We start from the raw sequence: 72089 nt of genomic DNA on the forward strand, positions 1-72089 counted from the left end.
TATTTTGAAATCTTTTTTTAATTGCGGTATTTTGTTTATTTTCACGTTTTTTTAAGCTATAGTAAAGTTTCTATTTGAAACTCTAAAAACAAAACGCTCCGTATTCCTCGGGCGATTTTTTTGAATTTTCCGTCGATTGCAATTGTTTTATCCGGCGCCGTTTGATCGGGAGGGATGGGTGGGAAGTATCACTAATATCAAAAAGACGATGATGGATGGGTTCATAAGGTACGTAACAACAAATCAAACGTTGATCGTCCTATCCAAAACCCTTATAAGATTGACGCTAGGGTTGAAGTTACGTTTTTTTTATCTCTAATCTTCCAAACCGTATTGATCGTCATGGGTTATGGATGCTATGCCCCAACCATACGGTATGATTGTTAATTCATACGTTGCTTTTAAGAAGTCGAAATACGGCAAGCGTTTCGGCTTTGTGCCTTTCAAGTAGATAAAAGACGGAACAGTTTCGCACGATTATTGTCAACGATTGATTTTTTTTTTTTTAAAATAGTAATTTTTTTAAGTCACTTTCAAAAATGGAAATTTATCAAAAATCGTTGCAAAAATGATAAAACCGAAGTTTGAGACTTCGGTTTTGCCAAATCCGAAGTTTCAAACTTCGGATTTTTTATTTTTTTCATTTTTTTTACAAAAAAAAAAAATAATAATAATAAAAGCAAAACTGAAGTTTAAAATTTCAATTTTGCCTTTTTTTTTTTTTTTTTTTTTTTTTTTTTTTTTTTTTTGCATTGCAGTTGATACAGGTGCATATAACCCAAGCCCCACAGCAGCTTTTATTGCTAAATAAAAAAAAAGAAATGCGGTCTTCTAGTTTCGAATCCGTGAACTCTCGGATAAACACCCACCTCCTTAACCACTCCTCCATTTCTTCTTTTCTGTTTAAGTTAGTAACTTGTATCCTCTTATTTATTGAAGTGACATTTTTAGTCCTTAACAATTTTATATGCACTTGTATCAACTGCAATGCAAAAAAAAATAAAATAATAATAATAATAAAAAAAGTAAAACCGAAGTTTCAAACTTCAGTTTTGGTTTTTTTATTATTATTTTATTTTTGTAAAAAAAATGAAAAAAATAAAAAATCCGAAGTTTGAAACTTCGGATTTGGCAAAACCGAAGTTTCAAACTTCAGTTTTACCATTTTTGCAACGATTTTTGATAAATTTCCATTTTTGAAAGTGACTTAAAAAAAATTACTATTTTAAAAAAAAAAATCGTCAACGATTAGGGTTGATGGCATGAAATTGTTCGCTTCTGTTGCTAGATTTCAGAAGGGCTCTGGTGGTAGGAGTGATGGTGCACATGTTGGGAGGAAGGATTGGACATACGATGGGGTCAATAATGCCCAGAAAAGGAATACTGTGAATTCAAGATCACAAGAGGTACAGTTGCCATTTCCAACGTTCAAAGATGGTAAGTACAATTCTCAATCTTCATATGCTAACTCTGTTAAAGGGGCAGGAGGCTCTACTAATGGCTCTGTTCCATCCCCGAAACATTATATGTCATTGTTGGAACAAGATCTGATTAATCTCTCAAATCCGATGGAGTCCATTTTGTTGAAACTTAAAGATTCAAGCACGATGGGTAGCATTATGACTTTACTTAAATAAGAAGGTTTCGATGACGTGATTGTACAACACGCTGGTGGGTTGTGGCTTTGGTGCGTTTTCAATTCGGTTGATTCTTGCGCTGCTTTCAAGGTAAATGAGATGTTGAAAACAGTCTATTCGGTCATTAGACCCGTGGCTAAGAATTTTGTGGTGGAAGAACGTTTGGCATGGATTGAGGTCATTGGGATGCCATTATGTGGCTGGCACCCTAATGCGTACAAAAAGGTTGCTAATGCGGTGGGCAGATTTGTGTTTTTTGAGAGCAATAAGTCGGGTGCCATGAGTATTGGTAGAATATGTTTGGCAACTAAACAAAACGATCGCATTGATGAAGAGGTGGATGTTTCTATTAATGGGGTACAATTTAAAGTTAATGTACGTGAAGTAGGTTCTTGGATGGCTAAGATTGAAGGTGACGAAGACATAGAATCAGATTCGGATGATGATGGGTCAACAGTGCCATCATGTTTTGAAAATGAATCATACAAGAATGCTACTAAATAATTTGAAAGTGGTTTTAGTTTTGGGGAACATGGGGACCAGAAAGTTGATATTAATTCTACTAAAAGATGTGATAATACTGTTAAAGGGGGTGATGAGCTGAATAATGGGGGTAGTTCAACGAAATATAAAAATGAAACAGGAAAGGGGGATCATGCTGACGATCCAGAAAAAGCTAATGAAGATTTCATGAGTCCCCTTCAATCCAAAGATAATAACTACTCGTCTATTCTTCTTAGCGAAATAGATGCGGCTGCTAAAGCAGGTACAAAAGTGGGCTTTGATGAAGCTAAATTCAGAGAGCTTTGCACCATGCTGATCAATCAAATTGGAGTGATAACTGTTGATCAATGAGGCTCATTTCGTTAAATTTGAGGGGTTGTAAGAAGAGGAGTAAAAGGGTGTGGGTTAAGAATATATGTTTCGCAAATAATATTTACTTTTTGGGGATTCAAGAATCGAAGATGCCGAGACTTGAGTTATTTAGGATTAAAACGATGTGGGGTAATTTTTCTTTTGACTACGCATGTAGCCTTTCTAGAGGCTTCTCAGGTGGTATCATCTCTATTTGGGACCCGAACTATTTTGTGAAGGACCGTATTTGGTACGAGGGGAGAATTTCGTTATTGTTAAAGGTAAATGGATTTCATCAGACATGGATTACTATGTGATTAACGTTTATAGCCCTCAAGCATCACATTTGAAGATGGTTTTATGGAATAAGCTTAGGTCGTTTATCTCAAATCATGATGGGGCTTTTGTGTTGTTTGGCGACTTTAACGTCGTCAAAGAGGCTAGTGAACGTTTTGGTTCCATCTTTAATGAATCTGAGGCTAATGACTTTAACACGTTCATTGGCGATGTTGGCTTGGTGGATTTACAACTAGGTGACGGTCGGTTTACTTGGGTGAACAAGTTCGCAACGAAGATGAGTCGGCTTGACAGGGTGCTAGTTTCGTCTGATGTTTTGAACTCGTTTTCAGAATTACATCTGACGAATCTTCCAAGAGGTTTATCGGATCATCTCCCTCTTTTTTGTCATAATTCTAAGAATGATTTTAGTCCCATTTCGTTCAAGTTTTTCATTCATGGTTCGATGCTCCTGGATTCGATACTATGGTTCGCAATACTGTCTTGAATGAATTTGATAATAACAACTCTTATCACTTGTCGATGAAAACGGTTAAACTAAAGAAAAAAGATTGGGTGAACATCAAGAGGTGTCAAGAGGTATCCAGGAAGCAGGAGGTGCTAAATAGAATAAATGAGGTTGAAACTAACATCGAAAATGGAGTGTCCAACGATGAAGAAAAAACCGAAAGGTGTAATTTGGTTAATGAGCTGTCTAGTTTACAAAGGATAGAAGTTTCCGACATCATGCAAAAATCTCAGGTTAAATGGGATGTTGAAGGTGACGAAAATTCTAGCTTTTTTCATAATTTACTGAAACGGAGGAGAAGTGTGCAAATGGTGAAGGGGATTTCGTTAAATGATGAATGGATTATGGACCCGTCGGCTATTAAACATGCTTTTTTGAATTCTATTCAACTAAGTTTGATAAGGTTAATGCATCAGTTATTGGCCAGTCGCCTTATTCCAGAAGGTTTCCTTCAAGCAGGTGATAATATGTTGCTGGAAAGAAATGTGACAGAAGATGAAGAAATGTGACAGAATATTTTAACGCTATTTGGGATTGTGGTAGTAACAAGTCTCCTGGTCCGGACGGCTTTTCTTTTGCATTTATTAAGAGATATTGGGATGTTTTAAGAGGTATCTTGGTGGACACGGTGATCAAAGCATTCTCGGATCGTAGGATGCCGAGAGGAGCTGGTTCGGCATTTATCTCTTTAATCCATAAGATTACTAATCCTACGAGTATTAAAGATTTTCGTCTGATTTCCCTCATTGGAGTGGTTTATAAAATCATCACTAAAATTCTTGCTAACCGACTGGCCAAAATGATTGATAAAATTATGTGTAAAGAGCAGTCGGCGTATATTAGTGGTAGACACATACTCGACGGACCTTTGATTCTTAACGAAACTTTCGAGTAGTATAAGTAGAATAAAAAGAAGTTAATGATTTTGAAGGTAGACTTTGAGAAGGCTTATGATACGGTTAATTGGGATTTTTTGGATTACATGTTGGGATTGCTAGGTTTTGGAGATATTTGGAGATCGTGGGTTAGGATGTGTCTTCATTCTGCCAGAACTTCGATTCTCGTTAACGGAAGCCCCACTAACGAGTTCATAGTGAAGAGAGGGCTTTGACAAGGCGATCATGTAAGTCCCTTTTTATTTCTCATTGTTATGGAAGGTCTTCACTTATGCATGAAACAAAGGATTGATTCGGGTGACATTCGGTGTGCTAGTGTGGGTAACGATTCGTATCATATTTCTCATCTTTTTTATGTTGATGATGCGATATTAGTTGCTAATTGGTGTAGGGAAAGTCTCGATGGATTGCTGCAGGTGCTCGACTTTTTTCATAGTTGCTCGGGTCTGAAAATTAATTATGATAAATCTCAGCTATACGGTATTGGGGTAGGTGATTCGGTCATCGTAGATTATGCAGCGCAAGTCGGTTGTATTAAAGGGAATTTCCCTTTCACTTATCTTGGTGTCCTGATGGGCTCTAATATGCGGTTAATCAATAATTGGAAGAGTCCTATTGATCGATTCAATAAAAGATTGTCGGGTTGGAAAGGTAATTTGTTATCTATCGGTAGCCGGTTAACTCTAATCAAGTCCATTCTTGGCAGTTTAGCCATCTATTATTTTTCACTTTATAAATGTCCAGAAACCGTTATTAATGAGCTTGAAGCGATTCAAGCTAAATTTTTTGGGGGTTGTTCGAACGGGATTAATAAAATGCATTGGGTTCGTTGGGATCAAGTATTCAACACGTTTGATAATGGGGGCCTTCAAATCGGTAGCCTTCGATCGTTTAATCATGCACTTTTTGTGAAATGGATTTGGAGATTTGTTCATAATCCAAATAATTTGTGGGTAAAAATAATTAAGGCAATTCATGGGCAACAAGCTGGTACAGATGGTTCCACTGTTAGGGGTGCAAGTACATGGTGCCAATTGTGAGGTTGTTTGCCAAGTTAAAAAGTGATGGTTTGTTACCCGGGAACGTGTTGCGGGTAAAGGTTGGCAATGGCTTGTCGACAAGATTTTGGCTAGACAATTGGAGAGGTGTCGGAACTTTAAAGTCTAGATATGCTAGGCTGTGTCATTTGGATATAAATGAGGGTTGTTACATTGCGGATCGATTAGGGTCAGACGGGTGGAAGTGGGAATGGTCTAGTAGAAATATTTGTCCCTGCAACCTTGCTGTGCTTCGTGATCTTGAGAATGATCTTGGAAATATTCGCTTAACAGCGATCGGGGACTCTTGGGAGTGGGGCACTAGTGAAGATGGTACATTTTCTGTCAGCTCAACTAGAGCCATGCTAGACGATGGTTATTTGCACAGTTGCGGTACTAAAACAAGATGGATTAACCTAATTCCTCGTAAAGTAAATGTTTTGCTTTGGAGAATCTCTTTAGATCGTCTTCCAACAAGACTAAATTTTTCAAGATGATGTGTGGAGATTGAGGCCATTGGGTGCGTGTTGTGCGATCACTGGATTGAATCCACGGATCATGTCTTTTTCGATTGTGTTTTTGCGCGGAGTATATGGAGAAGTATCAAAGCTTGGGTAGACGTTCAGTGGCTGGAGGTCAGCAACTGGTCCGATTGGTTAGAGTCGTTCGAGAGTTGGCATGCATCGTCCATTTCGAAGATTAAGTTATATGTGATAGTCGCGACTGCGTTATGGCATATATGAAGGTTTAGAAACGGAGTCATTTTCGACTCTCATGAGTTGAAGAAGGAACTTGTTTTTGATTCTATTCGTAATTTTGCTTTTAATTGGTATTGTAATCGTAATAGAAGTAACGTGAGTTGGAACGATTGGCGCATTAAGCCACTGTAAGTTTGTTGGTCCCTTTTTCGTGGCGTTTTAGCAGTTGTAATCTTGTTCGTTTGTGGCCTTTCCTAAACTGCTTGCTAGGGGGTTTTGTTTATAAAATTTTAGTTGTTCAAAAAAAAATTTAGGAAAGTTTTTATTTTGTAGACAATCATAATTTATTAAACATTGAAATTTGATTTTCCGAATGTAATAAATTTAGGGGCTGTTTTGTGATTGGAAGATTTTCATTAGGGGTATTTCAAAACTGTTCACGGGAAATAAATAAGAATCGGGACGGCCAAATTTATGCGATTCGACAATTACTCGATTAGGGTTTATTATCTGGAAGTTTTCGTCGGTTTCATTCCCAATTCAAAACCATGGCTGAGGTATCGCTTTCTTCTTTCTTTTTTATGCTTTCTATCGATAGATCTATGTTATTAGTTCAATTACAAGCATGCAATGCTCGTGAGAAACAGGCATGCCATGCACTTAATTGAGCTATAAACAAACTCAAGTATCTGTTTAACTCTGTTATAACAGAACGCTAGCTTCGATTTTATGTCTTTTAGTTTGTTAGTATTAGAATATAAGTAGAAATCCATTGTACGAGTATTAGCTAGCTATTGATTACGAATTATCAATATTATCTAATAGATTCCATGTTTTCTAACGACAATATATGAAGGTAGAGATTTTTTTACGAACAACGTTGAAGACACTATACACTCTTCGTTGTACAAGCAAAGAAATTTGTTCGCTAACATATAGCTCGTATTTTTGGGACCTATACAAGCAAAGAAACGCCGTTGTGTCTGGTTTTCTCATACAAAGCCGCAATACAAGCCCTGAATTTGCACCATCACGTGACTCAAAAACTCTCGATTTTAATTTTCTGCCACGTTACGCTCGCATGTTGGCATCTTCAGAGCAAGGAATTGTTGTCTTCGAGAGGTGGAGTACGGATTACTACGTTTGTAAACCTTCTACTAAACAGGTCTTGCAATTACCGAATCCGAGAACCATTTCACCATATTCTGATAAATTAGTTGCTATCATCTTGATGGGTTCTAATCCATTGCATTACAAGATCATCGGATTTTCTGAACATATAGATTATAGCAGGTATGTATATAGTATTGTTTTATATATTGATAATGATTTGATTAAAGTAACTAAAATTTGCGAAGCTTTATTAATTTATTTAATCATTTATTGTATGTTTACATCATAACTTTAATATATATTTTTATATAATGATTTGTTGATTTCTCAAATTAAGAAGGGTTAAAATTAGGATATAGTACTAATTAATCGCGTTCTTTTTGGATTTTTTATAGTTGTGAAATCTTCGATTCAATGAAGTGGAAATGGAGAGTAATGAAACCTATACGATTACCATATGGTAAAACTGATTTTACTCAACAACCTATAACCGTAGGTAACTCATTTTACGTGAAGTATAACAATGAAGTCTTGAAGATTGATGCTAATTTGGAGACATGGACATGTTTTCCGTTACCTACCGCAACCAATGATAATCAACATACCACATTAAAGAAACTGGTGAAGTACGAAGATAAATTGGGGTTTGCTTACAGGTCGCCAAATGGTTCATTGGAGATTTGGGTTCGTCGGATTATTGATGAATCATGGGAGAAAATGTATGTTTTAACGGGAATTTTTTTTTAACTAGTAATAATTGGGGACATGTTTACAGAACTAGAAATTTTGAAATGATTTTTACAAATCTAGTAAAACCGGTGTTTGAAACACCGGGTTGCAACTTTTCACCCCAAACCGGTGTTTCAAATGCCAGTTTGGGTACTTTTTGTCATTTGGTCAAACATCCAACGACACGGGTGGAAACGGGTGGCATAAAAGCATCTGATCGTGGGACAATCCGGAAAAAGTGCACCCAAACCGGCGTTTGAAACACCGGTTTGGGGTGAAAAGTTGCAACCCGGTGTTTCAAACACCGGTTTTACTAGATTTGTAAAAATTCTTTCTCAGGTTACTAGTTCTGTAAACATGTCCCCAATTATTACTAGTTAAAAAAAAATTCGTTTTAACGGATAGTGAAGATATCAAATGCTTTTATGATTCGGACACTCGTGTCATCATGGATATTAATAGAATTATATTCTCTAAGTTTAAAAGAGACAATAATAATAATATCCATGAGGTCGGATTAATGAGTGTACATCAAAATTATCCCCAATTGCTCTTCCTACGTTCGGATTTTGAGACAGTTGATTTAAAGGGCAAGAAGTTGGGGCGCATGTTCAAAACGCTTTCAATAGGTTATGAATTTATGAAGAAGAGATTTAGAGCTCGTATGAAGACTTTTTTTGGTTCATATTTGAACACAAACAAGTATGGTGAATTGTCGTGCTTCGTCGCGGGCATAAACTACTACGTATAAAAATTTTAATTTAATTTTAGCAAGTAGAGTAAAGTCTCTGAAAAATTATACTCATGAAAAATTAGTCTCTGCATTGATGTTTAAGAAGTGAATTGAGTTGTTTTGAGGAATATTATGAAATTTAAATAGTGATGTTTAATCTTAACATATAAGGTATGCAAATTTGTCATTCAAATATTTATACTTATATATTCTAATATCTGTGATTATATAGCTAGAGATGCGAAACGGGCTTGTTGGGTAATGTGTTGAATTGGGTCAAGACAGCTAAACGTTTAATTATGGATCAAAATTATTCAGATTGACCTGGTTTGACTTTGTCCACCGGTTTTTTTTTTTTTTTTTTTTTTTTTTTTTTTTTTTTTTTTTTTTTTTTTTTTGTTCTTTATAAATATATTAACTAACAATTAATGTTAGTCGAATATTCTGAGATTTTGCAAATGAGAATAATCTAGTCGATTTAACATTTTATTTTAGGCGATCTTGTTTAACTATCTTGCTCCCGCTTGGTGAAGAGGGCTAGATATGATATTATGTGTGTATGTGTATGTGCAATGGCGGATCTTTGAGAGGGCATGAGTGGGCCATGGCCCTCCTAAAACAAACAGTTAGTACTAATCTTCTGTATAAAATGGTGTATATGATTCAATAAAAAAAAATGAAGTTTAATGATGAAGAACTTGTGAAAATGGTGAATGTTTAATGGAGAAGGGAACATTTGATGTTTATTTTTTTAAATATTTTTTTTTTGTTTTTTAAGATTTGCGAACCATGTTTGCAGAGAAGATGTGGCCTGAAGGTAACATTGAAGACTTTGTTTTTTTATTATCTGCTAAATATAATTGAAAACCCTTAATTATTGTAATTTTAATTTATATATAAATAATAATGTTATTATTATTATTATTATTATTATTATTATTATTATTATTATTATTATTATTATTATTATTATTATTATTATTATTATTATTATTATTATTATTATTATTATTATTATTATTGTTACTATTACTACATTACAATACAATTACAATTACAATTACAATTATTATTATATACTAGTTTATAATTTGCGATTTCGCGAGATTTTGAAATAAGATAATACATTTAAATGAATTGTATTCGAATGAAAAATCAATGTTAAATCAAAACTCTAAACCATAAACCCGCATTGGAAAGTTTAGACAAATTCACATATGTAAATTCACATATGTGGTGTATAAGTTGGGTAATAGTGACCGATTAACTAAATTTGTCAAGTTATGTACATCAGTTTCCAACGGCAATAAGTGTACATGCAGCAATTAGGCACTTGTTAAAGAACCAACAATGGTCATGAAGCCAAGTTCTACCATATCTCTGTTTCCATACACATACAGCTGATATTCTTTCAACCCATCTAGAGGTCTTCCAATTGCTACAGTTTCGTACGGTTTACACAAGTTGGTGAAGGCTACTTGGTATATAAGATTGGCTAAACATGGTAATTGACAATTACATAACAGTGAATATACTCCGTATGAACGTAACATCAACTTAGTAGCTTCTAACATATTCAAAGAAAAGGACCTTTGTTACCTTAAGACAAATTATATCCATCAGTACCATGTCATAATATAAGAACTATTTGTCAACCATTTACCAAGTGTATCAAGTATCAACCCAGTTACTATATCAGTAGAAAATTTGCGATAAGCAACCAAATTACATATTAAAAGCAACTACAAACTTCATACTAGGTATGTCGAAACACCCTTTTAATATCAAGTAAAGTCGTCCTTTGTTGTCCGTGAAGATTGGCTCAGTTCCCAAGGCATCACGCCTTTCTTCATATGCAAGCAAGCAACTGAAAAAAAGCAACTGTTGACAACTTGGTACAAGTAAAAAGTCCATGTAGAGCAAACTTTAAATAGTACTTCGTGTGTGTGTGTGTGTGTGTATATATATATGTATATAAAACAAATTATATGGGTGAAGCCGTGAAAGTTTGATAAAAGCTTAATATTTACAACATGATGTCAAAAGTTGTAATTTGGTATTTGAAAGGGTCAACCAAGAGGAACTATGGAAAGACTGAAGTATAGACTTGACTAAATGAGTTTAAATATAAAGACAATTAGTAAATGAACAGTAAATACGGATGTGTTCTATTGACATATAGTATAATTATCAAATGTTTTATCAAAAAATCACATAAGAAAAAAACACCCACCTGCAGAGACCATTGATATACATGCAAGCATTTTAGCACATGCTTCAGCTACTTAATTGTAAAAGGAACAACATGATTTGGTATTATTGCTTTAGGAACATCTTCTTGCATTTTATGCTTCAAAGTTTTCTCCTACAAACTCACAAGAAGAAATCTTAAATGATAATTGATCTAAAGAAATTTGAGTAATTGATCTAAAAAAAAAAAAAAAAAAAAAAAAAAAAAAAAAAAAAAAAAAAAAAAAAATTGAGAATTAATATCTTCTAAACAAACAACCACACATAATACCTTATCTTCTGAAGCACAAAGTTTATCCCTTGCTTTATTTATATATTCAGCAAACCTGGCATTTTGATCATCCATCCAGTTTTTTACTTTTATGTAACATTACCCAAGTAATAAATAAATAAATCATACTGAATTAACTATCAATCTTTATATTCCTTAATTTTGTACAACAATCTTACTCGGTTCCAAGAAAGGAAAGTTAAGAATAGAAGTTTTCATTGATGAGTTTTAGCCATCATACATCCCAACTATAGTATCTATCTATAAGATCTCTTTGCGTTGGCCGGGATTTAGAGATGCATCTATTTAATGCTTTCAACCATGACTCATTTCCATGTAAGATATGTCTGGTAGTAAATAACTCTTTTCATGATCATAGCATTATATTCCTTGCTGCTTATTCTAGAATCTTTTGTCAGCAAGTTCAGATTGACAGCTTCAAAGGATGTGCAAATAATTTAAGTGAATTAGTAACTCTATGTTCAAAGTAATCACAAACTTGATGTTGGCAAAGAATATTGACAGCACAGTTATAATAGAACGAACCGCGAATAAAGGTGACCGAGTGAACTTTTCATACTCAAAAGTTTGAATTTCTTATTTGGTTAATCTTTCATTATCTCCACAAGCTTTGCAGTGCGATGACCTTCCTCATATATTCACCTACCAATTAAATATGCTCTCATCAGTTATATAAGGTAAACAAATGGAATTAACATATCTCATTTTATCTTTACCTAATCAACTTAGACAACTTTGTTCAACAAATAATCATACAAGCAGTAAGAATGAACATGAAAAAGCCCTAAACTAACATCACATCGTCTTCACCATTAAATTCTTTTAAAAAAATCATTGGATTTATCTCCTAGTTAGCATTTCTGTAGCCTGTGGTCCCACGATTCCAAGGTCACAACTCACAACTGACCCATACAAACATTTTCTTTATAGAATGCTGCAAATGTCAATCCCGGTCAGTCAAAGATAAATTTGTCAGTTCCATTTTCAGCAAGTTCCATATGCAAAGTGCAATTGTATCAGTCGGAGAATATGACGAAATTGTCAACCTATAAACATTAGTGTGTATCTTGTTCTAATTGTATGCGAACGTTTTCAAGAGAAGATTGACAATTTGAACTTTTGAAGCCAAAATATAACATAACAAAAGCTTCCAAAATTCATTTAACAATATTATAGGGTTACATTGCATTTCAACTGGTTGAAGTCACATTAAATACAACTTTGCTGTACAATGGAACTGACAAATTACAACAGTCTTGCTCTAAATATGTACAACACTAAATTATCATATAGGTAAATTGTACAGTTAATTTTACATTATCTTATCATATATGTACCATAAACTACCCTTTATAGCATACAATTAGAGCACAACAAATGAGAGTATCATAAAGTAGCATACCGAAGTAAGCAAATGGTACTCAAGCAATTATAAAAACACCCACAGTGTTGTAGCTCCACCAAGTACACTGACTGATATCTTCTTGATCATCCATACAAACACATCAGTGGCTGCATAAAAGACGATAACGAATACTTTTCAAGTAACTTTGAACTATAATATTAAATTGAGTGGGATTAAGCTTGACTAATTCATTTTATGCAGACTGTGTGAGTTTAAAACACTTTGAAACATTATTATACCATTATAATAATATAATGTAACATCTGATCTGAAATATTTGTTAAAATACAATGCAAATTTAGAATAATATGGAATTAGTAAATGTATATGGGTAAAATAACTAGATATTAATATGTATAAGAAAATACCTAGATATTAGAATATGAGAGAAAAATCTAGAAATTGAAATGTAAAAGAAAAATCTAGATATTTGTAGGTTGTAGAAATATCTAGATATTTATATATCCATGGAAATATCTAGGTTCTAGAATGTTCCATGGAGTAGTATAAATATGGGAGGAGATTTCATTTGTGTTGTGTGAAGTTGTGAGAGTTGTGAAGAAGTAAGAAAAGAGTGAGTTAGAGAAAGAACGCTTACAAGTAGCGAGTAGAAAGAAAGTGTGGTGAGTGAGTAATATTGTAATTACATTTTGTATTAATAAAGGTGTTCTTTGTTAAGTTTCCCGATTAAGCCTTAGTTTGTGTTTAAGTTCTTAGTGCACTTGTGTTATTTTTATTATATGGTCGGCTCTGCCGCCTAAGTGATATATGGTCGGTTATAACGCCTGAACGATATATGGTCGACACTGTCGCCTAAGTATTATTGTGCACTAAGGATTTATAAAATTAAAGGCTAATCAACGTCAAAGTGTTGGTGTAGTGAGTCTAGTATAGTCTAGATCCTCTATAGTGGGTGTGTTGGGCTCGTCAAAGCTTCCAACAATTGGTATCAGAGCGGGTCTTTCGGGACCATTTCTAGTGGAGGAAATCGGTAAACGTTGAACGTTTACATCGACTTGTTTTCACCAAGGCTCTAAGGGAGATTCTGTCGGAGCACAGTTAGGAACTGTGAAAGCTCATCGGTCAGGGACCAAGCTTATTGGACGTTGGACGTCATGATGGCAGATCTTGCTAGTACGAGCAGTGGAATCAAGAGTCTCAATAACCACAACTATGGTTATTGGCGAACTTGTATAGAATCTTACCTACAAGGACAGGATTTATGGGAAATAGTTGCTGGTAGTGACACAATGCCTCCACCGAAAGAAAATGCCGAAGCCTCGAGAAAATGGAACATTAAGGCCGGAAAGGCTTTATTTATACTGAAGACTACAATCGAGGAGGATCTATTGGAGCACATCCGTGACGAGAAAACACCGAAGGCAGCTTGGGAAACTTTTGACAAGTTATTTTCAAAGAAGAATGAAGCACGCCTCCAGCTCTTGGAAAATGAGCTCGCAGGTATCTCACAAGGAAGTTTGTCTATTTCCCAGTATTTCACCAAGGTGAAATCTATTTGCCGTGTGATATCTCAGCTTGCTCCTGAAGAGAAAGTGAGTGATGCAAGGATAAAGAGAATTATGATCCATGGCTTAAGATCCGAGTATAATGGATTTATAGCCGCTGTGAGAGGATGGCCTACTCAACCATCATTAATAGAGCTGGAGAATCTATTGGCTAATCAAGAGGCATTAGCCAAGCAGATGAATGAAGTAACCATAAAAGACGGAGAAGATGCACTTTTCACCAATAAGAAGAAAGCAACATCTCAAAGACAAGAGGCGATGAAAGAAAGTAAGACATATGGGTGGAAGGGTCACCCAAAATCAAAAGGCAACGCTTCAGGGGGAGCTCAACAAGGAAGAAGAGATCATCGCCAACAATACGGGGAAAATGATAAGAGAAAGAATGGTGAATGCTTCAATTGTGGCAAGAAGGGTCATTTTGCTCGAGAATGTAGATTCCCCAGAAGGCGAACTTTCGAAGGAAATGTGGCCGCCGCAAGAGATGAGAAGAAAGAGGTCACATTCGAAGCAACCATTAATGAGGAAACATGGGATGCAGAAGCTGGACTCTCTGTTGAAGCTGACATAGATGATCAAGCTCTTACAACAACTTTAAAGTCAAAAATAAACTACAAAGATGATTGGATCATCGATTCTGGGTGCTCAAATCATATGACCAACGATGGGACGAAGCTGCAAGAAATGGAGGATTACAAAGGAAAGAGAGTCGTGTTGACAGCCAACAATTCAAGGTTGTCTATTTCTCACATTGGAAAGACAATAATTCCAAGTGAAGGCGACTCTCATAAGCTCCAACTCGAGAAGGTGTATCTTGTCCCTGGCCTAAAGAAGAATTTACTGTCAGTACCACAATTAACAGCAGAAGGGAACTATGTGCTCTTTGGACCAGAAGATGTGTCCGTATTCAAGAGAGTGAAGGTGGTTGGCAATCCAATTATGCAAGGAAGAAGAATAGAGTCGGTCTATGTACTATCTGCTGAAACAGCATATGTGGATAAGACTCGAAAAAATGAGACGGCTGATCTTTGGCATGAACGTCTTGGGCATGTGGGCTACAACAAGTTAAAGGAGATGATGGTAAAACACATAGTAAATGGGCTTCCTCAAATTAATATCCGAACAGATACAATATGTGCTGGATGTCAATTTGGCAAAGCTCATCAATTGCCATTCAAGGAGTCAGCGCATCAGTCCAAGACACCACTAGAGCTAATACACTCAGATGTCTTCGGACCAGTGAAACAAACATCACTTGGAGGTATGAAATATATGGTGACATTCATTGATGACTTCTCAAGATATGTGTGGGTTTACTTCATGAAGGAGAAGTCAGAGACTTTTCTGAAGTTTAAAGAGTTCAAGAACAAGGTAGAAAGTGAGCTCAATACTAAGATTCGATGCTTACGCACAGATAATGGAGGAGAATATTTATCAACCGAGTTCAATATCTATCTTGAGAAGCACAAGATCAGAAGGCAATTAACTTGCCCTAATACTCCACAACAGAATGGAGTGGCAGAACGTAAGAATCGTCATCTTGCTGAAACCTGTCGAAGTATGCTTCATGGTAAGAATGTACCAGGAAGATTTTGGGCCGAATGTATGAGGACGGCTTCATACGTGATTAACAGACTCCCACAAACAAAGTTGGGATATATTTCACCATATGAAAGATTATGGAAGATCAAGCCAACCGTCAACCATCTCAAGGTTTTTGGATGTGTATGCTACGTCTTCGTACCAGATCATCTACGAAGCAAATTTGATAAGAAGGCAATCCGATGCATTTTTGTCGGTTATGATGAATCAAGAAAAGGATGGAGATGTTGTGATCCAAATACTGGAAAGTGTCATACTTCAAGAAATGTGGTATTTGATGAAGCTTCTTCATGGTGGTCACCTCAAAAGATAGAGCTTCCAGAATCTCATGGATTAGAAGAAGTTCCAGAAGAGAAAGAAGAACATAAAGAGCACATATCGGATCCAATTAAAGAAGGAGATGGATCGTACTCTAAGGAAACGAGTCCATGGAAAACTGGGGTACATCAATCTACATCCGAAGAGGTTCGTCCAAGCCAAATGGATGCCGAGGAGCATGTGCAAGAATTACGGAGATCAACAAGGCCGAGGCAACCTAATCCGAGGTATGCCAATGCTGCTCATGTGGATGAATCAATACCTATTGAGCCTTCCTCTTATGAAGAAGCAGCACAAAGTCAAGAATGGCAGAAAGCGATGGAAGAAGAAATTAATGCACTAAAAGAAAACAAGACATGGAGTTTAGTTCCAAAGCCAAAAGATGTAAAACCAATATCTTGTAAATGGGTTTACAAGGTGAAGACTCGATCAGATGGCTCCATTGAAAGGTATAAAGCTCGACTTGTTGCTAGAGGTTTTTCTCAATAATATGGGCTGGATTATGAAGAAACGTTTAGTCCAGTGGCGAAGATCACAACAATTCGAGCTCTACTAGCTTTAGCTGCTAGCAAATCTTGGAAGTTATGGCAGATGGATGTCAAGAACGCTTTCTTACATGGAGAACTTGACAAAGACATTTATATGGAGCAACCAAGAGGCTTTGAGAACAAGATCCATCCTGAGCATGTCTGCAAATTAAAGAAAGCACTATACGGCTTGAAGCAGGCTCCAAGAGCTTGGTACGGGAAGATTGGCGAGTTCTTAGTACAAAGTGGTTTCACAGTTGCTCCTTCAGATTCTAGTTTATTTGTGAAACAAGATCAAGGAAAACTAGCCATAGTGCTAGTAAATGTGGATGACTTAATCATCACGGGAGATCACTATGAGGAGATCCAAAGAACAAGGGAGAATCTGTCTTTCAGTTTTCATATGAAGGAGCTTGGAGAACTCAAACATTTTCTTGGACTCGAAATAGAGCAGAAAAGAGAAGGATTATTTCTGGGACAACAGAAATATGCGCGAGATCTTTTACAAAAGTACGGAATGCTTAATTGCAAACCTATCTCAACTCCGATGGATCCGAATACAAAACTACGAGCAGATGAAGGAAAATGTCTTCAAGATGTTACCATGTATCGAAAGATGGTCGGAAGTCTTATTTATCTCACAATAAGCCGGCCAGATATATCTTATGCAGTTGGAGTGGTTAGTCGATACATGAGCAATCCGAAGAAGCCTCACCTTGATGTTGTACGATGCATCTTAATGAAATGTCCCGTTCTTATTGATTAAAAACGTTCCATATTAATTGATTTCGTTGCGAGGTTTTGACCTCTATATGAGACGTTTTTCAAAGACTGCATTCATTTTAAAACAAACCATAACCTTTATTTCATCAATAAAGGTTTAAAAAGCTTTACGTAGATTATCAAATAATGATAATCTAAAATATCCTGTTTACACACGACCATTACATAATGGTTTACAATACAAATATGTTACAACAAAATAAGTTTCTTGAATGCAGTTTTTACACAATATCATACAAGCATGGACTCCAAATCTCGTCCTTATTTAAGTATGCGACAGCGGAAGCTCTTAATAATCACCTGAGAATAAACATGCTTAAAACGTCAACAAAAATGTTGGTGAGTTATAGGTTTAACCTATATATATCAAATCATAATAATAGACCACAAGATTTCATATTTCAATACACATCCCATACATAGAGATAAAAATCATTCATATGTTGAACACCTGGTAACCGACATTAACAAGATGCATATATAAGAATATCCCCATAATTTTGGACACCCTTCGGATATGATATAAATTTCGAAGTACTAAAACATCAGGTACCTTGGATGTGGCTTGTTGGGCCCGATAGATCTATCTTTAGGATTCGCGTCAATTAGGGTGTCTGTTCCCTAATTCTTAGATTACCAGACTTAATAAAAAGGGGCATATTCGATTTCGATAATTCAACCATAGAATGTAGTTTCACGTAATTGTGTCTATTTTGTAAATCATTTATAAAACCTGCATGTATTCTCATCCCAAAAATATTAGATTTTAAAAGTGGGACTATAACTCACTTTCACAGATTTTTACTTCGTCGGGAAGTAAGACTTGGCCACTGTTGATTCACGAACCTATAACAATATATACATATATATTAAAGTATGTTCAAAATATATTTACAACACTTTTAATATATTTTGATGTTTTAAGTTTATTAAGTCAGCTGTCCTCGTTAGTAACCTATAACTAGTTGTCCACAGTTAGATGTACAGAAACAAATCGATAAATTTTATCTTGAATCAATCCACGACCCAGTGTATACGTATCTCAGTATTGATCATAACTCAAACTATATATATTTTGGAATCAACCTCAACCCTGTATAGCTAACTCCAACATTCACATATAGAGTGTCTATGGTTGTTCCGAAATATATATAGATGTGTCGACATGATAGGTCGAAACATTGTATACGTGTCTATGGTATCTCAAGATTACATAATATACAATACAAGTTGATTAAGTTATGGTTGGAATAGATTTGTTACCAATTTTCACGTAGCTAAAATGAGAAAAATTATCCAATCTTGTTTTACCCATAACTTCTTCATTTTAAATCCGTTTTGAGTGAATCAAATTGCTATGGTTTCATATTGAACTCTATTTTATGAATATAAACAGAAAAGTATAGGTTTATAGTCGAAAAAATAAGTTACAAGTCATTTTTATAAAGGTAGTCATTTCAGTCGAAAGAACGACGTCTAGATGACCATTTTAGAAAACATACTTCCACTTTGAGTTTAACCATAATTTTTGGATATAGTTTCATGTTCATAATAAAAATCATTTTCTCAGAATTACAACTTTTAAATCAAAGTTTATCATGGTTTTTAATTAACTAACCCAAAACAGCCCGCGGTGTTACTACGACAGCGTAAATCCGGTTTTACGGTGTTTTTCGTGTTTCCAGGTTTTAAATCATTAAGTTAGCATATCATATAGATATAGAACATGTGTTTAGTTAATTTTAAAAGTCAAGTTAGAAGGATTAACTTTTGTTTGCGAACAAGTTTAGAATTAACTAAACTATGTTCTAGTGATTACGAGTTTAAACCTTCGAATAAGATAGTTTTATATATATGAATCGAATGATGTTATGAACATCATTACTACCTTAAGTTCCTTGGATAAACCTACTGGAAAAGAGAAAAATGGATCTAGCTTCAACGGATCCTTGGATGGCTCGAAGTTCTTGAAGCAGAATCATGACACGAAAACAAGTTCAAGTAAGATCATCACTTGAAATAAGATTGTTATAGTTATAGAAATTGAACCAAAGTTTGAATATGATTATTACCTTGTATTAGAATGATAACCTACTGTAAGAAACAAAGATTTCTTGAGGTTGGATGATCACCTTACAAGATTGGAAGTGAGCTAGCAAACTTGAAAGTATTCTTGATTTTATGTAACTAGAACTTGTAGAATATATGAAGAACACTTAGAACATGAAGATAGAACTTGAGAGAGATCAATTAGATGAAGAAAATTGAAGAATGAAAGTGTTTGTAGGTGTTTTTGGTCATTGGTGTATGGATTAGATATAAAGGATATGTAATTTTGTTTTCATGTAAATAAGTCATGAATGAGTATGAATGATTACTCATATTTTTGTAATTTTATGAGATATTTCATGCTAGTTGCCAAATGATGGTTCCTACATGTGTTAGGTGACTCACATGGGCTGCTAAGAGCTGATCATTGGAGTGTATATACCAATAGTACATACATCTAAAAGCTGTGTATTGTACGAGTACGAATACGGGTGCATACGAGTAGAATTGTTGATGAAGCTGAACGAGGATGTAATTGTAAGCATTTTTGTTAAGTAGAAGTATTTTGATAAGTGTATTGAAGTCTTTCAAAAGTGTATAAATACATATTAAAACACTACATGTATATACATTTTAACTGAGTCGTTAAGTCATCGTTAGTCGTTACATGTAAGTGTTGTTTTGAAACCTTTAGGTTAACGATCTTGTTAAATGTTGTTAACCCAATGTTTATAATATCAAATGAGATTTTAAATTATTATATTATCATGATATTATCATGTATGAATATCTCTTAATATGATATATATACATTAAATGTCTTTACAACGATAATCGTTACATATATGTCTCGTTTAAAAATCATTAAGTTAGTAGTCTTGTTTTTATATATGTAGTTCATTGTTAATATACTTAATGATATGTTTACTTATCATAGTATCATGTTAACTATATATATATCCATATATATGTCATCATATAGTTTTTACAAGTTTTAACGTTCGTGAATCACCGGTCAACTTGGGTGGTCAATTGTCTATATGAAACATATTTTAATTAATCAAGTCTTAACAAGTTTGATTGCTTAACATGTTGGAAACATTTAATCATGTAAATATCAATCTCAATTAATATATATAAACATGGAAAAGTTCGGGTCACTACAGTACCTACCCGTTAAATAAATTTCGTCCCGAAATTTTAAGCTGTTGAAGGTGTTGACGAATCTTCTGGAAATAGATGCGGGTATTTCTTCTTCATCTGATCTTCACGCTCCCAGGTGAACTCGGGTCCTCTACGAGCATTCCATCGAACCTTAACAATTGGTATCTTTTTTTGCTTAAGTCTTTTAACCTCACGATCCATTATTTCGACGGGTTCTTCGATGAATTGAAGTTTTTCGTTGATTTGGATTTCATCTAACGGAATAGTGAGATCTTCTTTAGCAAAACATTTCTTCAAATTCGAGACGTGGAAAGTGTTATGTACAGCCGCGAGTTGTTGAGGTAACTCAAGTCGGTAAGCTACTGGTCCGACACGATCAATAATCTTGAATGGTCCAATATACCTTGAATTTAATTTCCCTCGTTTACCAAATCGAACAACGCCTTTCCAAGGTGCTACTTTAAGCATGATCATCTCTCCAATTTCAAATTCTATATCTTTTCTTTTAATGTCAGCGTAGCTCTTTTGTCGACTTTGGGCGGTTTTCAACCGTTGTTGAATTTGGATGATCTTCTCGGTAGTTTCTTGTATAATCTCCGGACCCGTAATTTGTCTATCCCCCACTTCACTCCAACAAATCGGAGACCTGCACTTTCTACCATAAAGTGCTTCAAACGGCGCCATCTCAATGCTTGAATGGTAGCTGTTGTTGTAGGAAAATTCTGCTAACGGTAGATGTCGATCCCAACTGTTTCCGAAATCAATAACACATACTCGTAGCATGTCTTCAAGCGTTTGTATCGTCCTTTCGCTCTGCCCATCAGTTTGTGGAAGATAGGCAGTACTCATGTCTAGACGAGTTCCTAATGCTTGCTGTAATGTCTGCCAGAATCTTGAAATAAATCTGCCATCCCTATCAGAGATAATAGAGATTGGTATTCCATGTCTGGAGATGACTTCCTTCAAATACAGTCGTGCTAACTTCTCCATCTTGTCATCTTCTCTTATTGGCAGGAAATGTGCTGATTTGGTGAGACGATCAACTATTACCTAAATAGTATCAAAATCACTTGCAGTCCTTGGCAATTTAGTGATGAAATCCATGGTAATGTTTTCCCATTTCCATTCCGGGATTTTAGGTTGTTGAAGTAGACCTGATGGTTTCTGATGCTCAGCTTTGACCTTAGAACACGTCAAACATTCTCCTACGTATTTAGCAACATCGGCTTTCATACCCGGCCACCAAAAATGTTTCTTGAGATCCTTGTACATCTTCCCCGTTCCAGGATGTATTGAGTATCTGGTTTTATGAGCTTCTCTAAGTACCATTTCTCTCATATCTCCAAATTTTGGTACCCAAATCCTTTCAGCCCTATACCGGGTTCCGTCTTCCCGAATATTAAGATGCTTCTCTGATCCTTTGGGTATTTCATCCTTTAAATTTCCCTCTTTTAAAACTCCTTGTTGCGCCTCCTTTATTTGAGTAGTAAGGTTATTATGAATCATTATATTCATAGATTTTACTCGAATGGGTTCTCTGTCCTTCCTGCTCAAGGCATCGGCTACCAAATTTGCCTTCCCCGGGTGGTAACGAATCTCAAAGTCGTAATTATTCAATAATTCAATCCACCTACGCTGCCTCATATTCAGTTGTTTCTGATTAAATATGTGTTGAAGACTTTTGTGGTCGGTATATATAATACTTTTGACCCCATATAAGTAGTGCCTCCAAGTCTTTAATGCAAAAAAAACCGCGCCTAATTCCAAATCATGCGTCGTATAATTTTGTTCGTGAATCTTCAATTGTCTAGACGCATAAGCAATCACCTTCGTTCGTTGCATTAATACACAACCGAGACCTTGCTTTGATGCGTCACAATAAATCACAAAATCATCATTCCCTTCAGGCAATGACAATATAGGTGCCGTAGTTAGCTTTTTCTTCAATAACTGAAACGCTTTCTCTTGTTCATCATTCCATTCAAATTTCTTCCCTTTATGCGTTAATGCAGTCAAGGGTTTTGCTATTCTGGAAAAGTCTTGGATGAACCTTCTGTAGTAACCAGCTAGTCTTAAAAACTGGCGTATGTGTTTCGGAGTTTTCGGGGTTTCCCACTTTTCAACAGTTTCTATCTTTGCCGGATCCACCTTAATACCTTCTTTGTTCACTATGTGACCGAGGAATTGAACTTCTTCCAACCAAAATGCACACTTTGAAAACTTAGCGTACAATTCTTCCTTCCTCAATACTTCTAACACCTTTCTCAAATGTTCACCGTGTTCTTGGTCATTCTTTGAGTAAATAAGTATGTCATCAATGAAAACAATGACAAACTTGTCAAGGTATGGTCCACACACTGGGTTCATAAGGTCCATGAACACAGCTGGTGCATTAGTTAAACCAAACGGCATGACCATAAACTCGTAATGACCGTAACGTGTTCTGAAAGCAGTCTTTGGAATATCATCTTCTTTCACCCGCATTTGATGATACCCGGAACGTAAGTCAATCTTTGAATAAACAGACGAGCCTTGTAGTTGATCAAATAAGTCGTCGATTCTCGGTAGTGGGTAGCGGTTCTTGATGGTAAGTTTGTTCAACTCTCGGTAGTCGATACACAACCTGAATGTACCATCTTTTTTCTTGACAAACAAAACAGGAGCTCCCCACGGTGATGTGCTTGGTCGAATGAAACCACGCTCTAAAAGTTCTTGTAATTAGCTTTGCAGTTCTTTCATCTCGCTGGGTGCGAGTCTGTAAGGAGCACGAGCTATTGGTGCAGCTCCTGGTACAAGATCTATTTGAAATTCAACGGATCGATGTGGGGGTAATCCTGGTAATTCTTTCGGAAATACATCAGGAAATTCTTTTGCAATGGGAACATCATTGATGCTCTTTTCTTCAGTTTGTACTTTCTCGACGTGTGCTAGAACAGCATAGCAACCTTTTCTTATTAGTTTTTGTGCCTTCAAATTACTAATAAGATGTAGCTTCGTGTTGCCCTTTTCTCCGTACACCATTAAGGGTTTTCCTTTTTCTCGTATAATGCGAATTGCATTTTTGTAACAAACGATCTCTGCTTTCACTTCTTTCAACCAGTCCATACCGATTATCACATCAAAACTCCCTAACTCTACTGGTATCAAATCAATCTTAAATGTTTCGCTAACCAGTTTAATTTCTCGATTCCGGCATATATTATCTGCTGAAATTAATTTACCATTTGCTAATTCGAGTAAAAATTTACTATCCAAAGGCGTCAATGGACAACTTAATTTAGCACAAAAATCTCTACTCATATAGCTTCTATCCGCACCCGAATCAAATAAAACGTAAGCAGATTTATTGTCAATAAGAAACGTACCCGTAACAAGCTCCGGGTCTTCCTGTGCCTCTGCCGCATTAATATTGAAAACTCTTTCGCGACCTTGTCCATTCGTGTTCTCCTGGTTCGGGCAATTTCTAATAATGTGGCCCGGTTTTCCACATTTATAACAAACTACATTGGCATAACTTGCTCCGACACTACTTGCTCCGCCATTACTCGTTCCGACACCATTTGTTCCTTTCGTTCTGTTAACCCCTGGTCCGTAGACCTCACACTTCGCCGCGCTATGACCATTTCTTTTACACTTGTTGCAAAATTTGGTGCAGAACCCCGAGTGATACTTTTCACACCTTTGGCATAGCTGCTTCTGATTGTTGTTATTGTTGCGGTTATTAGTGTTGTTGGGATGATTGTTGTAGTTGCTATTGTTGTTGTTGTTGTTGTTGGGCCGTTTGTTGTAGTTGCGATTGATGTTGCGATTGTTGGGATAATTGTTGCGATTATTGTTGTAATTGCTGTTGTTGTTGTATTGGTGATTCTTATCACCGTTTTCCTCCCACTTTCTTTTGACTTGCTTCACATTGGCCTCTTCAGCAGTCTGTTCTTTAATTCTTTCTTCAATCTGGTTCACTAGTTTGTGAGCCATTCTACATGCCTATTGTATGGAGGCGGGTTCGTGTGAACTTATATTTTCTTGGATTCTTTCCGGTAATCCTTTCACAAATGCGTCGATCTTCTCTTCCTCATCTTCGAATGCTCCCGGACACATTAGGCACAATTCTGTGAATCGTCTTTCGTACGTGGTAATATCAAATCCTTGGGTTCGTAACCCTCTAAGTTCTGTCTTGAGCTTATTGACCTCGGTTCTGGGACGGTACTTCTCGTTCATCAAGTGCTTGAATGCTGACCACGGTAGTGCGTACGCATCGTCTTGTCCCGCTTGCTCTAGATAGGTATTCCACCATGTTAACGCAGAACCTGTGAAGGTATACGTAGCGTACTTCACTTTGTCCTCTTCAGTACACTTACTTATGGCAAACACCGATTCGACCTTCTCGGTCCACCGTTTCAATCCGATCGGTCCTTCAGTTCCATCAAATTCCAAAGGTTTGCAGGCAGTGAATTCTTTGTTGGTGCATCCTACACGATTTTCTGTACTGTTGATCCAAGGTTATTGTTGGTATGTAGCGCAGCCTGTACTGCGGCTATGTTTGAAGCTAGAAAAGTACGGAATTCCTCTTCATTCATATTCACGGTGTGTCGAGTAGTCGGTGCCATTTCCTTCAAAATAGTCAAATGGAACAAGTTAATCATACAGAATATTAAGAGTAGTTAATAGTATTTCGTAGCATAATATGAACTCATTTATAAAAGCTTTTTCTTCATATTAGCGTTTTATAAGTTTAAATTCGGGTAGTACCTACCCGTTAAGTTCATACTTAGTAGCTAATATACAATTCAACTACTACAATTCTATATGAAAAACTGATTATAATAATATTTCGCGTTCAAACTTTTACACAATATTTTACAAACTTACAATACCGCTTATTTTACATATAGCATGAAATATAGCACACAATAAATTTGATACAAGATGGTTGTGAAGATAATTCTAGCTAGTACACAAGTCGTTCAGCAAAGGCAATAAAGACACGTAATTCATACGTCCAGAAACAAGTCATGCATTCTGGTTTTACTAGGATTACTGATAATGCTAAAAACGAACATATATTTCATAGCATTATTCCTCAAGAAAGACAAGCTTTTAGTTGCAATTGTTCTATTTACAAGTGATATTCGTTTAAATAATAAAAGGTGAAGACAAAAGACAGATTCGACGAATTGAAGACGCAAACGACCAAAAAGCTCAAAAGTACAAAAGATAATCAAAAAGGTTCCAATTATTGATAAGAAACGTCTCGAAATTACAAGAGTACAAGATTCAAAACGCAAAGTACAAAATATAAAATTGTACGCAAGGACGTTCGAAAATCCGGAACCGGGACCAGAGTCAACTCTTAACGCTCGACGCAACGGACTAAAAATTACAAGTTAACTATGTATATAAATATAATATAATATATAATTAATTATATTAATTATATATATATTATATATATATATTAAAAACCGTCGGCAGAGAAAACTCCAAGGACTGAGCTGTAAAATTAACCTCCGCGACTCGCGGAGTTTGAAGGGGATTTTGCCGCGAGTCGCGGAGCCCCAAATTTCAACTCTGGCTATAAAGTGATCAAAATTTCATATTCTATTTCTATCTCTCTCTCAATATATACGTAATATATATATATATAATTTATATTTTAATTTTAATTTTAATTTTAAATCCTAATAATAAGGGTATGTTAGCGAATATTGTAAGGGTGTAAGTCGAAATTCTGTCCGTGTAACGCTACGCTATTTTTAATCATTGTAAGTTATGTTCAACCTTTTTATATTAATGTCTCGTAGCTAAGTTATTATTATGCTTATTTAAAACGAAGTAATCATGATGTTGGGCTAATTACTAAAATTGGGTAATTGGGCTTTGTACCATAATTGGGGTTTGGACAAAAGAACGACACTTGTGGAAATTAGACTATGGGCTATTAATGGGCTTTATATTTGTTTAACTAAATGAAAGTTTGTTAATGTTAATATAAAGATTTACAATTGGGCGTCCCTATAAATTACCATATACACTCGATCGGACACGATGGGCGGGGTATTTATATGTACGAATAATCGTTCATTTAACCGGACACGGGAATGGATTAATAGCCACTAGAATAATTAAAACAGGGGTGAAATTACATTCAAGGGTAATTGGTGTAATTGTTAACAAAGTAGTAAAACCTTGGTTTACACGCAGTCGATAACCTGGTGTATTCATTAAACAAAGTATTAAAACCTTGTTACAATTCGAATCCCCAATTAGTTGGAATATTTAACTTCGGGTATAAGAATAATTTGATGAGGACACTCGCATTTTATATTTATGACTGATGAACTGTTATGGACAAAAACCAGACGGACATATTAAATAATCCAGGACAAAGGACAATTAACCCATGGGCATAAAACTAAAATCAACACGTCAAACATCATAATTACGGAAGTTTAAATAAGCATAATTATTTTATTTCATATTTAATTTCCTTTATTTTATATTTAATTGCACTTCTAATTATCGCACTTTTATTTATTGTTATTTAATCGCACTTTTAATTATCGTACTTTTTAATTATCGCAAGTTTATTTTATCGCACTTTTATTATTCGCAATTTCATTATCGTTATTTACTTTACGCTTTAATTTAAGTCTTGTATTTATTTTATATTTTACATTAGGTTTTAACTGCGACTAAAGTCTTAAAATCGACAAACCGGTCATTAAACGGTAAAAACCCCCCTTTATAATAATAATATTACTTATATATATATTTGTATTTTTATAAAAGTAAACTAATATAGCGTTGAGCTTTGTTTAAAGATTTCCCTGTGGAATGAACCGGACTTACTAAAAACTACACTACTGAACGATTAGGTACACTGCCTATAAGTGTTGTAGCAAGGTTTAAGTATATCCATTCTATAAATAAATAAATATCTTGTGTAAAATTGTATCGTATTTAATAGTTTTTCCTAGTAAAATATAAACTATTTTATATACACCTCGCATAACATCAAGTATTTTTGGCGCCGCTGCCGGGGACTCTCTTAAAACGCCGGAAGCGCAACGCTAATAATATAAAAAAAAAAAGATTTTTAGTTAACTTTTATTAAAATTCGCTTTTGTAAAAATACGTTTTAATTATTCAAAAATATAAAAAGAAAAACAAAAATATAAGTATTTTTAAGATTTTGTTAAATATTTAAGTTTTATAAGTTTCTTTATTTTTATTTTAGTTTATAAAAATATAAGTTTTATTTTAAAATCTTTTATTTATTTAAAAAAAAAAAACAGAAAATAAAATAAATAAATAAATAAAGAAAAACGCGTTGAAGATAAAACCTGTCAGCTGAAATTCTGAACCCCGCGACTCGCGGGGTTTTCTTTATAAAATGCCGCGACTCGCGGAGACCATCTGACACACGGACAAAAACCCTAAATCTGCATTAATTACGGGTTATTTTTAATTATAATTATTATTTAAACCTAATTATTATTATTATTATTATTATTAGTTTTAGTTTTATTTTTACTTTTTATTTAATTTATGTATTTAGTATTAATTAGTTTAATTAAATTATAAAATTAGTAGTTTTATTAAATAAATAATATAAAAATAATATTTTTATAAAAATTGTAATTTTTACAACTTTTTGTATATTTTTATATTTTGTACCTTTTTAATCGTTGTAGCGTAATATTTGTATTTTTTAGCTCATATTTAATTTTAAACTTAGTTTTTGCTATAGTTATTTTTACTCCTAGATTTTTAGGCTTTGCCGTAGAATTCCTTAAGTGCTTTTTCTTTAGACTAAGATTTAGGTGCTTTAGAATTTTGCGACGCCTTTTTAAGTTTTAGTTTCTTTTTAAGTTATTTCCATTTGGGATTTAGTTTTTCCTGTAAGCTTTAATATTTTTAGACCTTTTACTATGTACCAATTATCATTCCAATTAGTAATTTCAATTTGCGATTATAATTTTAAGTTAGTTGTAGTAATAAGGTTAGGTTAGTAAAGTATTTTTAAGTTTTGATAAGTTTCTTTTATTTTTCCGTCACCTTTTATTTTTCAACCATTTTTTCTTTTTCGACCTTTTTCGACGAACTCTTTTTCTCTCTTATTTCTCGCCATTCTAGTTTTTAGGACTTAGAATTTTTTTTCTACTTCTTATCTAAATTTCTTAAAATTACGAAAATTTATTTTAAGTGGTTAAATTAATAGACATCAAAATTTTCTGGTTCGTAGTAATAGTTGGATTTGTACGTGGACCGGGTTATTGGAGCCAAACAGTCCTCAATTATATTGAGACCAAACGAATCCTGCCCCTCTGCTGCATCTTTTGGCTATTCGAAACGTGGGCAAAATCAGAAAAGTCTATTGATTGGATAACTTATTATAATTTTTCTTTCCTTTTTAAAACTAATAGGATATTCAGTGAATGCACCGAGCAAGACGTTCATCACCTTTTGTACGTTCACCACCTGTAACTCGATCAAGACATCGTTTAACAAATATAACCGCCGTTGATTTTTCTTTAGAATCGTCATCCAGTCAACCAAGTACTTCAGTTCAAATTTCCGATAATCCATTTTTTGAACCCGACCTCACAATTGAGAATCCGGAAAATATTCAGGAACGGTTCGTAGATCCTGAACCATTAAACTTTCCTCCGGAACCACCAATCATTCAAACAGAGATTGTTGAGGAACGAACTATTAAATCAGAATCATCTATTGATACCGATTCAACAAATTCAATTATGGAGAATCTGGAACCTTTAAGTATGGAAGACCGAATGAGAGCTAAACGCACTGGCCAAGGTCACGCAATTACTCATCCAGACATTAATGCGCCAGATTATGAAATCAAAGGACAAATTCTACACATGGTGACTAATCAATGCCAATTTAGTGGTGCGCCGAAGGAAGATCCAAATGAACATCTACGTACCTTTAATAGAATCTGCACACTATTTAAAATACGAGAAGTGGAGGATGAACAGATATATCTCATGTTATTTCCCTGAACTTTAAAGGGAGAAGCCAAAGATTGGTTGGAATCGTTACCTGAAGGGGCGATCGATACATGGGACGTTTTAATTGACAAATTTCTTAAACAATTCTTTCCTGCATCTAAAGCCGTAAGACTTCAAGCAGAAATTGTTACGTTCACACAGAAACCAAATGAAACTCTATATGAGGCGTGGACAAGATATGGAAAGTTATTAAGAGGATGTCCGCAACATGGTTTAGACACCTGTCAAATAGTACAAATATTCTACCAAGGATGCGACATCTCTACAAGGAAAGACATAGATATAGCAGCTGGTGGTTCTATTATGAAGAAAACCGAAACTGATGCTTACAAAATTATTGATAACACTGCTTCCCACTCACATGAGTGGCACCAAGAAAAAGATATCATTAGATCATCTAAAGCAGCTAGAGCCGATTCTAGCCATGACTTAGATTCCATTTCGGCAAAGATAGATGCTTTCGAGAGACGAATGGAAAAGATGACTAAAGATATTCATGCTATACGAATTAGTTGTGAGCAGTGTGGAGGACCACATTTGACAAAAGATTGTCTCAGTATTGAATTAACAATGGAACAAAGAGAGAATATTTCATACATAAACCAAAGGCCTGGAAATAATTATCAGAATAATTATCAACCGCCAAGACCGATTTACAATCAAAACCAGAATTATAACCGAAATATTCCATACAACAACCAACAAGGTCCTAGCAATCAACAAGTATCCAATAATACTTACAATCAGCAAAGACCTAATTTTCAAAACAAACCACCACAACAAACCGATGATAAAAAGCCGAATTTAGAAGATATGATGACGAAGCTAGTTGAAACTCAAACGCAGTTTTTCACATCTCAGAAACAAACAAATGAACAAAATGCTCAAGCATTTAGAAATCAACAAGCTTCTATTCAAAATCTGGAACAAGAAGTAAGTAACCTAGCAAGGTTAATAGGTGAAAGAAAACCGGGAAGTCTACCTAGTGATACAAATGCTAACCCCCGGAATGAAACAGCTAAAGCTATTACCACAAGAAGTGGTACAACACTTAAACCACCTGAAATACCTGTAACTTCTGATGAAGCTATTCCTACTCCACAAGAACCACAACTTGATCAAGATAAGGAAAAAGAACCGGTAGTTGAAAAGGTTAATGAAGATAACACAGTTAAGGATAAACCTTATGTTAAACCATACCAACCACCACTTCCTTACCCGAGTAAAATGAAGAAAGAAAAACTTGAAGCCGAGCAATCCAAATTCTTGGATATGTTTAAACAGATAAATGTAAATCTTCCTTTCATTGATGTGATTTCAGGAATGCCTAGATATGCTAAATTCTTGAAAGATCTAATCTCAAATAGAAAGAAAATGGAAGAACTCTCGGCTGTTACTATGAATGCTAATTGTTCAGCAGTGCTGTTGAATAAGATACCAGAAAAACTATCTGATCCAGGAAGTTTCACAATTCCATGTTTTCTGGGTAGTCTTAGTTCAATAGAAGCATTGGCAGACTTAGGTGCTAGTATAAATCTAATGCCGTATTCACTATACGCTAAACTAGACCTTGGAGAATTGAAACCAACCAGAATAAGCATACAACTAGCCGATAGATCAATAAAATATCCTAGAGGGATAATGGAGAACATGCTAGTTAAAGTTGGTACTTTAGTATTTCCAGTAGATTTTGTTGTTTTGGACATGGAAGAAGATTCTCAAGTTCCTCTCATATTAGGAAGACCATTCTTAAACACGGCTAAAGCAATGATAGACGTGTTCGGTAAGAAACTGACCCTAAGTATAGAGGATGAGAGTGTTACCTTTTCAGTTGATAGAGCAATGCAACAACCACAATCTGCAGATGATACATGTTATTATATTCAAACTATAGATGCACATGCAGAATTATTAGAAGAATTTCCAGAATTACAAGGAACAGGAGAATGTTCTTTAGGAGAAGGTAATGAACCAATTGATGAAGCTGAAATGTTAGCTACACTTATAGCTAATGGATATGAACCAACAACAGAAGAAATTTAAATGCTAAAAGAAGAAGACAGATATCGATATAAATCATCGATAGAAGAACCTCCGAAATTAGAGTTAAAGCCACTTCCAAACCATTTGGAATACGCTTATTTACATGGTGAATCTGAATTACCTGTAATAATATCGTCTTCTCTTACTGAAAATGAGAAATCACAACTCATTTCTGTGTTGAAAGCTCATAAACCAGCCATTGCATGGAAGATTCATGATATTAAAGGAATAAGTCCTTCGTATTGCACACATAAAATCCTTATGGAAGAGGGTCATAAAACGTATGTGCAACGCCAACGAAGACTAAATCCTAATATGCAAGATGTTGTTAAGAAGGAAATAATAAAACTGCTAGATGCAGGTTTAATATATCCAATTTCTGATAGTCCATGGGTAAGCCCAGTTCAATGCGTACCTAAGAAGGGTGGCAAGACTGTCATTACAAATGAGAAAAATGAGCTTATTCCTACTAGGACTGTAACAGGATGGCGTGTATGTATTGATTATAGAAAATTAAATGACGCCACCAGAAAAGATCACTTTCCCTTACCTTTCATAGATCAAATGTTGGAAAGATTAGCCGGAAATAGTTACTATTGTTTTCTAGATGGATTTTCCGGATATTTTCAAATTCCAATAGCACCCGAGGACCAAGAGAAAACCACATTCACGTACCCTTATGGTACGTTTGCTTACAAACGCATGCCATTTGGACTTTGCAACGCCCCTGCAACCTTTCAAAGGTTCATGATGGCGATTTTTCACGACATGATAGAAGAATGCATGGAAGTATTCATGGATGACTTTTCAGTCTTCGGTGATACATTTAAATCATGTCTAGTTAATCTGGAACGAATGCTAATTAGATGCGAAAAATCAAATCTAGTACTTAATTGGGAGAAATGCCATTTCATGGTTAAAGAAGGCATCGTTCTTGGACATAAAATTTCAAAAGAAGGAATTGAAGTGGATAGAGCTAAAGTAGATGTAATTGCTAAACTTCCACATCCCACCAATGTTAGAGGAGTTAGGAGTTTTCTAGGGCATGCCGGTTTTTACCGACGTTTTATAAAAGATTTTTCTAAAATTGCCACTCCTATGAATAAACTCCTAGAAAAGGATGCTCCATTCATCTTTTCAGATGAGTGTATCAAATCTTTTAATATTCTTAAAGAAAAACTCACTAATGCACCGATCATGATAACACCAAATTGGAATCTACCATTTGAACTAATGTGCGATGCAAGTGATTTTGCAATGGGAGCCGTTTTAGGACAAAGGATTGAAAAACGACTTCAACCTATATATTATGCTAGTAAGACGTTACAAGGAGCACAAACGAACTATACAACTACTGAAAAAGAACTCCTTGCTATTGTCTTTGCTTTTGACAAATTTCGATCATATCTCGTTCTAGCAAAAACGGTGGTCTATACCGACCATTCTGCTCTTAGATACCTATTTTCAAAACAAGATGCTAAACCAAGATTAATCCGTTGGATCTTACTCTTACAAGAGTTTGATATTGAAATCAGAGATAAAAGAGGAGCAGAAAATCTCGCCGCTGATCATCTTTCTCGTCTTGAAAATCCCGAATTAGAAGTTCTGAATGAATCGGCCATACAAGACAACTTTCCTGATGAATATCTATTGAAGATAGATTATAAAGAAATCCCATGGTTTGCAGACTATGCAAACTACTTAGTTTGTGGATTCCTTGAAAAAGGATTATCGTACCAAAGACGAAATAAATTCTTCAGTGATATAAAACACTATTTCTGGGAAGATCCACATTTGTTTAAAAGTTGTCCCGATGGAATAATACGTCGATGTGTATTTGGAGATGAAGCTAGTAAAATTTTAAACCATTGTCACACAGGACCAACAGGAGGGCATTATGGGCCTCAACTAACAGCAAGAAAAGTTTATGAAGCTGGATTCTATTGGCCTACAATTTACAAAGACGCACACCTTCTTTGCAAATCCTGTGATGCATGTCAAAGGGCCGGAAAAATAAGTCAACGTGATGAAATGCCACAAAATGTCATCCAACTATGTGAAGTATTTGACATTTGGGGTATTGACTTTATGGGTCCATTTCCAAAATCTCATAATAATCTATATATACTCGTAGCCATTGATTATGTATCTAAATGGGCGGAAGCACAAGCTCTCCCAACTAACGATGCACGAGTTGTAGTCAACTTTTTAAAACGTCTTTTTGCAAGGTTTGGAACACCGAAAGCTTTAATAAGTAATCGGGGTACTCATTTCTGTAATAATCAACTTGAGAAAGTTCTTAAAAGATATGGAGTAACTCATAAAATCTCCACCGCATATCATCCACAAACAAGTTGACAAGTTGAAAATACCAACCGAGCTTTAAAACGTATTCTAGAGAAAACCGTAGGATCAAATCCGAAGGAATGGTCCATTAAATTGGAGGATGCACTCTGGGCTTTTAGAACAGCCTACAAAACTCCAATTGGAACCACACCTTTTAGACTTGTTTATGGAAAAGCATGTCATCTTCCAGTAGAAATTGAACACAAAGCATTTTGGGCTTTGAAGACATGTAATCTTGATTTACATGAAGCCGGACGTCTACGATTAAGTCAACTAAATGAATTAGAAGAATTAAGACATGAAGCATACGAAAATTCGTTAATCTATAAAGAAAGAACGAAGAAATGGCATGATAAAAGAATCAGAAGTTCAAAAGAATTTAAAGAAGGAGACAGAGTTCTTCTTTTCAATTCACGATTCAAGCTATTTCCTGGAAAATTGAAATCAAGATGGTCTGGACCATTCATAGTCAAAAGAGTTTTCCCATACGGAACGATAGAATTAATAAATTCAAATGGGATTGAATTTAAAGTTAATGGTCACAGAGTTAAACATTACATACATGGTCCGATGGAAGTCGACAACGAAGTTAATCACAATTTCGACACCACAGCTAACTAAGTGTGGGGAGAATCAAGTCTTTAAAGGATAATATGTATTTCTGTTAGAGTTAGATTGTCTGTTTTCGTGTAGTTCTCGAAAATGGAACACGTATGGTCTTTCCCTAGCAGACCCTAAAGAACTAGTCTTCTCCCCCCATTCTGAATTTTTATTTTTTTTTAGGTTTTTACAAAATGAAGACTGCCTGTGAACTAAACCATGGTCTAATGCTACACGCTTTGATCACTAAAAGAAATAATGACATACTACCGAGTGAATTAGTATCAGTAATCAGATAAAGAATGGACGGAGTTAGAAAAGAATCCAGATGCGAAGATAATAAGTTACAATTTGGTAAAGGAAAATCAAAATCCGCAGCGAAAAGAAGAGCACGACACCTAGAACGATGTCACAAATGCGGAAAATGGTCACATGGAGGTAAATGTTCAAATAATCAAACCTATTCAAATACCGAATTTGTTACTTTATGCAGAGACGGACCGTTCATATGTTTAGAAGAAAAGACACTGAATGCTCGAGGTTACGCCTATGTAGCCATGGAAAACCAATTAAACCGACTATCTTATGAATGGGATAGATCATATAACTAAGAAATCTATTCCACAGGTATGTCTGTACAGTTTTTATTTTTATTTTTATTTTTAAGCTTTTGATAATAAACGCTAATTTGTTCACTAAAAAGTATTAAATTGGTATTGAATAAAATTAGGTTTGGCGACCGAAATTATTGATATCATTCAAAATTTATTACATCACTGCGAAATTTAACGTTTATTCTTAAGGTATAAATATCTTTAATCAATCAACCCAAAATATTTCAAAAATTCGTCATGAGTTAAATTAGGTCTTGGAACCGAAATTACTTTACCGAAAAGAGGGGCGCATATTTTTGATAATATTTGATTGATTAAAGTGGGATAAAAAGACAAAAAGATTTTTAATTTTATTTTTACCATGTTTTTAAAATTAATATTTAAATCTTAAATTAATATTGTAAACTTTGTAAAAACAATATATTTAAAATTGTAAATATTTGAAAAATTAATATAAGTTTGATATGAATTTATAAATTTTCAAATTTTAAGTTTGGTGTGATTTTTTTTTATTAATTTTGAATTTTATATTTATGTTGTGTGAATTTAAAAACAAAAATTTACTTTATCTCATTAAGTTAAAAATATGATTTTTAAAATTCGTCGTAAGTTGAAGACTAGGTCTTTGAACCGAAATTGCTTTACCCGAGGGAGGGACGAGAACTTTTATTATCATTATTTTTAATCTTATTGAATTAAAGTATGCCAAAAACATTGAAAAAACCCAAAAATCTTAGCTTTTAAAACAATCGCTACAAAAAGACAAATTTTAAAATTTTGTCGAAGGACGGACTAGGACATCGATCCGAAACGACCTCGTCCTAAATAACAAGGGAAACAAAATTTTAAAATTAATTTCTTAATTGTTTTCAAAAGTTAATTATTATAAAAAAAAAAAAATATATATATACCAAACTCCGCGACTCGCGGAGTTTGGTGCTTAAATCTCCGCGACTCGCGGAGGGACCGAAAATCAGAAAAAAAATAAAAAGAGCTAAACGATCAGTACACTCCACCACACAAAAACACAGCGAATTAAACTGCGAAAAAACCCCGAAAATACACCCAAAAACACCCCAAAAATCCCAATTTTTAACCGTTAATCACCAAATTTTTTGCTAAAATCATGTTGAGAAGGATGCTATCTAAGAATTACTCAAGAAAAACGGTAAATTTCTACACCTAAACACCATTTAATTCGAAATTTGGTGTTCTTGAGCTATTTTTTCCCCAATTTGATTTTGATGCTTTTTAGTGTAATTAAGCTTAAATTGTTTATGTATTATGCTTGTATAACCTAGATTGATGCTGTTTAACATGATTAGAAGCCTTAAACTTCAAATTTTGAATAATCTAGGGTTTGTGTTCTTGAGCAAATTTGGGGCTTTTTGATATAAACAGGTTATGGCCGATTTTTGTCATGAATTGTTGCTAAATTGAGTAGTGTAACATATCTAGGTAGTTAAATGATCCAAACTTTGAGCCTAAACATGATTTTGAGAATTAAAGTGGACTTTTTCAAGTCTAAAATTCATGAACTTGATTTTTGAAAGATAATGCCATTTGAGACTTGTTTAATTGCTAGTAATGATTATTTTGACATGTTATTTGAGTTGAATGCTTATGAACTTGGCGAACATTTTCGTATATGCTTATTTGAAAAAGTGTAGATTTGATAAAAATGTGAAAATGAGCTTAAGTTTGATATAAATTGATAATGTCATTGTAATTATTTTGATTAATGATTTTGCTGACACTAATGCATATTTGGATGCACAAAAATTGTGTTTGATGTGTTTTGCAGAATGAAAGGGGTGAATCTTCATCCCAAGCCCGCAATGCTCCTGCTGAGAATTTGGAACAACAGGAGGCGGATAACTACTACAAGCAGGATGTACCTCATCCAGTCATGACCTTTTCCGATATGCATTTGGAAGAGTTGCACCCGAACCTGAGATTTGACAGACTTTGGATAGATTATCCAAAATATCAACGGGGTTTGCATACTCTTCACTCTAAGGTTGTTGAGGTACCGAGGGTCATAGAATGGGGACCCTTAGAAGCTGTAGAATTGGCCGGGCCAATTAGGGAATTACTTGTACAGAGGTATGGTAATTCTTCTTTTAATGACTGGATATGTTTATTCACCATACGTAGACCTGTATATAAAGTATGGTGTGAAGAATTGTTATGTAGTATAGAGTTGAATGATCGGGTAGCTAGTTTAACTGATCGTTCTTTTATTAGATTTTTGTTAGGCGGTTCGATGCGCCACATGTCTTTACTGGACATGGCTCAGGCTTTACGTATATATACGCCTGAGGAGTTAGCGTCTGCCGATTGTAGAGGATTGATACTAAACGGTAGAAAGATAGATGAGAATTTTGATACACACGGTGTGTGGAGTCAAATGACAAGCCATCACCGTTTCAAAAGGGGAAACTACTCTTATTTGGATATAGATAGAGCCGAATTAAGAGTGATACATAGGTTTTTAGCTAATTCAATTACACAAAGGGGTAAGAACAAAGAAAAAGTAAATGAACAAGATTTGTTTTACCATATGTGTATTCGAGACCCACAAAGCGCTGTAAGTATACCATATTGTGTGGGTTATTATTTATCAGCTATGGTTCGGGGGATGCGACCACATAGCATAATAGGAGGTGGTATTTTTATTACTTTGATTGGTGAATATCTCGGTGTGGATATAAGTCGGGGGGGATTATTACTAGAAGAGCCGGAACCCCGCGATACTATAGGTTTAAATGTATACCATGGTGCGAAAGTTTTGAAGAGGCGAAATAACGCCGCAGTACGATACCATGGTAGACATCCACAGGTGGAGAGAAACCAGCAGCAAGGTAATGTAGGAGGGGGGAATGAGATGCAAGAAATGCATAGGTTTATAGCTTCTCAGGAATACGAAAATGCTAGACAGAGAGCATTTGAAGATTGGCAAGTTCATCAGAACCAGATCATAGCTCATTGCCAACATATAGGTAGAAACTATATTCCTACACCGAAACCCATCTTCCCTCCTTGGTCTATAGAGATGCAGCCACCATATCCTACGTATGACCCTGCCGAAGCATTCTATAGCACTTATGGTTATGCCTGGAACCCCTATTGGTACCAATATCATCCTTAGTATACTTATTTTTTTTATTTTGTAATTTGTAATTATTGATACATTTAATATTTTTGTTAATGTTGTAATCATTTTTATCTAACTTTTATTCTTAGACTTTAATAATTTTTGAATGTGGGGTAATATACCAAACTTCAAAAATATGTATATATGTTTGCAGTTTATCTTATGTACACAACAGGGTAAAACAACGCATTTTCAAAGACTGGCATTAAGTTCAGCAAAAGCAACTAATTTTGACGACAAGATGCAAAAAATATGTGAAATAACAACAAGACGGAATGAACAAATGAGGTGTACCATTTATCATTCAGCAAACAAACGCCAATATATTTGGAAACTTTGGTAAAAATTTAATCATTTTCACACAAATCACCCTCAATAATTTAAATTGTTACTGATTTCTTGCAAATGAGGGCATTGCAAGATCTTAAGTGTGGGAAGGGGTTAAATTCTTTCGGATTTTAAATTTTTTTTACTTTATACACTTGGTTACCATTAAAAATACTAGTAAAGCAGTAGTTGTATTAGAATCTAGTGCTCTCTGATAAAAAAGAACAGCCCTAGTCTTATATACTGACTACCCAATTCTAGTAAAATTTTTGAAAATTTTCAATTAAATGAATTCAAAATCATGTTTATACATATTTATGAACGATAAAACTAGGTTTTAACACCGAAATTATTGTTACCTCGGAAAGGACATAAATTAAGAAACAAACTAAAATGTTAAAATTCATTTAAAATGGAATAGTGGACGATAAAAAGGAAAATAAAAGCCAAGTGTGGGAAAATTTACCAAGTTATTTTAAACATATGTCACATATATCTGTAACAAATAACTGAAAATACTTTTGCTTTGAACTAAACTAAACTGTTTTACCCGATGAAAGAAAAGAAGAGATGGATCTACACGATGAATCAATTCCATCATTAAAAGGAAGTAAAGTCTTCCGAAAAAGAAACGCGCTTCTTGATTTAGGTCATGAAGTTGTCGTCCAGACCAGCTGTAGGTTGACGAAAAATCTAGAAAAGTCATCACTAAAATCAGCAGGAAATCCACGGACCTCAGCATTAAACAGGGTCGCCAAGTGGTCAGATTTATCCTAACCATGAGAAGGATTTATCTCGTACAATGGGGGGGCACCATGCAAATTAGCTGGATAAGACTAATGAATCAGATCCCCAGAAAGGATAATCTCCTTAAAGATTAAAAATCAGCTTTTAAGACTGATATTACTCAATCCTAGAGATTGACCTTAAAGATTGAGAATTACAAACTCATGGAATTCAATGATATCTAAACTCGAGCTTAAACGAGAAAATATTTTGATCAAAATTACAAACCGATTTGTTTTCTGAAAACCCTATTTTCAATGCGTTCATTATCATTGAACGTAAAATCCTAGGAATTCACCTGGAATTCATTAGGTCACCTGAACTAAATCGGGTGTCAACCGTAAGAACGGTGGTTGCATAGTGGTCAAAGACAGGACCTTGTGCCAGACCGAAAAATTATAAGGGTGAGCTTTACTATTGCTCCTACCAAGGATAGTAATTGCGTCCGACACGTTATAGACCATAATCAAAAGCATGTCACGGGACATTGCCTTAACAGTTGCTTGTTCAACGCTTTCCTTTCAACCGGACGGTAGTTTACCGAAAGGTAATATACGGGACAAGTAAACTGGACGTGTTGCTTTCCAAATACAAGGTTAGCAAGTGGGTGACACAAAACCGCAAGTTTTGAGCTAAAATTTTCAAATCTGAAACCCACCAAACCCACAAAAATATTTTGCAAACACCGGTAAAGGGTTATTCCGGAAAACTTATCTAGGGTAAAAACTAGATTTCAAAAGATCAAATGTTTTCATAAAGATCCAATTTCCTTAATGGATCTAAATTTTTATAGTCATGTGGGACTGTAAACCATATCGTTACTACCATTGTTTATACCGCCGTATAGAAATCACTGATGTACAAAGTGTGAAGAATAAAGAAGTGATTCTAGTATTTCAAGACAATATTGCTTGAGGACAAGCAACGCTCAAGTGTGGGAATATTTGATAATGCTAAAAACGAACATATATTTCATAGCATTATTCCTCAAGAAAGACAAGCTTTTAGTTGCAATTGTTCTATTTACAAGTGATATTCGTTTAAATAATAAAAGGTGAAGACAAAAGACAGATTCGACGAATTGAAGACGCAAACGACCAAAAAGCTCAAAAGTACAAAAGACAATCAAAAAGGTTCCAATTATTGATAAGAAACGTCTCGAAATTACAAGAGTACAAGATTCAAAACGCAAAGTACAAAATATAAAATTGTACGCAAGGACGTTCGAAAATCCGGAACCGGGACCAGAGTCAACTCTTAACGCTCGACGCAACGGACTAAAAATTACAAGTTAACTATGTATATAAATATAATATATAATTAATTATATTAATTATATATATATTATATATATATATTAAAAACCGTCGGCAGAGAAAACTCCAAGGACTGAGCTGTAAAATTAACCTCCGCGACTCGCGGAGTTTGAAGGGGATTTTGCCGCGAGTCGCGGAGCCCCAAATTTCAACTCTGGCTATAAAGCAAACCGAATTCTGATCAAAATTTCATATTCTATTTCTATCTCTCTCTCAATATATACGTAATATATATATATATAATTTATATTTTAATTTTAATTTTAATTTTAAATCCTAATAATAAGGGTATGTTAGCGAATATTGTAAGGGTGTAAGTCAAAATTCTGTCCGTGTAACGCTACGCTATTTTTAATCATTGTAAGTTATGTTCAACCTTTTTATATTAATGTCTCGTAGCTAAGTTATTATTATGCTTATTTAAAACGAAGTAATCATGATGTTGGGCTAATTACTAAAATTGGGTAATTGGGCTTTGTACCATAATTGGGGTTTGGACAAAAGAACGACACTTGTGGAAATTAGACTATGGGCTATTAATGGGCTTTATATTTGTTTAACTAAATGAAAGTTTGTTAATGTTAATATAAAGATTTACAATTGGGCGTCCCTATAAATTACCATATACACTCGATCGGACACGATGGGCGGGGTATTTATATGTACGAATAATCGTTCATTTAACCGGACACGGGAATGGATTAATAGCCACTAGAATAATTAAAACAGGGGTGAAATTACATTCAAGGGTAATTGGTGTAATTGTTAACAAAGTAGTAAAACCTTGGTTTACACGCAGTCGATAACCTGGTGTATTCATTAAACAAAGTATTAAAACCTTGTTACAATTCGAATCCCCAATTAGTTGGAATATTTAACTTCGGGTAAAAGAATAATTTGATGAGGACACTCGCATTTTATATTTATGACTGATGAACTGTTATGGACAAAAACCAGACGGACATATTAAATAATCCAGGACAAAGGACAATTAACCCATGGGCATAAAACTAAAATCAACACGTTAAACATCATGATTACGGAAGTTTAAATAATCATAATTCTTTTATTTCATATTTAATTTCCTTTATTTTATATTTAATTGCACTTCTAATTATCGCACTTTTATTTATTGTTATTTAATCGCACTTTTAATTATCGTACTTTTTAATTATCGCAAGTTTATTTTATCGCACTTTTATTATTCGCAATTTCATTATCGTTATTTACTTTACGCTTTAATTTAAGTCTTGTATTTATTTTATATTTTACATTAGGTTTTAACTGCGACTAAAGTCTTAAAATCGACAAACCGGTCATTAAACGGTAAAAACCCCCCTTTATAATAATAATATTACTTATATATATATTTGTATTTTTATAAAAGTAAACTAATATAGCGTTGAGCTTTGTTTAAAGATTTCCCTATGGAACGAACCGGACTTACTAAAAACTACACTACTGAACGATTAGGTACACTGCCTATAAGTGTTGTAGCAAGGTTTAAGTATATCCATTCTATAAATAAATAAATATCTTGTGTAAAATTGTATCGTATTTAATAGTTTTTCCTAGTAAAATATAAACTATTTTATATACACCTCGCATAACATCAATTACTTCCCATCCTTGGTCTTGTGGAACATAACCGTTATAGCCGTTGATAAGACAGCGTGTTGTAACGTCGTCAAAGGGACGAGGGTTACGTAATGTCCAACAGTCCCGTAACAATCTAAAAACCTCATTTCTTACCCCAATTACCGACTCCGTCACTTGTGGGAACGTTTTCTTTAATAGTTGTAGCCCGATGTTCTTGTTCTCACTTTGGTGAGAAGCGAACATTACTAATCCGTAAGCATAAAATGCTTCTTTATGTTGCATGTTAGCCGCTTTTTCTAAATCACGAAGTCCAATATTCGGATATATTGAGTCAAAATAATTTCTTAACCCATTGCGTAAAATAGCATTTGGGTTCCCCGCAATATATGCGTCAAAGTAAACACATCGTAACTTATGGATTTCCCAATGTGATATCCCCCATCTTTCGAACGAAAGCCTTTTATAAACCAAGGCATTCTTGGAACGTTCTTTGAATGTCTTACAAACTGATCTCGCCTTAAATAGTTGTGCCGAAGAATTCTGACCGACTCTAGACAAGATTTCATCAATCATGTCTCCGGGTAGGTCTCTTAAAATATTGGGTTGTCTATCCATTTTGTGTTTTTATACTGTAAAATAGACAAGAGTTAGATTCATAAAAAAAAATACTTATTAATACAAGCAATTTTTACATATATCATAAAGCATAAGCACACTATATTACATATATTACACCACACGAATACAACTATCTTATTCCGACTCGCTTGTTTCTTCTTCTTCGGTTTTGGTTTGTTTTACCAAGTTTCTAGGGATATATGATGTTCCCCTAATACGAGCCGTAATTTTCCACATTGGTTTAGAAAAACCTGGTGGTTTAGAGGTTCCCGGGTCATTGTTACAACTTAAGGACTTCGGGGGTTGACGATACATATAAAGTTCATCGGGGTTGGAATTAGATTTCTCTATTTTTATGCCCTTTCCCTTATTATTTTCTTTTGCCTTTTTAAATTCAGTTGGGGTAATTTCTATAACATCATCGGAATTCTCGTCGGAATCCGATTCATCGGAGAATTGGTAATCCTCCCAATATTTTGCTTCCTTGGCGGAAACACCATTGACCATAATTAACCTTGGTCGGTTGGTTGAGGATTTTCTTTTACTTAACCGTTTTATTATTTCCCCCACCGGTTCTATTTCTTCATCTGGTTCCGATTCTTCTTCCGGTTCCGATTCTTCTTCCGGTTCCGACTCTTCTTCCGGTTCCTCTTCGGGAACTTGTGAATCAGTCCACGAATCATTCCAATTTACATTTGACTCTTCATTATTATTAGGTGAGTCAATGGGACTTGTTCTAGAGGTAGACATCTATCACATAATATCAAACGCGTTAAGAGATTAATATATCACATAATATTCACATGTTAAAAATATATAGTTTTCAACAAAATTTGTTAAGCAATCATTTTTCAAGTAAACACGGTCGAAGTCCAGACTCACTAATGCATCCTAACAAACTGGATAAGACACACTAATGTAAAATTCTGGTTCTCTAAGACCAACACTTGGATACCAACTGAAATGTCCCGTTCTTATTGATTAAAAACGTTCCATATTAATTAATTTCGTTGCGAGGTTTTGACCTCTATATGAGACGTTTTTCAAAGACTGCATTCATTTTAAAACAAACCATAACCTTTATTTCATCAATAAAGGTTTAAAAAGCTTTACGTAGATTATCAAATAATGATAATCTAAAATATCCTGTTTACACACGACCATTACATAATGGTTTACAATACAAATATGTTACAACAAAATAAGTTTCTTGAATGCAGTTTTTACACAATATCATACAAGCATGGACTCCAAATCTCGTCCTTATTTAAGTATGCGACAGCGGAAGCTCTTAATAATCACCTGAGAATAAACATGCTTAAAACGTCAACAAAAATGTTGGTGAGTTATAGGTTTAACCTATATATATCAAATCATAATAATAGACAACAAGATTTCATATTTCAATACACATCCCATACATAGAGATAAAAATCATTCATATGGTGAACACCTGGTAACCGACATTAACAAGATGCATATATAAGAATATCCCCATAATTTTGGACACCCTTCGGATATGATATAAATTTCGAAGTACTAAAACATCAGGTACCTTGGATGTGGCTTGTTGGGCCCGATAGATCTATCTTTAGGATTCGCGTCAATTAGGGTGTCTGTTCCCTAATTCTTAGATTACCAGACTTAATAAAAAGGGGCATATTCGATTTCGATAATTCAACCATAGAATGTAGTTTCACGTACTTGTGTCTATTTTATAAATCATTTATAAAACCTGCATGTATTCTCATCCCAAAAATATTAGATTTTAAAAGTGGGACTATAACTCACTTTCACAGATTTTTACTTCGTCGGGAAGTAAGACTTGGCCACTGTTGATTCACGAACCTATAACAATATATACATATATATTAAAGTATGTTCAAAATATATTTACAACACTTTTAATATATTTTGATGTTTTAAGTTTATTAAGTCAGCTGTCCTCGTTAGTAACCTATAACTAGTTGTCCACAGTTAGATGTACAGAAATAAATCGATAAATATTATCTTGAATCAATCCACGACCCAGTGTATACGTATCTCAGTATTGATCACAACTCAAACTATATATATTTTGGAATCAACCTCAACCCTGTATAGCTAACTCCAACATTCACATATAGAGTGTCTATGGTTGTTCCGAAATATATATAGATGTGTCGACATGATAGGTCGAAACATTGTATACGTGTCTATGGTATCTCAAGATTACATAATATACAATACAAGTTGATTAAGTTATGGTTGGAATAGATTTGTTACCAATTTTCACGTAGCTAAAATGAGAAAAATTATCCAATCTTGTTTTACCCATAACTTCTTCATTTTAAATCCGTTTTGAGTGAATCAAATTGCTATGGTTTCATATTGAACTCTATTTTATGAATCTAAACAGAAAAGTATAGGTTTATAGTCGGAAAAATAAGTTACAAGTCGTTTTTGTAAAGGTAGTCATTTCAGTCGAAAGAACGACGTCTAGATGACCATTTTAGAAAACATACTTCCACTTTGAGTTTAACCATAATTTTTGGATATAGTTTCATGTTCATAATAAAAATCATTTTCTCAGAATTACAACTTTTAAATCAAAGTTTATCATAGTTTTTAATTAACTAACCCAAAACAGCCCGCGGTGTTACTACGACGGCGTAAATCCAGTTTTACGGTGTTTTTCGTGTTTCCAGGTTTTAAATCATTAAGTTAGCATATCATATAGATATAGAACATGTGTTTAGTTAATTTTAAAAGTCAAGTTAGAAGGATTAACTTTTGTTTGCGAACAAGTTTAGAATTAACTAAACTATGTTCTAGTGATTACGAGTTTAAACCTTCGAATAAGATAGTTTTATATATATGAATCGAATGATGTTATGAACATCATTACTACCTTAAGTTCCTTGGATAAACCTACTGGAAAAGAGAAAAATGGATCTAGCTTCAACGGATCCTTGGATGGCTCGAAGTTCTTGAAGCAGAATCATGACACGAAAACAAGTTCAAGTAAGATCATCACTTGAAATAAGATTGTTATAGTTATAGAAATTGAACCAAAGTTTGAATATGATTATTACCTTGTATTAGAATGATAACCTACTGTAAGAAACAAAGATTTCTTGAGGTTGGATGATCACCTTACAAGATTGGAAGTGAGCTAGCAAACTTGAAAGTATTCTTGATTTTATGTAACTAGAACTTATAGAATATATGAAGAACACTTAGAACATGAAGATAGAACTTGAGAGAGATCAATTAGATGAAGAAAATTGAAGAATGAAAGTGTTTGTAGGTGTTTTTGGTCGTTGGTGTATGGATTAGATATAAAGGATATGTAATTTTGTTTTCATGTAAATAAGTCATGAATGAGTATGAATGATTACTCATATTTTTGTAATTTTATGAGATATTTCATGCTAGTTGCCAAATTATGGTTCCCACATGTGTTAGGTGACTCACATGGGCTGCTAAGAGCTGATCATTGGAGTGTATATACCAATAGTACATACATCTAAAAGCTGTGTATTGTACGAGTACGAATACGGGTGCATACGAGTAGAATTGTTGATGAAACTGAACGAGGATGTAATTGTAAGCATTTTTGTTAAGTAGAAGTATTTTGATAAGTGTATTGAAGTCTTTCAAAAGTGTATAAATACATATTAAAACACTACATGTATATACATTTTAACTGAGTCGTTAAGTCATCGTTAGTCGTTACATGTAAGTGTTGTTTTGAAACCTTTAGGTTAACGATCTTGTTAAATGTTGTTAACCCAATGTTTATAATATCAAATGAGATTTTAAATTATTATATTATCATGATATTATCATGTATGAATATCTCTTAATATGATATATATACATTAAATGTCTTTACAACGATAATCGTTACATATATGTCTCGTTTAAAAATCATTAAGTTAGTAATCTTGTTTTTATATATGTAGTTCATTGTTAATATACTTAATGATATGTTTACTTATCATAGTATCATGTTAACTATATATATATATATCCATATATATGTCATCATATAGTTTTTACAAGTTTTAACGTTCGTGAATCACCGGTCAACTTGGGTGGTCAATTGTCTATATGAAACATATTTCAATTAATCAAGTATTAACAAGTTTGATTGCTTAACATGTTGGAAACATTTAATCATGTAAATATCAATCTCAATTAATATATATAAACATGGAAAAGTTCGGGTCACTACACTTAAGGTATGTCAAAGGCACTATTAACTTTGGCATTTTATACAAGAAAACAAAAGAATGTCACGTAACTGGATATTGTGACGCCGATTACGCTGGAGACTATGATACACGACGATCAACAACTGGATACATGTTTAGCATGGTTGTAAAACTCGGCCAACTCGGCCGAGTAATCGGCGATTACTCAGTTGGAAGAACAAAACGAGTAATCGGTGTCTAACTCGTCCAATTACTCGGTCAACGCTGGTCAACGCCGGTCAACGGTGGTCAAACGATGGTCAACAATATCGTAAAACTCAGTGAAAAGATGAAGGAAAACAGGAGACGATTTGATGTGTTTGTTTGTTTAGAAAGAACGAATTGAAGGAACATACCTGTAATGTCTCGATTTCCATTCATGAAGACTCTTAAACAAATAATTTAGGGTTTGGTGAATGAGCTAAGGTTGAAGAAGAAGAAGAAGGGAAGATGTAGCGTTAGGTGAAGAATGATGCGGCTGATTGATTAGGGTTTCTAAAATAACACTCATTTTATTATTTTTTAATTTACATTTAAACCCCCTAAAGTTTAACTGTTATAGATTTTAACACCTTAAGTTTAGTTTTTCTTTCTTCTTCATTATCAAATAGATACAAATCTAACCCCTCCAATTAAAACAAATATTTATATGTAACTAAACTTTACATATTTAACATATATATTTATAAAATTTTATATATTTAACATATATATTTATAAAATGTTTGTTTATAGCTAATAATATATTGAAAATATTTAGTTATATTAGAAAAGTCAACAAAAGTCAACATCCGAGTACTCCTCCGAGTTCTCCCCGAGTAGCCGATTACTCCTTAAAAACCTCCGGCCGAGTACTCCCCGAGTCGCGAGTTTTACAACCTTGATGTTTAGTCTTGGATCGGGAGTAATATCATGGTGCAGCAAGAGACAACCAACAGTATCCTTGTCAAGCACTGAAGCAGAATATCGATCGGCAGCATCAGCAACACAAGAAATTATGTGGTTGAAGCAACTAATGGAAGATCTTCATCAATCAACAGATTATCAAGTAAAGCTTTTCTGCGATAACCTATCAGCTATACGACTAGCAGAAAATCCAGTCTTTCATGCAAGAACAAAACATATAGAAGTGCACTATCACTATGTTCGTGAGAAGGTCCTTGAAGGAAAAATCAAGATGGTGCCAACAAAGACAGATGAACATGTTGCAGATATATTCACCAAGAGCCTAAGTAAATCAAAGTTTGAAAAATTCAGAGAAGCACTTGGAATGGTCTGCAAGACATCGTTGGAAGAAAATTTGCATTGAGGGGGAGTGTTAAAATACAATGCAAATTTAGAATAATATGGAATTAGTAAATGTATATGGGTAAAATAACTAGATATTAATATGTATAAGAAAATATCTAGATATTAGAATATGAGAGAAAAATCTAGAAATTGAAATGTAAAAGAAAAATCTAGATATTTGTAGGTTGTAGAAATATCTAGATATTTATATATCCATGGAAATATCTAGGTTCTAGAATGTTCCATGGAGTAGTATAAATATGGGAGGAGATTTCATTTGTGTTGTGTGAAGTTGTGAGAGTTGTGAAGAAGTGAGAAAAGAGTGAGTTAGAGAAAGAACGCTTACAAGTAGCGAGTAGAAAGAAAGTGTGGTGAGTGAGTAATATTGTAATTACATTTTGTATTAATAAAAGTGTTCTTTGTTAAGTTTCCCGATTAAGCCTTAGTTTGTGTTTAAGTTCTTAGTGCACTTGTGTTATTTTTATTATATGGTCGGCTCTGCCGCCTAAGTGATATATGGTCGGTTATACCGCCTGAACGATATATGGTCGACACTGTCGCCTAAGTATTATTGTGCACTAAGGATTTATAAAATTAAAGGCTAATCAACGTCAAAGTGTTGGTGTAGTGAGTCTAGTATAGTCTAGATCCTCTATAGTGGGTGTGTTGGGCTCGTCAAAGCTTCCAACAATATTAACAACACAGAAGCCATATACCACTCAGACCGAAAAGGGTGGATTAAATACATTATCAGCAAGCAAATGGGAGCCATACAAATTATGTACAAAGATTTACTTTGATTCACCATCCTAGATGATCAAACTATGCAACAGTTAAATGATGTATGGAAAAAGTGCTCTGTACAACTATGAATTACCTATTTCGATTTATAAAGATTACAATTACTTCTTATCATAGTTAAGTTCACACACTAACTTTTCAATTAACCTTAAAAGGTAGGTTCTGAATTCCATATCTTAAGAAAATATCAGATATGAAGAATTAAAACCCTAATTCATAAATATACTTACCTTGATTAACTTCCTTTATATAGGCTATGAATACGTCATCGGTGAATAATCAACTTCTGAGCATTTCAAGTATTAAACATCGAAAAGATTGATTATCGGTGAGCAATTAGGGTTAAGCAATTAGGGATTGTATTCATGGATTTATTCAAAATTCGAATAAGCAATTAGGGTTTGTACGTTGACCGTTTTTGATTTGGTATGGTGAAGTTTTTCTCAGAAATTTTTGTTCGGTATTGAATTGAATTCACCGAGGAGTCAGGGTTAGTGATGTATTATCCAGTTAGTTACGTATGTTTATATTTCAACATACCAGATTAAAGCCATTTCTTGAATCCAAGGGCTGTTGTTTTGACATCTAGGATTTATTTTTTTTTTAAATATGAATGACGTAATATTAGTTTTGTAGATAAAGTAGAATAAAGTAGAAGGAGATACATATCAATTGAAAACACCCTCTCACTATTCACAACATTATTTTATTGCCTAAAAATTATTTCCGTTTTTGCAGACGTGGTTAATCGGTCTTTCTAATTCCACGGCTCCGTGTGGAAAACCATGTATAACTTTGTATGGCCCACTCCATCTTGATCTAATTTTTCCAGCGAACTTCTTGAATCGAGAATTAAAGAGCAGAACTTTATCTCCAGGAGTGAACTTTGTAGGAATCAATTTTGCATCATGTGTCAGCATCGTTCGTTCCCTGTAGATATATGATGTCTCGTACGCTTGGTCTCTTAATTCAGCGAGTTCATTTATCTGCATCTTACGATGCTTAGCGGTTACTGAGGGGTCGAGGTTGCAGGTCTTCAGTGCCCAGAGAGCTTTGTATTCTAGTTCTAGCAGAAGGTGACAGGCTTTTCCATAGATCATGTGGTAGGGTGTAGTTCCTAGAGGATTCTTGTAAGCAGTCCGGAATGCCCACAGAGCATCGTCTAGTTTCTCGGCCCATTTATTTCCATGATGGCCAACGGTGCCTTCTAGAGTTCTCTTGAGTGCTCTGTTGGTGACCTCTGCTTGTCCGTTAGTTTGCGGATGATAGGCTGTGGACATTTTGTGGGTAACTCCGTATTGTTGCATCACCTTCATAAATTGAGTATTGTAGAAGTGTGTGCCTCTATCACTTATTATAGCGCGGGGAGCTCCAAATCGGCATAAGAGTCTCTTCAGGAAGTTGGTGACGACCTTGGCGTCATTGATTGGTGTAACGACCCAAACCTCGTTATACCAAAAACACGCCCAAAAATAAAATAAAAATTGGATCAGTTCATCTGGACGGCGTCCAGCTATCTGGACGGCGTCCAGCTCTGAAGGCCAGGACGGCGTCCAAACATTTGGGATGGCGTCCCAATGAACTGCCAGTTACTGCTCCTCGTGCTCAACTTACGTGAGCGAAAAACCCGCTTCCCGACACTTTCAAACGAACCCTTTTTACAACATGTCAATATAAGTAAAATTAAATTATTTCCACAATAAAACCAAGTTTTACAACATCGAGCCCACATCTGAAATGTCCCGTTCTTATTGATTAAAAAACGTTCCATATTAATTGATTTCGTTGCGAGGTTTTGACCTCTATATGAGACGTTTTTCAAAGACTGCATTCATTTTTAAAACAAACCATAACCTTTATTCATAGATAAAGGTTTTAAAAAGCTTTACGTAGATTATCAAATAATGATAATCTAAAATATCCTGTTTACACACGACCATTACATAATGGTTTACAATACAAATATGTTACAACAAAATAAGTTTCTTGAATGCAGTTTTTACACAATATCATACAAGCATGGACTCCAAATCTCGTCCTTATTTAAGTATGCGACAGCGGAAGCTCTTAATAATCACCTGAGAATAAATATGCTTAAAACGTCAACAAAAATGTTGGTGAGTTATAGGTTTAACCTATATATATCAAATCATAATAATAGACCACAAGATTTCATATTTCAATACACATCCCATACATAGAGATAAAAATCATTCATATGGTGAACACCTGGTAACCGACATTAACAAGATGCATATATAAGAATATCCCCATCATTCCGGGACACTCTTCGGATATGATATAAATTTCGAAGTACTAAAGCATCCGGTACTTTGGATGGGGTTTGTTAGGCCCAATAGATCTATCTTTAGGATTCGCGTCAATTAGGGTGTCTGTTCCCTAATTCTTAGATTACCAGACTTAATAAAAAGGGGCATATTCGATTTCGATAATTCAACCATAGAATGTAGTTTCACGTACTTGTGTCTATTTTGTAAATCATTTATAAAACCTGCATGTATTCTCATCCCAAAAATATTAGATTTTAAAAGTGGGACTATAACTCACTTTCACAGATTTTTACTTCATCGGGAAGTAAGACTTGGCCACTGGTTGATTCACGAACCTATAACAATATATACATATATATCAAAGTATGTTCAAAATATATTTACAACATTTTTAATATATTTTGATGTTTTAAGTTTATTAAGTCAGCTGTCCTCGTTAGTAACCTACAACTAGTTGTCCACAGTTAGATGTACAGAAATAAATCGATAAATATTATCTTGAATCAATCCACGACCCAGTGTATACGTATCTCAGTATTGATCACAACTCAAACTATATATATTTTGGAATCAACCTCAACCCTGTATAGCTAACTCCAACATTCACATATAGAGTGTCAATGGTTGTTCCGAAATATATATAGATGTGTCGACATGATAGGTCGAAACATTGTATACGTGTCTATGGTATCTCAAGATTACATAATATACAATACAAGTTGATTAAGTTATGGTTGGAATAGATTTGTTACCAATTTTCACGTAGCTAAAATGAGAAAAATTATCCAATCTTGTTTTACCCATAACTTCTTCATTTTAAATCCGTTTTGAGTGAATCAAATTGCTATGGTTTCATATTGAACTCTATTTTATGAATCTAAACAGAAAAAGTATAGGTTTATAGTCGGAAAAATAAGTTACAAGTCGTTTTTGTAAAGGTAGTCATTTCAGTCGAAAGAACGACGTCTAGATGACCATTTTAGAAAACATACTTCCACTTTGAGTTTAACCATAATTTTTGGATATAGTTTCATGTTCATAATAAAAATCATTTTCTCAGAATAACAACTTTTAAATCAAAGTTTATCATAGTTTTTAATTAACTAACCCAAAACAGCCCGCGGTGTTACTACGACGGCGTAAATCCGGTTTTACGGTATTTTTCGTGTTTCCAGGTTTTAAATCATTAAGTTAGCATATCATATAGATATAGAACATGTGTTTAGTTGATTTTAAAATTCAAGTTAGAAGGATTAACTTTTGTTTGCGAACAAGTTTAGAATTAACTAAACTATGTTCTAGTGATTACAAGTTTAAACCTTCGAATAAGATAGCTTTATATGTATGAATCGAATGATGTTATGAACATCATTACTACCTTAAGTTCCTTGGATAAACCTACTGGAAAAGAAAAAAATGGATCTAGCTTCAACAGATCCTTGGATGGCTCGAAGTTCTTGAAGCAGAATCATGACACGAAAACAAGTTCAAGTAAGATCATCACTTGAAATAAGATTGTTATAGTTATAGAAATTGAACCAAAGTTTGAATATGATTATTACCTTGTATAAGAATGATAACCTACTGTAAGAAACAAAGATTTCTTGAGGTTGGATGATCACCTTACAAGATTGGAAGTGAGCTAGCAAACTTGAAAGTATTCTTGATTTTATGTAACTAGAACTTGTAGAATATATGAAGAACACTTAGAACTTGAAGATAGAACTTGAGAGAGATCAATTAGATGAATAAAATTGAAGAATGAAAGTGTTTGTAGGTGTTTTTGGTCGTTGGTGTATGGATTAGATATAAAGGAAATGTAATTTTGTTTTCATGTAAATAAGTCATGAATGATTACTCATATTTTTGTAATTTTATGAGATATTTCATGCTAGTTGCCAAATGATGGTTCCCACATGTGTTAGGTGACTCACATGGGCTGCTAAGAGCTGATCATTGGAGTGTATATACCAATAGTACATACATCTAAAAGCTGTGTATTGTACGAGTACGAATACGGGTGCATACGAGTAGAATTGTTGATGAAACTGAACGAGGATGTAATTGTAAGCATTTTTGTTAAGTAGAAGTATTTTGATAAGTGTATTGAAGTCTTTCAAAAGTGTATAAATACATATTAAAACACTACATGTATATACATTTTAACTGAGTCGTTAAGTCATCGTTAGTCGTTACATGTAAGTGTTGTTTTGAAACCTTTAGGTTAACGATCTTGTTAAATGTTGTTAACCCAATGTTTATAATATCAAATGAGATTTTAAATTATTATATTATCATGATATTATCATGTATGCATATCTCTTAATATGATATATATACATTAAATGTCTTTACAACGATAATCGTTACATATATGTCTCGTTTAAAAATCATTAAGTTAGTAGTCTTGTTTTTACATATGTAGTTCATTGTTAATATACTTAATGATATGTTTACTTATCATAGTATCATATTAACTATATATATATCCATATATATGTCATCATATAGTTTTTACAAGTTTTAACGTTCGTGAATCACCGGTCAACTTGGGTGGTCAATTGTCTATATGAAACATATTTAAATTAATCAAGTCTTAACAAGTTTGATTGCTTAACATGTTGGAAACATTTAATCATGTAAATATCAATCTCAATTAATATATATAAACATGGAAAAGTTCGGGTCACTACACTTAAGGTATGTCAAAGGCACTATTAACTTTGGCATTTTATACAAGAAAACAAAAGAATGTCACGTAACTGGATATTGTGACGCCGATTACGCTGGAGACTATGATACACGACGATCAACAACTGGATACATGTTTAGCATGGTTGTAAAACTCGGCCAACTCGGCCGAGTAATCGGCGATTACTCAGTTGGAAGAAGAAAACGAGTAATCGGTGTCTAACTCGTCCAATTACTCGGTCAACGCTGGTCAACGCCGGTCAACGATGGTCAAACGGTGGTCAACAATATCGGAAAACTCAGTGAAAAGATGAAGGAAAACAGGAGACGATTTGATGTGTTTGTTTGTTTAGAAAGAACGAATTGAAGGAACATACCTGTAATGTCTCGATTTCCATTCATGAAGACTCTTAAACAAATAATTTAGGGTTTGGTGAATGAGCTAAGGTTGAAGAAGAAGAAGGGAAGATGTAGCGTTAGGTGAAGAATGATGCGGCTGATTGATTAGGGTTTCTAAAATAACACTCATTTTATTATTTTTTAATTTACATTTAAACCCCCTAAAGTTTAACTGTTATAGATTTTAACACCTTAAGTTTAGTTTTTCTTTCTTCTTCATTATCAAATAGATACAAATCTAACCCCTCCAATTAAAACAAATATTTATATGTAACTAAACTTTACATATTTAACATATATATTTATAAAATTTTATATATTTAACATATATATTTATAAAATGTTTGTTTATAGCTAATAATATATTGAAAATATTTAGTTATATTAGAAAAGTCAATAAAAGTCAACATCCGAGTACTCCTCCGAGTTCTCCCCGAGTAGCCGATTACTCCTTAAAAACCTCCGGCCGAGTACTCCCCGAGTCGCGAGTTTTACAACCTTGATGTTTAGTCTTGGATCGGGAGTAATATCATGGTGCAGCAAGAGACAACCAACAGTATCCTTGTCAAGCACTGAAGCAGAATATCGATCAGCAGCATCAGCAACACAAGAAATTATGTGGTTGAAGCAACTAATGGAAGATCTTCATCAATCAACAGATTATCAAGTAAAGCTTTTCTGCGATAACCTATCAGCTATACGACTAGCAGAAAATCCAGTCTTTCATGCAAGAACAAAACATATAGAAGTGCACTATCACTATGTTCGTGAGAAGGTCCTTGAAGGAAAAATCAAGATGGTGCCAACAAAGACAGATGAACATGTTGCAGATATATTCACCAAGAGCCTAAGTAAATCAAAGTTTGAAAAATTCAGAGAAGCACTTGGAATGGTCTGCAAGACATCGTTGGAAGAAAATTTGCATTGAGGGGGAGTGTTAAAATACAATGCAAATTTAGAATAATATGGAATTAGTAAATGTATATGGGTAAAATAACTAGATATTAATATGTATAAGAAAATATCTAGATATTAGAATATGAGAGAAAAACCTAGAAATTGAAATGTAAAAGAAAAATCTAGATATTTGTAGGTTGTAGAAATATCTAGATATTTATATATCCATGGAAATATCTAGGTTCTAGAATGTTCCATGGAGTAGTATAAATATGGGAGGAGATTTCATTTGTGTTGTGTGAAGTTGTGAGAGTTGTGAAGAAGTGAGAAAAGAGTGAGTTAGAGAAAGAACGGTTACAAGTAGCGAGTAGAAAGAAAGTGTGGTGACTCACATGGGCTGCTAAGAGCTGATCATTGGAGTGTATATACCAATAGTACATACATCTAAAAGCTGTGTATTGTACGAGTACGAATACGGGTGCATACGAGTAGAATTGTTGATGAAACTGAACGAGGATGTAATTGTAAGCATTTTTGTTAAGTAGAAGTATTTTGATAAGTGTATTGAAGTCTTTCAAAAGTGTATAAATACATATTAAAACACTACATGTATATACATTTTAACTGAGTCGTTAAGTCATCGTTAGTCGTTACATGTAAGTGTTGTTTTGAAACCTTTAGGTTAACGATCTTGTTAAATGTTGTTAACCCAATGTTTATAATATCAAATGAGATTTTAAATTATTATATTATCATGATATTATCATGTATGAATATCTCTTAATATGATATATATACATTAAATGTCTTTACAACGATAATCGTTACATATATGTCTCGTTTAAAAATCATTAAGTTAGTAGTCTTGTTTTTACATATGTAGTTCATTGTTAATATACTTAATGATATGTTTACTTATCATAGTATCATATTAACTATATATATATCCATATATATGTCATCATATAGTTTTTACAAGTTTTAACGTTCGTGAATCACCGGTCAACTTGGGTGGTCAATTGTCTATATGAAACATATTTCAATTAATCAAGTCTTAACAAGTTTGATTGCTTAACATGTTGGAAACATTTAATCATGTAAATATCAATCTCAATTAATATATATAAACATGGAAAAGTTCTGGTCACTACAGTATCTACCCGTTAAATAAATTTCGTCCCGAAATTTTAAGCTGTTGAAGGTGTTGACGAATCTTCTAGAAATAGATGCGGGTATTTCTTCTTCGTCTGATCTTCACGCTCCCAGGTGAACTCGGGTCCTCTACGAGCATTCCATCAAACCTTAACAATTGGTATCTTGTTTTGCTTAAGTCTTTTAACCTCACGATCCATTATTTCGACGGGTTCTTCGATGAATTGAAGTTTTTCGTTGATTTGGATTTCATCTAACGGAATAGTGAGATCTTCGTTATCAAAACATTTCTTCAAATTCGAGACGTGGAAAGTGTTATGTACAGCCGCGAGTTGTTGAGGTAACTCAAGTCGGTAAGCTACTGGTCCGACACGATCAATAATCTTGAATGGTCCAATATACCTTGAATTTAATTTCCCTCGTTTACCAAATCGAACAACGCCTTTCCAAGGTGCAACTTTAAGCATGACCATCTCTCCAATATCAAATTCTATATCTTTTCTTTTAATGTCAGCGTAGCTCTTTTGTCGACTTTGGGCGGTTTTCAACCGTTGTTGAATTTGGATGATCTTCTCGGTAGTTTCTTGTATAATCTCCGGACCCGTAATCTGTCTATCCCCCACTTCACTCCAACAAATCGGAGACCTGCACTTTCTACCATAAAGTGCTTCAAACGACGCCATCTCAATGCTTGAATGGTAGCTGTTGTTGTAGGAAAATTCTGCTAACGGTAGATGTCGATCCCAACTGTTTCCGAAATTAATAACACATGCTCGTAGCATGTCTTCAAGCGTTTGTATCGTCCTTTCGCTCTGCCCATCAGTTTGTGGATGATAGGCAGTGCTCATGTCTAGACGAGTTCCTAATGCTTGCTGTAATGTCTGCCAGAATCTTGAAATAAATCTGCCATCCCTATCAGAGATAATAGAGATTGGTATTTCATGTCTGAAGACGACTTCCTTCAAATACAGTCGTGCTAACTTCTCCATCTTCTCATCTTCTCTTATTGGCAGGAAGTGTGCTGATTTGGTGAGACGATCAACTATTACCCAAATAGTATCAAAACCACTTGCAGTCCTTGGCAATTTAGTGATGAAATCCATGGTAATGTTTTCCCATTTCCATTCCGGGATTTCGGGTTGTTGAAGTAGACCTGATGGTTTCTGATGCTCAGCTTTGACCTTAGAACACGTCAAACATTCTCCTACGTATTTAGCAACATTGGCTTTCATACCCGGCCACCAAAAATGTTTCTTGAGATCCTTGTACATCTTCCCCGTTCCAGGATGTATTGAGTATCTGGTTTTATGAGCTTCTCTAAGTACCATTTCTCTCATATCTCCAAATTTTGGTACCCAAATCCTTTCAGCCCTATACCGGGTTCCGTCTTCCCGAATATTAAGATGCTTCTTCGATCCTTTGGGTATTTCATCCTTTAAATTTCCCTTTTTTAAAACTCCTTGTTGCGCCTCCTTTATTTGAGTAGTAAGGTTATTATGAATCATTATATTCATAGATTTTACTCGAATGGGTTCTCTGTCCTTTCTGCTCAAGGCATCGGCTACCACATTTGCCTTCCCCGGGTGGTAACGAATCTCAAAGTCGTAATCATTCAATAATTCAATCCACCTACGCTGCCTCATATTCAGTTGTTTCTGATTAAATATGTGTTGAAGACTTTTGTGGTCGGTATATATAATACTTTTGACCCATATAAGTAGTGCCTCCAAGTCTTTAATGCAAAAACAATCGCGCCTAATTCCAAATCATGCGTCGTATAATTTTGTTCGTGAATCTTCAATTGTCTAGACGCATAAGCAATCACCTTCGTTCGTTGCATTAATACACAACCGAGACCTTGCTTTGATGCATCACAATAAATCACAAAATCATCATTCCCTTCAGGCAATGACAATATAGGTGCCGTAGTTAGCTTTTTCTTCAATAACTGGAACGCTTTCTCTTGTTCATCCTTCCATTTAAATTTCTTCCCTTTATGCGTTAATGTAGTCAAGGGTTTTGCTATTCTGGAAAAGTCTTTAATGAACCTTCTGTAGTAACCAGCTAGTCCTAAAAACTGGCGTATGTGTTTCGGAGTTTTCGGGGTTTCCCACTTTTCAACAGTTTCTATCTTTGCCGGATCCACCTTAATACCTTCTTTGTTCACTATGTGACCGAGGAATTGAACTTCTTCCAACCAAAATGCACACTTTGAAAACTTAGCGTACAATTCTTCCTTCCTCAATACTTCTAACACCTTTCTCAAATGTTCACCGTGTTCTTGGTCATTCTTTGAGTAAATAAGTATGTCATCAATGAAAACAATGACAAACTTGTCAAGGTATGGTCCACACACTCGGTTCATAAGGTCCATGAACACAGCTGGTGCATTAGTTAAACCAAACGGCATGACCATAAACTCGTAATGACCGTAACGTGTTCTGAAAGCAGTCTTTCAAATATCATCTTCTTTCACCCGCATTTGATGATACCCGGAACGTAAGTCAATCTTTGAATAAATAGACGAGCCTTGTAGTTGATCAAATAAGTCGTCGATTCTCGGTAGTGGGTAGCGGTTCTTGATGGTAAGTTTGTTCAACTCTTGGTAGTCGATACACAACCTGAATGTACCATCTTTCTTCTTGACAAACAAAACAGGAGCTCCCCACGGTGATGTGCTTGGTCGAATGAAACCACGCTCTAAAAGTTCTTGTAATTGGCTTTGCAGTTCTTTCATCTCGCTGGGTGCGAGTCTGTAAGGAGCACGAGCTATTGGTGCAGCTCCTGGTACAAGATCTATTTGAAATTCAATGGATCGATGTGGGGGTAATCCCGGTAATTCTTTCGAAAATACATCGGGAAATTATTTTGCAATGGGAACATCATTGATGCTCTTTTCTTTAATTTGTACTTTCTCGACGTGTGCTAGAATAGCATAGCAACCTTTTCTTATTAGTTTTTGTGCCTTCAAATTACTAATAAGATGTAGCTTCGTGTTGGCCTTTTCTCCGTACACCATTAAGGGTTTTCCTTTTTCTCGTATAATGCGAATTGCATTTTTGTAACAAACGATCTCTGCTTTCACTTCTTTCAACCAGTCCATACCGATTATCACATCAAAACTCCTTAACTCTACTGGTATCAAATCAATCTTAAATGTTTCGCTAACCAGTTTAATTTCTCGATTCCGACATATATTATCTGCTGAAATTAATTTACCATTTGCTAATTCGAGTAAAAATTTACTATCCAAAGGCGTCAATGGACAACTTAATTTAGCACAAAAATCTCTACTCATATAGCTTCTATCCGCACCCGAATCAAATAAAACGTAAGCAGATTTATTGTCAATAAGAAACATACCCGTAACAAGCTCCGAGTCTTCCTGTGCCTCTGCCGCATTAATATTGAAAACTCTTCCGCGGCCTTGTCCATTCGTGTTCTCCTGGTTCGGGAAATTTCTAATAATGTGGCCCGGTTTTCCACATTTATAACAAACTACATTGGCATAACTTGCTCCGACACTACTTGCTCCGCCATTACTCGTTCCGACACCATTTGTTCCTTTCATTCTGCTAACCCCTGGTCCGTAGACCTCACACTTCACCGCGCTATGACCATTTCTTTTACACTTGTTACAAAATTTGGTGCAGAACCCCGAGTGATACTTTTCACACCTTTGGCATAGCTGCTTCTGATTGTTGTTGTTGTTGCGGTTGTTATTGTTGTTGGGATGATTGTTGTAGTTGCTGTTGTTATTATTGTTGTTGTTGTTGTTGTTGTTGGGCCGTTTATTGTAGTTGCGATTGATGTTGCGATTGTTGAGATAATTGTTGCGATTATTGTTGTAATTGCTGTTGTTGTTGTATTGGTGATTCTTATCACCGTTTTCCTCCCACTTTCTTTTGACTTGCTTCACATTGGCTTCTTCAGCAGTCTGTTCTTTAATTCTTTCTTCAATCTGGTTCACTAGTTTGTGAGCCATTCTACATGCCTGTTGTATGGAGGCGGGCTCGTGTGAACTTATATCTTCTTAGATTCTTTCCGGTAATCCTTTCACAAATGCGTCGATCTTCTCTTCCTCATCTTAGAATGCTCCCGGACACAATAGGCACAATTCTGTGAATCGTCTTTCGTACGTGGTAATATCAAATCCTTGGGTTCGTAACCCTCTTAGTTCTGTCTTGAGCTTATTGACCTCGGTTCTGGGACGGTACTTCTCGTTCATCAAGTGCTTGAATGTTGACCACGGTAGTGCGTACGCATCGTCTTGTCCCACTTGCTCTAGATAGGCGTTCCACCATGTTAACGCAGAACCTGTGAAGGTATGCATAGCGTACTTCACTTTGTCCTCTTCAGTACACTTACTTATGGCAAACACCGATTCGACCTTCTCGGTCCACCGTTTCAATCCGATCGATCCTTCGGTTCCATCAAATTCCAAAGGTTTGCAGGCAGTGAATTCTTTGTAGGTGCATCCTACACGATTTCCTGTACTGCTAGATCCAAGGTTATTGTTGGTATGTAGCGCAGCCTGTACTGCGGCTATGTTTGAAGCTAGAAAAGTACGGAATTCCTCTTCATTCATATTCACGGTGTGTCGAGTAGTCGGTGCCATTTCCTTCAAAATAGTCAAATGGAACAAGTTAATCATACAGAATATTAAGAGTAGTTAATAGTATTTCGTAGCATAATATGAACTCATTTATAAAAGCTTTCTCTTCATATTAGCTTTTTATAAGTTTAAATTCGGGTAGTACCTACCCGTTAAGTTCATACTTAGTAGCTAATATACAATTCAACTACTACAATTCTATATGAAAAACTGATTATAATAATATTTCGGGTTCAAACTTTTACACAATATTTTATAAACTTACAATACCGCTTATTTTACATATAGCATGAAATATAGCACACAATAAATTTGATACAAGATGGTTGTGAAGATAATTCTAGCTAGTACACAAGTCGTTCAGCAGAGGCAATAAAGACACGTAATTCATACGTCCAGAAACAAGTCATGCATTCTGGTTTTACTAGGATTACTTCCCATCCTTGGTCTTGTGGAACATAACCGTTATGGCCGTTGATAAGACAGCGTGTTGTAATGTCGTCAAAGGGACGAGGGTTACGTAATGACCAACAGTCCCGTAACAATCTAAAAACCTCATTTCTTACCCCAATTACCGAATCCGTCACTTGTGGAAACGTTTTGTTTAATAGTTGTAGCCCGATGTTCTTGTTCTCACTTTGGTGAGAAGCGAACATTACTAATCCGTAAGCATAACATGCTTCTTTATGTTGCATGTTAGCCGCTTTTTCTAAATCACGAAGTCCAATATTCGGATATATTGAGTCAAAATAATTTCTTAACCCATTGCGTAAAATAGCATTTGGGTTCCCCGCAATATATGCGTCAAAGTAAACACATCGTAACTTATGGATTTCCCAATGTGATATCCCCCATCTTTCGAACGAAAGCCTTTTATAAACCAAGGCATTCTTGGAACGTTCTTCGAATGTCTTACAAACTGATCTCGCCTTAAATAGTTGTGCCGAAGAATTCTGACCGACTCTAGACAAGATTTCATCAATCATGTCTCCGGGTAGGTCTCTTAAAATATTGGGTTGTCTATCCATTTTGTGTTTTTATACTGTAAAATAGACAAGAGTTAGATTCATAAAAAAAAAATACTTATTAATACAAGCAATTTTTACATATATCATAAAGCATAAGCACACTATATTACATATATTACACCACACGAATACAACTATCTTATTCCGACTCGCTTGTTTCTTCTTCTTCGGTTTTGGTTCGTTTTGCCAAGTTTCTAGGGATATACGATGTTTCCCTAATACGAGCCGTCGTTTTCCACATTGGTTTAGAAAAACCTGGTGGTTTAGAGGTTCCCGGGTCATTGTTACAACTTAAGGACTTCGGGGGTTGACGATACATATAAAGTTCATCGGGGTTGGAATTAGATTTCTCTATTTTTATGCCCTTTCCCTTATTATCTTATTTTGCCTTTTTAAATTCAGTTGGGGTAATTTCTATAATATCATCGGAATTCTCGTCGGAATCCGATTCATCGGAGAATTGGTAATCCTCCCAATATTTTTCTTCCGGTTCCGATTCTTCTTCCGGTTCCGACTCTTCTTCCGGTTCCTCTTCGGGAACTTGTGAATCAGTCCACGAACCATTCCAATTTACATTTGACTCTTCATTATTATTAGGTGAGTCAATGGGACTTGTTCTAGAGGTAGACATCTATCACATAATATCAAACGCGTTAAGAGATTAATATATCACATAATATTCACATGTTAAAAATATATAGTTTCCAACAAAATTTGTTAAGCAATCATTTTTCAAGTAAACACGGTCGAAGTCCAGACTCACTAATGCATCCTAACAAACTCGATAAGACACACTAATGCAAAATTCTGGTTCTCTAAGACCAATGCTCGGATACCAACTGAAATGTCCCTTTCTTATTGATTAAAAAACGTTCCATATTAATTGATTTCGTTGCGAGGTTTTGACCTCTATATGAGACGTTTTTCAAAGACTGCATTCATTTTTAAAACAAACCATAACCTTTATTTCATAGATAAAGGTTTTAAAAAGCTTTACGTAGATTATCAAATAATGATAATCTAAAATATCCTGTTTACACACGACCATTACATAATGGTTTACAATACAAATATGTTACAACAAAATAAGTTTCTTGAATGCAGTTTTTACACAATATCATACAAGCATGGACTCCAAATCTCGTCCTTATTTAAGTATGCGACAGCGGAAGCTCTTAATAATCACTTGAGAATAAACATGCTTAAAACGTCAACAAAAATGTTGGTGAGTTATAGGTTTAACCTATATATATCAAATCATAATAATAGACCACAAGATTTCATATTTCAATACACATCCCATACATAGAGATAAAAATCATTCATATGGTGAACACCTGGTAACCGACATTAACAAGATGCATATATAAGAATATCCCCATCATTCCGGGACACCCTTCGGATATGATATAAATTTCGAAGTACTAAAGCATCTGGTACTTTGGATGGGGTTTGTTAGGCCCAATAGATCTATCTTTAGGGTTCGTGTCAATTAGGGTGTCTGTTCTCTAATTCTTAGATTACCAGACTTAATAAAAAGGGGCATATTAGATTTCGATAATTCAACCATAGAATGTAGTTTCACGTACTTGTGTCTATTTTGTAAATCATTTATAAAACCTGCATGTATTCTCATCCCAAAAATATTAGATTTTAAAAGTGGGACTATAACTCACTTTCACAGATTTTTACTTCGTCGGGAAGTAAGACTTGGCCACTGGTTGATTCACGAACCTATAACAATATATACATATATATCAAAGTATGTTCAAAATATATTTACAACACTTTTAATATATTTTGATGTTTTAAGTTTATTAAGTCAGCTGTCCTCGTTAGTAACCTACAACTAGTTGTCCATAGTTAGATGTACAGAAATAAATCGATAAATATTATCTTGAATCAATCCACGACCCAGTGTATACGTATCTCAGTATTGATCACAACTCAAACTATATATATTTTGGAATCAACCTCAACCCTGTATAGCTAACTCCAACATTCACATATAGAGTGTCTATGGTTGTTCCGAAATATATATAGATGTGTCGACATGATAGGTCGAAACATTGTATACGTGTCTATGGTATCTCAAGATTACATAATATACAATACAAGTTGATTAAGTTATGGTTGGAATAGATTTGTTACCAATTTTCACGTAGCTAAAATGAGAAAAATTATCCAATCTTGTTTTACCCATAACTTCTTCATTTTAAATCCGTTTTGAGTGAACCAAATTGCTATGGTTTCATATTGAACTCTATTTTATGAATCTAAACAGAAAAAGTATAGGTTTATAGTCGAAAAAATAAGTTACAAGTCATTTTTGTAAAGGTAGTCATTTCAGTCGAAAGAACGACGTCTAGATGACCATTTTAGAAAACATACTTCCACTTCGAGTTTAACCATAATTTTTGGATATAGTTTCATGTTCATAATAAAAATCATTTTCTCAGAATAACAACTTTTAAATCAAAGTTTATCATAGTTTTTAATTAACTAACCCAAAACAGCCCGCGGTGTTACTACGACGGCGTAAATCTGGTTTTACGGTGTTTTTCGTGTTTCCAGGTTTTAAATCATTAAGTTAGCATATCATATAGATATAGAACATGTGTTTAGTTAATTTTAAAAGTCAAGTTAGAAGGATTAACTTTTGTTTGCGAACAAGTTTAGAATTAACTAAACTATGTTCTAGTGATTACGAGTTTAAACCTTCGAATAAGATAGTTTTATATATATGAATCGAATGATGTTATGAACATCATTACTACCTTAAGTTCCTTGGATAAACCTACTAGAAAAGTGAAAAATGGATCTAGCTTCAACGGATCCTTGGATGGCTCGAAGTTCTTGAAGCAGAATCATGACACGAAAACAAGTTCAAGTAAGATCATCACTTGAAATAAGATTGTTATAGTTATAGAAATTGAACCAAAGTTTGAATATGATTATTACCTTGTATTAGAATGATAACCTACTGTAAGAAACAAAGATTTCTTGAGGTTGGATGATCACCTTACAAGATTGGAAGTGAGCTAGCAAACTTGAAAGTATTCTTGATTTTATGTAACTAGAACTTGTAGAATATATGAAGAACACTTAGAACATGAAGATAGAACTTGAGAGAGATCAATTAGATGAAGAAAATTGAAGAATGAAAGTCTTTGTAGGTGTTTTTGGTCGTTGGTGTATGGATTAGATATAAAGGATATGTAATTTTGTTTTCATGTAAATAAGTCATGAATGATTACTCATATTTTTGTAATTTTATGAGATATTTCATGCTAGTTGCCAAATGATGGTTCCCACATGTGTTAGGTGAATCACATGGGCTGCTAAGAGCTGATCATTGGAGTGTATATACCAATAGTACATACATCTAAAAGCTGTGTATTGTACGAGTACGAATACGGGTGCATACGAGTAGAATTGTTGATGAAACTGAACGAGGATGTAATTGTAAGCATTTTTGTTAAGTAGAAGTATTTTGATAAGTGTATTGAAGTCTTTCAAAAGTGTATAAATACATATTAAAACACTACATGTATATACATTTTAACTGAGTCGTTAAGTCATCGTTAGTCGTTACATGTAAGTGTTGTTTTGAAACCTTTAGGTTAACGATCTTGTTAAATGTTGTTAACCCAATATTTATAATATCAAATGAGATTTTAAATTATTATATTATCATGATATTACCATGTATGAATATCTCTTAATATGATATATATACATTAAATGTCTTTACAACGATAATCGTTACATATATGTCTCGTTTAAAAATCATTAAGTTAGTAGTCTTGTTTTTACATATGTAGTTCATTGTTAATATACTTAATGATATGTTTACTTATCATAGTATCATATTAACTATATATATATCCATATATATGTCATCATATAGTTTTTACAAGTTTTAACGTTCGTGAATCACCGGTCAACTTGGGTGGTCAATTGTCTATATGAAACATATTTCAATTAATCAAGTCTTAACAAGTTTGATTGCTTAACATGTTGGAAACATTTAATCATGTAAATATCAATCTCAATTAATATATATAAACATGGAAAAGTTTCGGTCACTACAACATCGGCCGTTTTACGAATTTCGTTCAAAATTACGAGTTTCGACCATAAGAGTTTAAATTCTAAACGACACCTAGAGCATGGTGTTTGGGGTTAAACTACCCGCATCTTGGTCAAACTTCAAAAACTAAACTTTCCAAAATCGTCCCCTATTCAAAACGAGCGGGCGGTCTCTAATCCAATCGAACACCCTTACCCTTGTCCACGTCGGAGCCTAAAAAGAGTAAACAACGAGAGGGCAAGAAAAACGCTTAGTGAATGCAATAATTATACACATACATATATAATATACCTACTTGCAAACACTTACACACATACCGCATACATGCTAGCAACACAATTAGCTTATCATCTCAATACAAAGCTATTAACCTCCAATACCACAAGCTAGCACAACAATAGCATATATATAACTCGAACAATGTAATATGCTTACGTTACAACACAATAACCATGGTTAACCAATCGTACAAGGGAATGGCACTCGCGAAAGGCCATCGGTGTTCATAACATCCGTTAGTGTACTTAACACCTCGTATCATTAAACCCTCGGGTGGCATCTTAACACCTCGATGCTTCACCCTTTATCTTACGGAGTGGTGCCTTAACACCTCGGCACTTCACTCTTAGGTGGCATCTTAACACCTCGATGCTTCACCCCGAGTGGCGTCTTAACACCTCGACGCTTCACTCGTCACGTGAAATGTGGTGTCTTAACACTTCGACACTTCACATCTCACGCTACAACAAATAAATACATTATATATCTACGCATATAATTATTCCACTCACCTTAAAGTCTTTTGTGAAAGATAACCGAGCTTGCAACCTTCAATGTAACGTACCTATTACATTATGCATATAATCAATCACAAACTCAAGTTAGTCAACCAACTCACTTACCATCCTAGTGTCATTTTGACCCTTAGTGCAATTTCGACCCATTTGCACTTTTAACCCTAATTTTGGGTCAACTTCGCCAAAAACCCTAACACTAGCCAAATATGGTCTTAGTACACTTTTTAACACAAGTTTATCGCATTTTCACACATAAGACAACTTGGGCCATCAAAAACTCCCTAGACCCATTTCAAAGTTTACACACCCATTTGGGTCACCACATACCCAATTAATACCCACTTACATAACATCTAGGTGTGCTAGTAGTTAACTAATCAATTAAAGACCCATAAATACATTTAGTATTTTCAAAACCCTAGGTTAGTCATCTTTGAGTCCTCATGACCCAAACTTACCCAAAAACCCCAATTCACTAACAAAATGGGTTTTATGTTCAACATTACCCAAACCCTAACACTTAAACTAATTAAATAAGGAAAATCAAGGTTAATGCTTACCACCACAACCACTACGTAGCTAGAGACTAGATGAACAACTTTAGAACTTGCACTTTAACTCGAAACAAGCTTCGTCTTCCTTGATTTGAGCTCTCTCACTCTAGATCTTTCTCTCTCCTTAGAATTTAAGTGGAAAAGATGTGGTAGTTGAAGATGGAGTAAATGGTGCTCCAAAACTGATCTAGAGCCTTAAATTCGTCCACAAAGTGAAAAGATCAAACTACCCCCATTAAAATATCTAAAAGAACACAGCTGGACCGCCAGTTCAACTGGACGGCGTCCAGGTTTCTGGACGTCGTCCAGCCCTTTATATTTAGACGACGTCCCACACTTCTGGACGGCGTCCCATACAACTGAGAAAACGGGATCTTACAACTCTCCCCCACTTGAACCTGATTGCGTCCTCGCAATCCAAGCCGCATGACAAGCAGGAAGATACACTAAAACAAACTCTTCGGATTTCTATATAAACTAGGAACCCTTACTACGATGCCATTGAACCTTAAAAGTTCTCACCTCTTTATTTCTCAACATTTTCACCTTTTCATCGAGTATTGCAATCGGCTCCTCAATATACTCTAACTTATTATTTAGCTCAATCTCGTCTAATGGCATCCATGAAGAATCATCCGCAAGACACTTACGGAGATGGGAAACATGAAATGTATTATGGATCCCCACAAGCTCTTCGGGTAATTCCAAACGATACGCAACTTCGCCAACACGAGCTAAAATCTTAAATGGCCCAATAAACCGAGGAGCTAATTTTCTTCGTTTTCGAAACCGAATAATACCCTTCCATGGCAAAACCTTAAGCATCACCATGTCACCTTCTTGGAACTCAATTAATCGCCTATGTTTGTCGGCATACGACTTTTGTCTATCTTGAGCCGCTTTCAAATGAGTCTAAATCATCTCGATCTTGCTATTCGTCTCTAAAACCAAATCGGTACTCCCGATTTCTCTTTGACCCACTTCACCCCAACAAATCGAAGTTCGACACCTACGCCCATAAATCATCTCGTAAGGTGGCATCCCGATACTAGTATGATAAGTATTATTGTACGAGAATTCCACCAAAGGCAAGTGCTCATCCCAACTACCCCTGAAATCAATAATGCACGCCCGTAACATATCCTCCAATGTTTGATTCGTACGTTCGGTTTGACCGTCCGTTTGAGGATGGTACGCCATGCTCAATTTCAATTTGTACCCATATCTTCATGAAACTTTTCCCAAAACCGAGATGTGAAACGAGTATCTCGATCCGAAATAATAGATATAGGAACCCCGTGTCTCGATATCACCTCCTTGATAAACAACTTAGCCAAGGTCTCCGACGATACCGCTTCTCGAATGGGAAAAAACAAAGCACTCTTCGTCAACCGATCAACTATCACCCAAATCGAATCAAATTGGGTTCTTGCCGTCTTTGGTAACTTTGTGATGAAATCCATGGTAATGTGCTCCCATTTCCATTTCAGGACTTCCAACGGTTGTAACTTACCATACGGCTTTCGGTGCTCGGCCTTAACTTGCAAACATGTGACACATTGTTAAACATACTTTACAACATCTCGTTTCATGCCCGGCCACCAATACTCTTTCTTCAAATCAAGATACATTTTCATCGGGCCTGGATGAATGGAATACTTTGACTTATGTGCTTTATCAAGTAGCACTCGTCGAAAATCTCCCATTCTAGGCACCCACACCCGTCCTTGAAAGGATAACAAACCATGCGGACCTAAAGTAATAGACTCCGTTTATCCCACGATTCATTCCTCATGCTTATTGTTAACAAAAGCTTCAATTTGAATCTCACCAAGCTTTACAAGAAAATCGTTAGTAATAATCATGCGTAACGATCCTACTCGTATCGCCGGATGTTGACTCTTCTGACTCAACGCATCCGCGACCACATTCGCCTTACCCGGATGATAAATTATTTCGCAATCGTAATCTTTTACCACATCCATCCAGCTACGTTGTCGATAATTCAAATCTCGTTGATAAAAAAGATGTTTTAAGCTCTTGTGATCTGAATATATCTTACACTTGACACCGTACAAGTTTAAAACGTATCTGTAATAGATCCTTTAGCGTTGTTATTACCGAAAATAACTTTACAATCCCTTCTAAAGTAGCCAATTTTGTCACAGCTTCAGCAAATCAATTTCGACTTTTTCATTCGAATAAACTCTATTATAACTTTGATATATAAGTTTGCCCTTCATCATCATTACCGGGGAACCGTTTATATCTCACCACATTTTCAGTAAACTCACCAACAACTTCGTTGATCTTTGACTTTCCAAAAAATCATTATAGTTATCGAAACCCTATCCGCATCTTACAATGAGAATTGCCATACCAATTACTGAGAACTAGCAATCAGTATTTTGAAATCTCGCAACATGTCTACATCAACAATTATATGTATACATATAACCTTATTCTCTGAGAATAATGACCTTCCATTCTGAAATTCTGAAAAGCACCTAGTCTGCGAATAAATACTCGTAATGTTGAACAAGCTGAATGAAGCAGCAAAAACCGTAAATGACCTTAACCGTCGGAAGTTTGATGATAAAGAATTGTATGTTAGTAAAGCTCAGAAATGTTAGAACTGGAAAACGGATTGAGCAAACCATGAAGGAGGCTGTGGACAAATCACAAAGACTAAACCTGCCTTTAAAGAATCCAAATGATTCAGTATCTGCTGAAGTCATTAACGAATACCTTTCTCCTGACTCTAAACCTTTACGGACAAATCTTTCTTCATCATCCTTCATTATTAAGAAATTCTTAGATATCATCGTATCTTTCATTATAAATACCCTCGATATTTCTGAAGGTATTTTCATAACTATTCTTATCTGGAATCATTTATCTCTTCGCAATATCTACGTTACATCATAAAGGAAACTATTTTAGTTTTTAAATTTTGAAAAAAATTCGAATTTAAAATATGAATGTTTTGAAGTAGTGTTGGGAACTGAAGCATGAGTTAGTATAATATAATGACACTTAATCAACGTAATTATATTACAGTAAGTCATGCTGAGTTTCTAATGGAACGTGATGATTCACAGACCCTACCGTCATCATGTGTCATGTTACACGACTCTTACATTCTACTAAATCTCTAAACAAAATCAGAAATATATTTTCTTGATAATTCTATCTTTTCCGGTGACATCTGATAATTTGGTAAATGTTTCAGAAATATGAATTGAAGTATAAAAGATGAGAGTTGTAGAAATAATAGGGCGGAACAAGTCATTTATAGTGAAATATCCGATAAAGCAATCTAGACAGATCATCGCATTTAATCAAAGAAGATCCTAATTTCCTTGATTCCCGAAGAACCAAATCTTATTACAAAGATTTTCTCTATATCTCTTGGACTCTGGGAATCAATCCTATCTACGCCAAAAGATATGACCAATCTACGTTTATTCATTTCATTCTTTTGTGATAGCTTCACTCGTACTCTTCATATAAATGAATTGTTTTATCCATATTATTCACTGATGATAGAAAACTCTAATTTCTAGCTCGTATGCGTCATGAAAACATACTTAGTGTCAGCCATGACCATCTCAATCAAATTTCGGGACGAAATTTCTTTAACGGGTAGGTACTGTGACGACCCGAAAATTTAAAACCAAATTTAAACTTAATCTTATTATGATTCGACACGATAAGCAAAATCTGTTATATTGAAGTCTTAACAATTTTGAACTGTGTTTATATATTCTATTACCCTTTGGCTGTGCCGACGATTCACGAACACTTGTTTGTAAATAAATATGCATATATAAATATAATTATAAGTATATGTGTGTGTGTATATATATATATATAATACTTTGAATTAATAAAGTATACTTTAATTTAAAATGTAAAATAATATTTAGTATAATTAAGTTACTATTAAAATGAATATATATATATATATATATATATATATATATTATATGAATCAATAAATGATTTCTATTAATAATTAATTTATGATAAAATTTATAAAATATATAAATATTAAATATTCAATAGATGTATTCATATAATATATGATATAAATTGTAATATAAATATATTAAATGTAATTACAAGTTTAATTATAATTATTATATGATTATTATTATTATTATTATTATTATTATTATTATTATAATTATTATTATTATTATTATTATTATTATTATTATTATTATTATTATTAATATAAATATTATTAAAATTATAATACTGAAATTGTTACATTTGATTTGTTAATATCATTATTATTATAACTAGTAGTAAAGTTATAATTAATATTAGTAATATTACTTATTATTACCATTTTCATTTAAAATTATTATCATTATTACT

The 72089-nt window shown here is 34.5% G+C and overlaps 1 protein-coding gene and 1 long non-coding RNA gene across 3 annotated transcripts; one reads left to right on the forward strand and one right to left on the reverse strand.

The window, feature by feature from the left end:
• Nucleotides 1-2793: 2793 nt before the first annotated feature.
• On the forward strand, nt 2794-3806 carry LOC139902130 (uncharacterized). Its single transcript, XM_071884783.1, has 2 exons — nt 2794-3084; nt 3201-3806. Exons 1-2 carry the CDS (start codon nt 2794-2796, stop codon nt 3804-3806), a joined length of 897 nt encoding a protein of 298 aa, XP_071740884.1.
• Nucleotides 3807-10063: 6257 nt separating this feature from the next.
• Nucleotides 10064-49654, reverse strand: LOC139898699 (uncharacterized). 2 transcript variants are annotated; one of them, XR_011777103.1, is made up of 7 exons: nt 49417-49654; nt 12448-12557; nt 11571-11687; nt 11204-11460; nt 11025-11079; nt 10737-10868; nt 10065-10370 (listed from the first exon to the last, which is right to left on the reverse strand). It is a non-coding gene; the product is annotated as an uncharacterized lncRNA (long non-coding RNA). The 2 variants fall into 2 exon arrangements; XR_011777102.1 differs by having other exon boundaries at nt 10064-10370; nt 11204-11687.
• Nucleotides 49655-72089: the final 22435 nt, after the last annotated feature.

Source organism: Rutidosis leptorrhynchoides, chromosome 3, assembly GCF_046630445.1.
Source record: "Rutidosis leptorrhynchoides isolate AG116_Rl617_1_P2 chromosome 3, CSIRO_AGI_Rlap_v1, whole genome shotgun sequence".
NCBI lineage: Eukaryota > Viridiplantae > Streptophyta > Magnoliopsida > Asterales > Asteraceae > Rutidosis > Rutidosis leptorrhynchoides.

Excerpts from the sequence above, each read along its gene's own strand:
- LOC139902130 (XM_071884783.1), top strand. The coding sequence starts at position 2,794 with ATGGATTACTATGTGATTAACGTTTATAGCCCTCAAGCATCACATTTG. Across the intron at positions 3,085-3,200 it reads AGATGAGTCGGCTTGACAGG|TCCCATTTCGTTCAAGTTTT; the intron begins GTGCTAGTTTCG and ends GAATGATTTTAG.